The sequence below is a fragment of the Dysidea avara genome, chromosome 10 (genome assembly GCF_963678975.1).
Source record: "Dysidea avara chromosome 10, odDysAvar1.4, whole genome shotgun sequence".
Lineage (NCBI taxonomy): Eukaryota > Metazoa > Porifera > Demospongiae > Dictyoceratida > Dysideidae > Dysidea > Dysidea avara.
The window spans coordinates 3,736,439-3,808,527 of record NC_089281.1 but is presented as its reverse complement, the minus strand read 5'-3'; the positions used below and the strand labels follow the sequence as shown (position 1 = coordinate 3,808,527).

The 72,089-nt window shown below is 36.9% G+C and overlaps 2 protein-coding genes across 5 annotated transcripts; one reads left to right on the top strand and one right to left on the bottom strand.

Moving 5' to 3' along the window:
- Nucleotides 1-891: 891 nt before the first annotated feature.
- Nucleotides 892-16,669, bottom strand: LOC136269325 (uncharacterized). The gene is made up of 8 exons (XM_066064875.1): nt 16,034-16,669; nt 11,616-11,775; nt 8,085-8,182; nt 6,789-7,035; nt 1,964-2,199; nt 1,466-1,709; nt 1,204-1,412; nt 892-1,150 (listed from the first exon to the last, which is right to left on the bottom strand). Exons 1-8 carry the CDS (start codon nt 16,483-16,485, stop codon nt 1,129-1,131), a joined length of 1,668 nt encoding a protein of 555 aa, XP_065920947.1. The 5' UTR covers nt 16,486-16,669; the 3' UTR covers nt 892-1,128.
- Nucleotides 16,670-40,115: 23,446 nt separating this feature from the next.
- On the top strand, nt 40,116-71,759 carry LOC136269319 (ubiquitin carboxyl-terminal hydrolase 45-like). 4 transcript variants are annotated; one of them, XM_066064868.1, is made up of 21 exons: nt 40,116-40,274; nt 44,933-45,047; nt 45,729-45,773; nt 48,065-48,150; nt 51,466-51,542; nt 51,608-51,712; nt 51,773-51,988; nt 52,370-52,633; nt 55,942-55,989; nt 56,041-56,082; nt 56,925-56,987; nt 57,039-57,070; nt 57,378-57,425; nt 57,600-57,683; nt 57,735-57,865; nt 57,920-58,007; nt 60,375-60,414; nt 60,789-60,883; nt 60,946-61,234; nt 63,241-63,434; nt 71,152-71,759. In XM_066064868.1, exons 2-21 carry the CDS (start codon nt 44,934-44,936, stop codon nt 71,380-71,382), a joined length of 2,292 nt encoding a protein of 763 aa, XP_065920940.1. In that variant the 5' UTR covers nt 40,116-40,274; nt 44,933; the 3' UTR covers nt 71,383-71,759. The 4 variants fall into 4 exon arrangements, with proteins under 4 accessions (XP_065920940.1, XP_065920939.1, XP_065920941.1 ...); XM_066064867.1 differs by having other exon boundaries at nt 51,608-51,721; nt 71,152-71,758; XM_066064869.1 differs by lacking the exon at nt 56,925-56,987 and having other exon boundaries at nt 51,608-51,721.
- Nucleotides 71,760-72,089: the final 330 nt, after the last annotated feature.

Genomic DNA, 72,089 nt, shown 5'->3' with positions numbered 1-72,089 from the left:
CACAATTTAGGACTAGTGAACTAGTGCATAACACATCAAAGGAAAGAATGACATTGGCCAGATACCAGCAGTATGAAAATTACTGAACAATCAGAAAATATGCACACCACTGAACTATCAATTATGTCTGTTTTGTTTTGAGGTATTTTCAGTGTTATAATTAAAGAACAGCATCACCTCTGCAATCAGTTCACTCCAGATGATCATCATGATTCAGTACTGTAGAAGCCATAACGTGCTAACACCTAAGCAGTAGCAGAGAAAAAATGGAGGACAAAAGTAAGTCTATGACGCATGCACTGTAGCTAGCTGCTTTGATTGGTGAAAAGGCATGTTACTCCCAAACTGATGTCAAACAGCAAAGAAATCAAACCCATATAGCTGCCTTAACCATAATCCAGTTGACTGGCAGCATCACTTAATCAGTCAGCTAGTCACTTAGTCAGCAGAAAATTCAGCGAAATAAACAAAATTTAATAGAAATTTGTTGAAAGAGTATGTATCACTCTGCAGGCATTTTTGGGCATGATTACACCCTACCAAGCTGTCATGAAGGGAAGGATTCAGGGTGATATTTTGGCTAAAATAACCCAAACTTTCATATACAGTACTGTATGATATTGTATAATACACTGAATGCATTACAGTGAAACTTGTGTATTATGGACATCTTATATAACATTGAGCAAATGTGATTATAATTATCACCAAAGTGTTTTGATTTTCCACATCAGTTTATGTGCCAAAAGACTTTTCCAGACCATTACCAAGTGTCCAGATTATGTAGGTGTCATTTTTCAAGTATCCATATTGACAACCTACAATTTGGATGCCAGATAATTTTGAGTTGTGGTTGGTTCAGCCTTCACCAACTATCATTCACCATGAATGTTTTCAGAGAGTCGCAAATATATATGCCTAGTTACGTGCATTTTACACAACATTACATCTAACTGGTTAGCTGTATGTGTGCATGTTTTTTCACATAACAAATGCTGCAAATTCTACTACATAGCTAGCTATAGGGTATATATAGTCAGTCAGCTACAAACTATATATAGACATAACTGAATGAAATCTAAAGAATAAATGCATTGCAGAGTCAACCAGCATAAGCAGCCTGTTGTTTTACTTACTGTCAGTCAAAGCTCTGTAAAAAAATATTTATGAACATGGAAAGTATTATTCATTTGATTTCCTTACTTGAAATGCAGAAAGTGTACTTTGGCTTTATCATCCTTTTTAGGATCTCCTATATGCTGCTGGTTATGAAAGTATCGTCGGTAAATATGAAGGGAAGCTAACTCTTTGGAAACATCTTTAGGAGTGTAGTGTTTATTAGGCTCGAGCAAACCATGTTTTTCCAGTTTAGCTTTGCATTTATGCTTGATGTTGTGTTCCACATTAAATGCCTGAGAATATACCATAGTTCACATGTGCGTGACATGGAATTCAGAGTACTTACCTCTGTCAAATCATGAAAAGAATCAGGGAAGCGAGATATAATTGGATTGCCACTTAATTCAGCTTTTTCTGTGATAAGCTTATACTTCTCAAAGTCACAGGGCTTGTATCCAATTCCAGCCATAATGTAGAATACTTCAGTACCAATGAGGTGAGGCCATGAAAACCAAGCCACTGCCACAGATGTAACTGGAAAAGCACCAAGAGCTAGCATTCTCCAGAAGCATGCCTTTGCACCTTTTTGCCTATACACCATCAAATAAAGAGTATATACACTACATAATAATTATATATAGAGATAACATAGTGTGTGTATATATGCGTGTGTGCATGCATGTATGTGCACAGTTGCACAGTTGCATGTGAGTTCGTACATATGTGCGTGTGACCTTTCATTTCATAGGCTGACATGCAACTTAAAATGACACAGCCCCAAGTAACTTACATAAACATCAGACACATATATGGACATACACTCTTATGTGTATAGATAACCAACCTGAATAGAAAGAAAGATACTGATTCCCAGTGTGTCACTCCAGTAATAAATGGTGGCATCTGAGGCACAAAAATGTGAGAAGATGCTTGTATAAAGGACATGATGTAAGACCACATTATTGGGTTGTATGGAGTAAGGACCGGGTTGTACCACTTTGGACTGGTATCCAGGTCAGTATCATTGTCACTATAGTAGTATCTTGTTTCATAACGAAACTTAGTGTACATGCAATTTCCCTGCAAAATAACATGTATTAGAAGAGTTACTCATTGGAAAAAGCTTACTTTAGAATATAACACTTCTTATTGTTTTACTATGATTTAATATCATGTCCCTACACTAGTTGAAAATTCCAAATTTTTTTGGTGTACTTGTTAGTTAACTGTTTTGTAAATAATATTATTATGACTGGTAAGCCCACACATAATGTGAAAGAAATGGTGCCGCGCCCCAGCTAATATCAATTATCGTCTGAAGTGAAGTATCCATTACACCTCGTTGTCAGCTATGTTCAACCGATTACACAACAGTGCGAATCGAGAACTGTTCAAAAAGCACCTCTGCAAATCAAAGTAGCCACTATGAAAAATACAGACGATTTCTGTTATGAAGGGAAGCCATCATGTGCTACCATCAAATTGATACTTTTCGCTGTCAGCAAAGATGAATGGGACACAAAGGAGGACACTGTTAAGTCCATGAAGAATGCATTGTACATACTGCGGTATGCCAAAAGGCACCTCTCGGGCCGAAGCAACTTCGAACAGTGAAAAAATCAAGCCCGTAGACTTAGCCGTTTTTGACTTGTCTGAAGGCATCAGTCAGTCAGTTACTCAGTCAGTCAGTAGACAATTTTGTTTAATAATTAAAAAATAAAATTCCATAGCAACTTGTTGAGATCGTTTCAGGTTGATCTAAAGATTTGCTTGGGCTTACCTAACCAATACTGCCAGGGAAAAGTGAGGCTGGTTTTTGGGTGATGTTTCTCACCCACTCCTTTGTGGTCCCTACTATACAGTACTATCGTACTGTATGATACTGCAGATTTAGCAGTATAAAAAATAAAGTATAATACAATTCTCAGCAATATTTCATTTTTACAGCTTTAATGATCATTCAGATATTGTAAAATAATCCATTATCACAGTGTACAATGGTTAATTATTAAAGAATCCAGTGCCTCACTTTTAAAATCCTAGATCCATCCCTAAATCACTCTGCAGTTTCCAAGCATTTAGCATAGCCATTTTCTTCAGTTTATTGTATTAGGCTAGCATGTCTGTTCAGACTGCCCAAACCTTATTTTAGTTACATAGAATAAAGAGAAATTGGCTGTATTATTATTATTACTAGGACCGGGTCACATATAACCAAGTACATACACCAATGGGCAACCTCCTGGTAAGTGCATACACCAATGCGACAATCCCCTGGTGAGGCTATACACACGACTAGGTGGTGCTGAAAGTATGATTGAAATTATGATCCAAAATCAACTCTATGTGTCACAATACATAGTGACATGCAGATATAACACAATAGTGGCATCGTAACTAGAGGCCACCAGTAAGTGCCGGTACATCATTGGTGTGTCAATGGCACAGTGATATGTACACAGTATATAGTCCGGCTATGCATACAAAACATACAAGAGAGAACTATACATTATTGCAGTATTGTACGCAGAAATACATTATATTGGCAACATCACCGAAAATGAAAATTATTCAGCTATACAGCCAATATACAGCCCAGTATCAACATCAACTAGAGGTCACTGGTAGCTGAATACGGTCATCAGTAGTTTGGCAATGGCACAGTGATGGGTACACACTATATGCATACACGATTTGCAGGAGACACACAATATTGTAGTGGTTAAGAGTATGCAAACCAGGAGAACCTGATAAAGGAAGACAGCCAAGCCAGCCAGAGCCTGGTAAGCCAGGTGAAGGCAAAATATACAAGCAATACAAGAAAACATAAAAACACATAACATGCTCTTTACAATACATTTACATATAAAATACATACATACATACCTACATACATATAATTTAATACCCACACACATATTGCGTGTATTTTATCAATGTACTGTAATGAGCATATCCATTCACTGGACTGGATTACTGGACTGGATTACTGGACTGGATTACTGGACTGGATTACTGGACTGGATTACTGGACTGGATTACTGGAATGGACTCAAACTTTTTTTTGTTTTCTTGCCTTTTATAGTCAGACTTAACCACAGAAGTATTTTAGAAATCACACCATTCACCACAAGATGCACACAAGACATATATATATATATATATATATACCACTCTGCGTGGGCAGTTCAAAGGCACCGCCAGTGCCATAATTTGTATATTGCATTGCTGCAGACCGCAGCGAGTGCATTATAACTTATAACGCACTCGATGCGGTTTTGTAGACCACAACGAGTGCATTATAAGTTATAATGCACCGACCGCAGTGCAATATACAGATATTGCACTGGCTGCGGTTTTGTGCAGCATAGCACAAGTGCCGGTGGCGAAGACCACTACGACACCTCACCTAATAGGTGGAAAAACACTTCACAGATCACTCAAATTCCTTTATAGCCTGACATGTAAAGGTCGATTGTGGGCCATAACGTCACCAATACGTATAATGTTTACAAGCAGCCAATGGCGATCGAAAAAGCCAACACGTGTGGCCACAACTCTAGTCTACATATATATATAAACGTACTTATACACCTTACTAGTCTGGTGCCATCTTAGCCCAGATTAAACTGTAGTCCACTTCGACAATGACTCAATAAAACAAATATATTCTAAATAATAGTAACCTTTACGTTCGATTGTGGTAACCAGTTTTGTCATGCCACCAGATTCGAGTTTAGCCAGTGTGAATAGTAAGAATTAGACTAGTATCGTTTTGTAGTTAGGTTTTGTTTACTTAAACCGTCTATTTAGCTGCTTTTTTCGCTCGAGAGAATCACTATGGCGATTAGTCTGGCGCTTAGTCTATATGGCGATTGAGTGATCACGCTGGCATGCTGAGCACTACATGATGAGAGTCGAACAGCGAATGCAGGTTAGTGATATAACCCATAGCGTACTAGCTTTCAATATCTCAGGTGGCTGCAGTACTGCTGGGGGAACGTCATCGCAACGTCCAGCTTGGTTACCCACAATCGATGTTAAAAACCTGGCCTTTATAAGTGTTACAGCTGTCCTGTGAGACTCTCCCCACCTATTAGGTGAGTGGTACATAACAGTTATACAACGTGCACTCGTGCTCTGCCTGTATAAACGCACTTGCCTTCGGGCCTAACGGCCCTCAGGCTCGTGCGTTTATATCAGGCAGAGCACTCGTGGCCGTTGTATAACTATATAATATATAACTTGCACATTATTCACAAAAATCTACACTAAAACCTCAGTGTAATACATTGTCAAAAATAATTTGCCTACCACTAAGCACTGCATGTGCACTGGTTAACACTGCTAACTGCATCTGTCTGTCTTCTCTAGCCTTCTTTTGGAAAATAGCACACATTGACATAAAATTCAGTCAGTTTTAAACCTGGAACATTGAAATAATGTTGCATCTCTAACCTTTCAACAGTCTGCACATTCAGTATAGATTGGCCAGCTCCTTGGTTTATAATGTTTGTAAAATTGGCGATGAGTGTGCAGTATGCAGATAGCCAGAGAAACGCTTCCCAATGAACACACTTTAGCAGGCAGGTAAGGCTGAATCTTTGTGAAAAACTACATGTAGTGTGATACAGTAAGAAGAATTCCACGTATCGATTATGATAATATTAAACAGACCACTAAAACTAGAATGCAGTTAACTACCTCTAAAATGTAAGACAAGACACTGAGAACCCGAGAGTGTGGTATACAAAGTAATGATCATATGGCCAATGACTTTTAGTGGTTGAAAAACGTATTTGAACAAACTTTATGTGAGTCCAGTAGTCCAGTCCAGTAGTCCAGTCCAGTAGTCCAGTCCAGTAGTCCAGTCCAGTAGTCCAGTCCAGTAGTCCAGTCCAGTAGTCCAGTCCAGTAGTCCAGTCCAGTGAATGGATACACCCTACTGTAATGTGTAATATGTGGCTAAAAATGTATGTGACTGGATCTAGGAAAACCAGTCTTATCGCTCATGACAGCAAGTTTGATTTTTCACCACAAACACAAAGCTACTTAAATACACTATCAAGTTTCACTGTCAGTCAGCCAGGCTTGAATGGTCTGTTTTTGCCAGCTGTTTTTCTCAAGCCCAGTGGCAAGCTGTGTAAGCAGTCTGGAGCCTTAATAGATCTGGCCAATTTGCATGGGGATGGCTATATATATGTGGCTGTACATGTATAGCTCCATGGTGTTGAATAAATTTCTTTTCATGTTAGCCAGTTTTGAGAACTGAATGGTTCATAATTTGGCCTAATAATTTATTCCTATGTATTCCTCTTTCATTTTGTAAACAACCTTTTACCCTCCCTTCCAACCCCTGCACACCACTCCTATTGAAGCTCACCTGATACAGTCAATCTAAAATGGTGGGAAACTTAGCTATTGGATACTTGCACAGTGGAGAAGCTCTGGAAGGTGAGGAATTGGTGTAAAATGTGTGACATTTTGGTACACATAGGTTTGACCATTGGCAAGCTCCAACACACTACATATTTAATACTGGCATTTCTCAACACTTTAAATAAGTGATAAGACCAGTTTTTCTATGCACAGTCACATAAATTATAGTTATCTATATATCAAAAGTTGACAGCATGGACTACAACATGTTTATCTGTATGTTTACTTACAACTCCCCAAAGAAGAAAAATGAGAAATGAAGTAGCGAATCCCCAAACAGGACACCTACGGATTAATCCCATAATAGAATAGAGAACCACAAGAATCATCATCAAAATAAAACTTCCATTGATGTCAAACAGGAACTCTGAGCCATACACAGTAGTTTTATCCAAGCTTCCAAGCTCAAACTGGGCTAGAAACATCATTGAGAGGGCAACATTCACAGGAATAGTGAAGAAGTGTACAAACTTTGGTCTGAAATATGGAATAATTGACAAACACATGCAGTATGTATAAATACATGTCATTCATGTGCAATAAATATGTTCATACAGTGCACACTGGAACATACCATAGATAAGCTAGCCAGCTACATATATCGCTAAAACACAAATATACCAGAACAAAATTCTCAAAAAGTCAAAAATATTTAGGTGTTGTCAGCATCTGGGGGCTGTGATCTAGAATCCCCCTTGAGTAACCCTGGTTACAGCCCTGCATATATTTATATGTATATTATGCTATTCAATTTTAATGTTGGCCAAGGGTGCATTATTAAAACAGATTTGAATCAACATCATTGCAGCCATTTCTTGGACACCAACATTGATTTAACAACTTTTTTTACCTGAAGGTCAATCTATATGCAGATCAGCCATAAGCGGTTTACCCTGCAGAAATCAGTCTTTTTAATGCTAATAATCATCCACAACTCTGTAAATGTTTATTAGAATTTGTGGCAGACTCGGTGCATAAATTCACTTTAAAAATTCCTCAATTTTCTAGAAATGCCAGTGCATTATCTGATTGCCTTGAAATTTGGCACGTGTTTCAAAGGTGAACCTTGATACCAAGTTTGGTTTAAGTATGATTAACAGCTGTGGAGATATTAAGTATTCTGTAAAAAGACTGATTTGCTTTCATGTCTGCACATACCAAATTTAATCAAAATCACTGCATGCATTTGTGAAATACAAGTTAAGCTTAAACTTTTCTTTTACGGGGGGGGGCTGATTTTTCTTTATCTTTTCAAGCACTTATGTACAAAACCCAGTATATAATGCAAATGTGTAACTCAATTACGGTGAACTTTTATAGGACATATTCATGGGGTGCCAAAGGTGGAACGCAGCTATAATGCAAAACCCACGGTTGCTTTGATAAGGGACTATGAATGCATGAAAACATACTTGGTTGCACAACACATTACTGTGTGTCTTGATACGTACTTATTACTTATAAAATGCAAAATTATACTAGTATGCATATACAGTTGTGCACAATTTCAAAGTTTGTTTACTTACAAGAATCCTTGGTGAAAGATGTCAAAAGTGTACATTTGGTAGAGCAAAGCAAAGAAATCCCACTGTACTCGAGGAACGACGAGCCACCACTCAATGCACTATATATAAAAATGACATACTGAACCACTGTAGATATAGCACATATAATAAAGCAGAGAAAAAATGTGTAGCCTGTAAAAAAACAGGTGATGAAATCAGGTGTGGTGTCTAAGAAATGGATACAATAGTAACAGAATCTTACATTGATTGCAATTCAATTAATTTTTATGGTTGCAATCTGTTAATTTCAAAACTTCTAAAGCCCTGAGTGTTGTACTAATGAGTGTAGAAAAGAAGTATTGTTGTATTTACAAGCACAAAAATTGGCCTATGGCAGGTTTTTACCTATCATTTTTGCAGGTGTAATGTATAACAATTTGTTGAATGTAGAGAATTTTTTCACTCTAATATATAGGTCAGTTACTAATTGTACTCCAAAGGTTGTAATCTAAAAGGACTATGCTATAGATGTGCAACATATTATCAAGAGTTAATACTCCACTACTATTATCTCTTGATAATATTACATATTTTTTATTGAATTGTGCTTGTACCTTTACACTGAAATATTGGAACCTCCAGAAGAGTAACTGAAACTGTTCATTTAAGCTCAGGGGCATAGGAAGCATGGGTGCCATGGGTGCTTGGGCACCCATAAATATTTCCAGTGGTGTAACTAATGGGTGTCAGCACACTGTACTATATATTACTGAAAAGATCGAGATACTCTAATAGAGCAGTCAATGACTCTAATAAAGCAGTCACAGTATTCATTCAGAGAAGTGTGTAGTCAACTATTATTATTATTGATTTTGATTATCAGCAATAGAATATGTAGCCATTGCTGTCAGCTCGAGACCTTTTTTTTTTGTTTGTCTCCAGCTTTACTGGGCTCCCATAAGTTAAATATCTTCCTACGCCCCTGAAGCTATACCACATTTTGAAAGATTTTTTGATTGCATAAATTCATGGTATGCAAGACAAATGGATACACTTATTTAGTTTCCTGTTCATTTAGTTAGAATTGATATTATAACCTATTTTAAAAGTTTACAAAATTGCCCAAAGGCAATGATTTTGATATCTCAAATAATTTAGTATACATTACTGAACTTTCACACAGAAAATTTACTACTTTTATCACAAAGTAAACGATTTTTGCAATATTATTTGTGACCTGTCTGCTCCACTATATATAGTTACTGTATAACATGTTCTTATAGTGAAACATTAATTTTAGCGTTTCTCTAAATTTATTTCTTCAGTATTATTTTTATTTCTTCATTTAAAAAAATGTTATTGTACAATTTTTCCAAGGTTGCATGCTCCATCACTAAGCATAATGTTTATCCTACCAAAGATGTGTGATTTGAAGGATAGTAAAAGCAGAACATGATTCTAACCATGGCAAGGCATGGACTACTAATAATCTATGCTTCAACCAAGACATGACTGCTATTTAGCTTACAGGCTCAGATTTACATTTTTCTCCCAGCCCATGTAGTAGAGCAGCATAGCAGTAAAATTGTGCATATTGTGATAAAACACTTTCCACATAGTACACCTGATGACATGAAATTTGAGATGAAGCTTTACCTCTACTTGACCTTTGGTGTCTATTACAGCTCATTTTATGCCCCAAAATGGTGAATTTTGTCTACATAATATCACCCATGCAACAGTCAATTTGTTTAAACTGTGTGTCAAAGTGAAGATTGTATTCCCAGAAACAAGTTGACACTTGTAAGTTCATATCTTATTCCATTCCAAAGTTATGGTCATCTATATAAATTTAATTGCCGATGCAATTAAATAGAACATACCTTCTTTGGTCTGTAATTCAATATTTATATTTATTTAGCATATCACAAGTTAAAAAGTTTTATAATGAATATTGAACTACAAACCAAATACTGTAATCCGATTGCATGGTAGGTTAAATTACTAAATTTGTAGAGCGTATAAATGGATATAACTTTGGAATGGAATAAGCTATGAACTTGTATTTTCATAGCAAGTATCAATTTCTTTCTTAGATAACGATCTTCACTTGTTTTTGGCACCCAAATTCAGTGTTACATGCATGGGTGATATACGTACAAAGGTCACTATTTTTGGAGATAAAATGAGCTGTAATGGACACCAAAGGTCAAATCAGCAATAGCTTCACCTCTCAAATTTCATGTCATCAGGTGTACTAACTTCGTGAAGAGTTTCATGCTTTTATCACTAAGTGCACAAATTATCCCATTTTTGTGAGTATGCTCCTCTACTAATGCAGGCTAGCCTGGCTAGGATACAGATACAAAAGGTAGATGATCAAAGTGATGTAACGGTTGTGTGCATGTCACCATGCATGCAACTGCTGCACATGTATGTCACCATGCATGCGTAATATGCTTTGATCTAGTTGAAATGTAGCCGGTTCATGCTTTTAAAGGCTGTTTGAAATGTTGCATTTGTGCACATGTTATAATTAAAATGAGATTTCAAATTTTAAGCAATTGCCTTTGATTTCAAAATTTGTGATGCTATTATTATTTTCGTGGGAAATTTCAGATGCTACACTAACCCGCTAGCTGTACAGTAATCGACTGTTTTAGTTTACAATGCAATCCTTGGCTATTACTGACCATTCTCCATTAAGAATTTTACCTATGCTACCATACAGGGGCTTAGCAACAAAATTTTAAGTGAGGCTCTAAGAAGCTTAAGGGTGGTAACTGAGTAATACAATTTGCACAGTGTCCAAAGCACAATCAAAGTGCAAAGCATGCAGCATTTAGGAAAGGCTGGAGACATGCTCTTAAGGAATTGTTTGAAAATTAGCCTTCTGCAATTGAGTATTTAGTAATGATATTCACTAACGTTAATTTAAAAGTGCTTTTTAATATTTTATTTGAGTATGCGACAGCTCTATTAGAGTAAATGGCTGCTCTATTAGAGTATCTTAATTTTACGAAGTGAAGGGGCTAAGCCCTATCAAGTGGAGGGACTTTCGCCCATGTAGCCCTCTGTTGCTATGTCTATGCTGCCATTACAATTTCCAAGTCATTGATGCATCTGTTAGGAAGCACTGGGGTTACTTCATGGATAGAATTATTCTACGTATTGAAATTTGGCTATTTGTAGTACTGCTTGATCCACTAAAACCATTTTCATTCAAATGTCTCACACAGTATTTAAAAATTTTCCCATACACTTTCTATGGCCATAAAAGTACATAATATGTTGCCACTCTGGAGCTAACCCACACATGTTTGCATGCTCTCCTTTACTGTCAGCACTAAACATCCGGTTGGCTTAAATGTTATATTATCTCTTGACACTCAACTTGAACATACTAATGATACTCTATATTGCAGCACAAAACAAAACTTAAGATTTTAAATCAGCTAGTGTTGAAGATTTTAAATATAGATTGCAGCAGCAGCAACAGCAGCTAAAACAATTATTGAAAACTCAGGTGCATGTACAGAGAAAGATACCCACTTTCCTAAAGCAACTCCAATTCAGCTGACAGAAATCTGGGTCTAGCTCTGGATCTGGCTCTGGGTCTTGCTCGTTCACAGGTTCATCCTCATCAGAAGAGTCATCTTCATCAGGAGATCTAATAGGTTCTTCAGGGTTGTCTGGAATATCCTTATGTTTACTACATAAATAGCATTTGAATACAATACCAAGTTGCATACTACAGTAAAGTATATAGCTATGAACTACTGTGTATGAACATGCTAATACCAGTATACCTGGCATTACCCGCATGCACTATATGAGAATTTAATGCCGAGGTTACACATATGACAGTATTCATCCTTATCATGCAGTTTTGCACCCTGTCATGCAGGTTCTAAGCTACATGATATTGTGACAAAAACAACAGACAAAATGACATCACTAGTGCAATGTTTCCTACTCCAATGCACACAAAATGAAGAACACACACTGATTAAATTTGCTAATGGCTGTCTGCTAATAAGGCAAAACAAACCTGGTTCAATTCATTGTTTCTCTTTGAATCATCATTCACCCCAACCCCAACAAGAGATAAATATTAAAATTTCATTATTGTTCCTTTCAATCATATGTGCTTATATAACATGATATACAGTAGCTGGTGCTCCACACCAATGTGATATATAATAGGAAGAATGTAATATTGTAATTCTTACTTAACCATATAGCAGGTTTTTAAACAAGTGTCAATTAAAAGAATTTAAATATCAGCATGCAGTTATGAAAATATATTCTCAGCTTTGATTGTGACTTGAGCTCATATGCAGCCATGTGCATGCATGCAGGCTCCCACCAATCTGACAAAACTTGTAAAGCATGTCTTTCCAGTGCTGTTAGGAATGTGTCATACCAGAAATCAAGGTTGTTGTGATTGGCGAGGGATTGTCATGAGAACCTAACAATAGAGTCAATTGCTGCAGTAATATCTATTTTGAGGAAACAGTTTACATACATGTATATGTCTATATATGGCAATCTGATCTGGTGCTGAATTACTCAAAAGTTCCTACACATAAAAAATTTACCCATGTATGTGATTACCAAAATTTGGTCAACTGAAGTATAGGAATTAAATATCCACTAGTATATCTGTAGGTGTAGGCAACCTCCTTTGTTTCACAACTTTTTATTTATATGTCAAACTTCAAATTCTCTTGCGGCTAGTTAACACGTAGGAAGCCATACCATACTCTATGCATTTCAATCTCCAATACTGCAAGAAGCCAACCCCCTGTATCAAATAGCTAATGTACATGCACGCAAACAATTATAATGGTCACTATTATTATTTGTAAAATAAGACCATGAGATTGATTGATCGATTGATTATTTTAAATTCACAACAATCGGCACAATGCTGTTCCTCCTTGTTGGAGTGATACAAAAAACAACAACAAACTAAACACACATATACAAGCACAATAGCAAATATCACACCACACAGCAACACTGAATGACTTTGACAATTTCTAGAGCACGTGTACAACACTATTATATGGTCTTTAGAGTGCTAGTCTATCCTTCGCACACATACTTATAAATGGATAAGCGCTATGACAAGATCAATGCCTGGGTCTGGAAGCAAATGCTGCTGTAAAAACCATGAAAAATAACTTTTGTAAATGAAAAGTGTATTTTAAAAATATCCATGTCTGTGTCCACATCTGTGTCCGATTGCATCTTCCTTAATTGTCCAACTACCCATAATTTACTGTTACCATGGATTGTAAAACAACATTCTTTGGTCAATTAAAGAAGCCGCATATGATGTTCTATGCTTATTAAATTTTACCTTATGACTTTTCATAACTTTCCTTCCTATGTCTTTCTTAATGACCATGACCTATTTTTAAATGCATATTGCAATGTTACATCCACTTTCAAGCAAATTTGCTTCTTTTAGGCCATTGATTTTCTGACTTAGTTTCTGCAAGGGTAACCAACGTGTTAAGATGTGTTGATAAGTATCCAATCTATTCACATTAACATGTTCATTTGGAAACCTTATCATTACCTACATTTTATTAACCACAGTATATTAAGTTCATACCAGAACAGCAATGTTGTTGTGTACCACTGTGATTTATTGTGATCATCTAACTTAAGCCATACTACTGCAACCCACAGCATGCTATACATTGCCTATAGTTGGATATATCACAGCAAAGTATATATACATTCAATAGTAAGGAAACAATTCATTGCAGTGTTTGATAACACTGATCTTAGTTAACTACATGTACTTAACATGTGCATGTGATGACTGACTTGATACTGTGTAATATCAAGCACCACCAGCACCTCTAATTATCATGTTAGGTATACATATTATAAAAAGTAAACAAACTAAAAAATAAAACATGGGAATATCAGTATTTATCTGCCCCTAATTTATGGCAAAACTACTGTTTTTCCTTAGTTTTTACCATATCAATTGAGTCCAACACACTGTGTGTTTAACATGTTGGCTTGTTTGACTCTTAATTGTTTCTTTACTTTTTCAGCGATCTCTATTCCCATGTTTTAATTATTTTTACACTAGTTATTATTTTTTTTCCACAAGGCTAGAACAAAATGTGAGTTCTTTTTGGGGATAAAAACTACATAACTTTCCTTCCTATGTCTTTCTTCACATCCATGACCTATTTTTAAGTGCATATTACAATGATAACGCCCATTCTCAAGCAAATTTGCTTTTTGTAGGTTCACCTTGCCATTGATCTTCTGACTTAGTCTTTGCTGGGTAACCAACGTGTTAATTGTGTTAACACGTATCTAATCTATTCATGTTAACACATTCATTTGGAAACCCTATATATCATTACCTATATTTAACCGCAGTATATATTATATATTCATACCAGAGTAATAATGTTGTTGTGTACCATGCACTACTACTTGACTTACTGTGATCACATAGCTGCACAAGTGCATGTGTATGCCTATAATTATGATAAATGAGAAGCAATACTATTTTTGACTACAGCATACTGTGCACTGCCTATAGAGGTTATGCACGGAGTCACATGAACACTCAAGAATACGGAATATTTCAGGATTTCATCATGAAATGAGTGGATAAAGTACTGAGCGTTGTACAGCAATCTTTAAAAGCGAATAACTTACGCTTTTGATAAATACATTTGTTAAATAGTAAGTAAATGTCATTCTAACCAGCGACTGTTTATAGCGAAACTATCCCTGACAGATGAGAAAAGTGAGTTGCGAGTTTTCTGATGTATTGTGGGTATCAGTAAACACTCTACTCAAAATGGCATCAAATTTGGAGGATAACGCCCCCTGTATAACCTCTATAGTTGGATATGTCAAAGCTCTATAGCACAAAGTGCATTCAATAGTAAGGAAACAATACACTGGTGTTTGCCAGCTCTGATAATATTAATACTGTACATGATGACTGCATGACTTGATATACATGTTTAGTACTGTGTAATATCAAGCACCACCAGCACCTCTTATTATCACTTTAGCTATCCATAAATGGAATTATGAAAAGTAAATAAACTAGTGTAAAAATAATTAGTTAAAACTAAAATTAAAGCATGGGAATACCCGACTGAGTGATTGCTGAAACAAGAGTCAAACAAGCCAGCATGTTAAACACATAGAGATCTCTATTTGGACTCAAATAAACATTTATACAGAAGCATTCTCAGTCAGTACTATCTACCCCTGATTTATGGAGGAGCTAAACAGTTTTTTCCTTAGTTTCTACCGTATCCATTGAGTCCAAATAGAGATTTTTAACATGCTGGCTTGTTTGACTCTTGTTTCTTTACTTTTCAACGATCTCTATTCAATGGCGGATCCAGGATGGGGCATTTGGGACAAATGCCCCCCCTCCCCCTTCTCACCCCCACCTTGTCACACAATGGAGGAGCCATACTTCTGATTAAAATATCAGGGCAATATCAGCTTATAAAACTCACGAAAATATGCACATTTTACTAGCATTTATTACAAATTCACCTGAAACTAAAGCAAACCAAGTCAAGCTAGTTATAAAACTGTCACCCAGCACGTTCGTGCGCACTAAGCGACTCTAAAAATAATGTTTAAGACATCCAGAGCCTTTTAAACTGCTTTAAAGACTTCACAGCCATCTGCAAAGGCCAAAATGACAACAATCTGCAGTGAGATACTACTAAGACGTGTATTACTTGCTGCTTCAAAAATGCAGCAACTCAGTAGCAAGAGGATCTGGCTCTCCTTAACCACCTACAACTTGCCTGTTTGTGCCCCTCCCCCTGCCAGGTCCTGGATCCGCCCCTGCTGTTCCCATGCTTTAACTTTCAAAATGAGTTTTACACTAATAAATATAATAAACCTATGGCTAGCTACATACATGATACATATAAGTGCTATATACTTACCGCGTGTACACTGGCTTCCTCAATTCAGTTTGGGTGCGAACCAGCACATCACTGGAAATCAACCGGACGGCTTGTCCATTAAACTTATTCAAAAATTTATCAACACGCTTGACTATCTTTGCTGTGTCATCTTCTCCCAAGCACTCGATGCTAAATAAGTGAAATTCTATTACACAATGAGTGGCGGCGTCTTCGGCGTCACTGTAGTATGTTTGAGCTTTGAAAAATATTATCCCAAGGTGATTAAGCATCTTTTGAATATAAGAATCGACAGACTTTTTAAATTGCTCTGTTTCTGATACAGCAAACCCAAACCTTTGTGCGTAGATATGATCAACAGCCAACTCGTTGTCGACAGATTCTTGCCGCTTCGTGGAATCTGCCTGCTCCGAATACCCTGATCCTATATTCACCAAGGGAATTGTGCTTTCGTCTCCTGCTTCAGTGGCCATTTAGATAGCAGCTAATTTTGAAATTACTGCTATACGTGCAGTTAAGTTTACAGTTTAGCGGTCAGCGTTTCAGGTGTTTGACAGCTAGCTAGCTGGCTATAGACTACAGTTACAATCTTACTATGCTGTACGTAAGCTCATCTCAGTAGTGTAATGGCTACGCGCGGTATATATAGCACTGTGTTATACTCAGTGTTATACACCCCTAGGTATGCTTGGCTTGGTATGGTTGCTATGACGTAGCTAGCTAGGCAGGCTAGCACGTGCAAGAAAATTACAGGTTGATTGCACGTAAGTTTGAACATTATGCGTACCCACCAAAATCATTTCGTTTCAGTAGTTCACAATTTTTTTTTTCCGTTTAGTTCACTGGTGAAACGGAAGCGTTACGAGACATTTGCTATCCTTTCTTTTAAGAAGTTGAACTTATCGGTTAAAAGTGTTGTTTGCATGACTGCATGTGCAGCCCTTGTTGGTAGTCTCGTGCCCAGACCCTTTTCCTCGGGGGTGGCGCTTATCGATTAGAAATTATAAGCGGCCCCCTTTCCGAGGGGGGGCTTATAATTTCAAGAGTCTGGGCACGAGACTACCTTGTTGGCAAGTCCGAGGGCAAGCCTGACGCAATTCACGTACTGAAATACAAGTGCAATCGACTGTAACAGATCGATTCAGACAAATTAGCTATAATTATGCTTGTACAAAGATTAAGGGACAACCTATTGCTTAGTAGTCTAGTTACACCTTGCAAGAACATACTGATAGATTTTTCGTGACTTGATTTACTATTTTACACTCTCAACGATCAAGGAGAAGATAGCTAGCTCTACTCAACACTAGGACACTATAGCTATAGCTAATAATCTAACCGAGGGTCTAACTACAAATTATGATCTACAATTTATGCTGTCAAACCATAGATACAGTAATAGACACACATTACCTATGCCAAATGGATTGAGCCATTAGTGGAGAAGTGGTATTCATATTGTGTGAATGTAATTTTATTCAGCACTGTAAAAACCCACAATCGAATTTTTGGTATGTTTTAAAAAAGAAAAACTTTTTGTGTGCTCGTGTTGTTACGTGCATGTACGTTAGAACTCTTAGCACAGCAACACCTTGTTGTTATTCTTACGTGTCCATGCACTATTGAAATTCACACCGCCCAATATAGCTACTACACTCTTGAAACAATTAACATATATAGCTATACCACAGGCATATGAAAGTGAGCTTTGCCTGTACACCTGTAAAGTATACATACAAAAGTAACTCATCACAAAGGCCATAGCTATAGCATGTCCCAGACAGAACTAAAGCTTGCATCGTTACATGATAATTATATACGAAAGGCAGTGGATATTGAACTGAAAGTTGGTTCAATAACGTACCAGCTATTGAACCGACAATAGAACTTAGACAAAGGTTGAAAAAATACGCAAAACATCCAGCTACTAGCTGTAGGGCTAGAACCCTGGACTACCAGTATGTTAGGTCAGCTAGTGTGCTACCCACTGTGCTACCGCTGCTATATAGCTACCCACTTCCCTTACTTTTGTATCTTATAAATGTGACTTAAGAAAAACCTGTATATAATAAGAAGAGGTGAAGAAAAAACCAAGGCTAAACCCAACCATAACCTTAACTTAAGGTTTACTGTTAAGCATAAAATAAAACTTTCGGTTCAGTAATCACTTTCGTTTATAAAATAGATATCAAATATTATGCAATGTGTACAATTAATTGTAGAAGTTTTAAGCTGTATTCACTGTACTCATGCTGCATAGTCTCACAATATTGTTGCTCTGCAGGTTTGTATGATGCAACCATATGGTAACAAGGAAGCATTAATCACATAAGTTCAAGACTTTGAACAAGTTTATAGAAACCTTATCATGAATCTTATGTATGAAGCACCATAAATTTAAGTTAATTATCTTAATTGTATCAGCTTTTAAATGCAGACAGTGAAAACATATCACATATCATCATGAGGAAATGCAGTTATATGGTGTCTGATTAACTTTTAATAAATTCTTGTCATCTACTTGGCATCACTTAGCAAAGCTACATTCCTACTATAAACCAATGCATTAAGTGTTTGTGCCCCATTATTCTTTTAAGTAAATGACTATCAACTGTATCAATTGATCGAAATAGAGAAAAAGCCCCGAGATAATCATCTTACCTAAAAGTAAATCACTGTGCATACACACCATGATGTTGCTTTTCAGCATTACACACAAGAGAATATCACACATCAGGTTAAACAAACAGTAGTAAAGGTTAAACAGACAGTAGTATAAAGGTTAAACAAACAGGAAAAATCACCACATAGGAGCATTAGTGCCTACAAGAAAAACTGAGGGACTATTACAAATTTTTGGAGAGTTGCATGGTTGCTACTTATTTCTTTTTTCAAGGTTTCACCAATACTCAGTTGATCCCTATTGAAAATTATTTGAGAAGATTGTCATATCTAGGGGCATGCCCAGGATTTTGTGAAGGGGGGTTCGGAATTGAAGTGGAATGTCTTTAGGGGAAGGCCTGGGTGCTTCCCCTAGGCATTGTTCAAAGGAAAATGATACATATACAAAAAGTTCCCTAGGCAGTAACATCAAAAGATGCTGTTTGTGCATCTAAGTATAGCTAAAACTTACACACTGCTGTTTATGCAGCTTATGAAAACTATAGCTAAACCCATTGTAATACTAACTATTCTTCACTTTCAGATAACCGACAGCTGACTACAATTTCCTAGCACACAAGAGTAGTGATGCACCGATTGGTCGGTAAATAATCAGAAATCGGTTTATCGGCCAAATTTCAGCAATATCGGTATCGGCAATTATTAGCAGATTATTTAGCCGATTAATTCTACTGACCATGATGCTAGTGTTTTCATAAAATAAGACAAAAATATAGTTTTTAAAGTGACAATTTTACAAAATATGTGTGAAATTTTGGTAGACATAAACATCGAATTGGTTATCGGTATCGGCCATATTATGATTTTCAATATTGGCTAATCGGATAATTGTCAAAATTTCTTATTGGTGTATCACTACACGGGAACCCTCCACACCCAAGCCTTTCTTCCTGGTATACATTATTTTTGACTGGTCCTCCTCAACGTTGAAACCGGGTCACTACTGCTGACCCGGATGACCCACTGACCCTGGTGTGACCCGGACTAATTAAAACCGAGACGTGTTTCGGCTAGTCTCGGGTGAGCGAACGAGTCTACATTTTGAGCGTTCGATTCGTGTTGAGTAAATATTGCAACTTCAGCCTAGCTGTAGTGTAGGTTGAAGACCAAAAAAAAAAAAAAAAAGGTCTTCACCTACTGACAATAGCTACCCCTCACCATAGATACCCTCAGTTTCGCGCTACATACTGCACTTACTAACAAATAGGCGTGGCTGAGCATATGTTGGTAATGCGATAAGTGGGCGTGGCTCACGAAAGAGCTACGCGATAGCGTTTATAAGTTCCACGTCGTCAAAAGAACAATTTCGTTTCTTACGTGATCCAATCCGGGTCAGACCGGATTAATTGTAGACCGGGTCAGACCCGGAGAAAATGTGACCCGGATGACCCGACCCGGTTTCAACGCTGGTCCTCCTGTTGATAGTATTTATTTATTTTTTAACTTATTTATTTATTATTAATACTGTGCAGACCTCCATTTGGGAGTACATACACACAGATACATACAACAGAAGTGTACAAGTCTATAGCTGGGTTGATACATAATAGTCCACAATCCTTTTCTTAAAGTCATCTGTATTATTTTTGTGCTTCACTGATTGTTGTAGCCAGGAGGCTGTTCCATAATTTGATAGTGGCAGGAAAAATGAGTGTAAATATACACTTATCTGAGTTGGCACCTGTCTGAATCTCTTAGAATGTCCTCTTGTGCATGTAGTTGACGGTGTAGGAAGGTGGTGGTTGGGGATAGAGAATTCATTATGCAAAATTTAAAAAAAAAACAATACACCAGGATATTTCTCATCTACACTCCAAAGACATCCAGCCAAGCAATTTCAACATACCAGTAACACTAGATGTAAAGCCATAATCACTAGTTACAAACCTTGCAGCTCTACGCTGCACTGATTCAACCAGATTAATGTGTGTCTTTGTAAATGATGGCCACACAGCACTGGCATACTCCGCAACTGGCCTTACCATAGACTTATATAAAGCAGGCTTCTTTTACCATAGATGGAATGTTTCTTTGTAAAAGAGACATAACTTAATTTGCTTTATTAGCTATCTTCTTAATATGTTCATTTAATGTTAATTGCTCATCCAGAGTAACTCTTAAGTGTTTAGCATTATAGACACAGATCTTGCTCCTCACCATTCATATAAAAAGAGTACACATCTTATGGGATTTTATTTGTTTGTAATGCACAAAAGCTTGCATTTGGATACATTAAACGTCATTTGCCATGTTTTTGCCCATTGTATTAGTGAATTCAGGTCCTGTTCTAAAATGTCATGGTCTACAGCAGAATGAATCACTCTATCAAGTACCACATCATCTGCGTAAAGTTTAACAGACGATCTAACATTACTGGGAAGATCATTGATACAACAAAGGAATAACAATAGCCCTAAAATATAACTTCAGATAGTAACTTCAGACTTTACTTGTACTCCAATATATTCAAGACATCATGTGTCAGCAAAGCGCGATCAATTTTTTTTTAAGATTAAGAATAACATATAATATTATATATTTTTTATTCCGGCCATAATGGCACTCCCATCTTCCCCAATCTCTAGCTAGAAGTTAACCTAATTTATAAAAAGCAAAAAGCAGAAAAAAGCAACTAAACCTACAGAGCCTACACAGACCTACAAAACGCCGCATGGACTGCCACTGTCCAGCATGCACACAACCAACCCCAGGACAGGACCCTTGTCTGGGCATTATGGTGCCACAGACAAAAGAGAGTTGCTCTAGCAGATGGTGGCCATTGAACTTTCTTCTTCCGCTTCAGCGGCCATTCTTTCTTCTTCCACTTCAGTGGCCAATTTATAATAAGCTATATAGCTATACAGTAGATGCAACTCTTCTTGCACGAGTCCGTTACAAATACGTGCTATACCTATATACATCAAACACGCATGCCTTATATAACCTTGGCATGGGTAGCAACTTTAAGGATGATGTAAGCTAGTGGGTGGAGATAATTAATGGCAAATCATCATTCATTGTTCAACTATCTCCTCTAGAGACCTGCAGAGAGGCAAAAAGGTAGCCTGTGGCACAGGGAGGCAGAAACATAAACCCGCATGAAAAACTATGCCGAATGCAGAAAAAAATCCCAGACCAGGTGGTGAATCAGTTGATCCACAGACAGCTTGTAGTCTAGGCAAGTGCCCGAGGAGCCACACAGCTAGCCTGGGATCCAGGATTTCCTCTGCATTCAGCCAGTACTTAACAATCGTAACTTCTCGTTTTTTCACTGTTAGGGGTTATAAATGGTATTACAAATATGCAATCTGCACTCTTAGTGGGAAAGGTACAAACACTGGACTGGACCACTAGACTGGACTACTGGAATGGATTACTGGACTGGTGTTTTTTGGTTTTTGATTGCATTTTTCAACACTTTTGTTAGGCACATTGGCTGTTACACTTTCTCAACACACTTGTTTTAGTCATAACTGCTTGAATACAGTCTCATGTAGCCAGACCCTATTTCTCCCCACGGCACTTATCGAATGGAAATTATAAGCGCCTGCTCTGAGACTAACTTGAACATGAGTGTGACATGTCCCAAGATTATTGCATTAGCTATGGTAATGGCAATATATTGATATCCCTATTGTTATTTTTAAAAAAGCCTCCTTGATGCCTTCTCTACCAAATGATTCTATTTTGCAGATAATTAAGAATTATGCACATGTACGATGATAAGCCAATGTGTACATAGTGGTGATACTACGCATAATACATATAATAGTTGTAACATGGGCATGAGAGCTTTTCCTGATATGCATGCCTGAGGGCTGAGGGCATACATTTCAGGCAAAAGCCCTGTTACAGCTAATATGTAACACTTTAGATCTACAGCAGGTTAATAGCTTATGCTGGGCGATCAATCACCCAAGCCAATATACTAGATGTATTGTATATGCATTCACGAAAGATTTGATTATGAGTCAGCAGCTCATACATGTATATCATTTCAACACTTCAGCATCTAGTCCCCTGAAAAATTTTACACTGTGTCTTCATGCAGTCTCTCACATTTGGAGATTAAACATGGGCATTAAAATTTACTATCAATATATAAACATTCAAATTTGAAACAGGGCATGCTATGTATACAAGTAGTCTGCAGTAGGATGATTTGGTGGAGAATGTACCAAGTATAAGCATTTCAAATGCAGCAACAAACACAACCCCGTACCCTGGAATGTAAAAACTGAAATTAAAAACCAAAAATCATCAGTACAGTAGTCCAATCCAATGATCCAGTCCACTGTTTGTACTTTCCCCTCTTCATGTGCAATTCAAGACTTCTGCCGCATTAGCTATATGCCACAGCTTCATGTGCCCAAATTTGAATAGCTTGCATTGGTAGCTACAGTGCAGCAAGATCCTGACATTAGTAGTTTAATACAGGTAAGGAAACCTCCCTTACATAGAATTAAACACCATATTGGAGTGAATTTGGTTTTTATGATTGAGGTTAGGTGGTCCAGCGATTTTCACGGAAATTGACATTCTTCAAAAGTATTATACATTTCAGCTATAATAAGTATTATGATCCATATCGAGAGTAAATAATAAATCTTGTCCATATGCAAAAGTGGAACATCTATCATGCCACTGCATGCCAGTTACAAGTGCACTGTAAATTCAGAAATTCAGAATGAACTGATGGTATGCTTCCTGTGGTCTCAACATACTTCAGAAGTTTGAATGCATTATAATAATACAGCACAATAGGCTAAAGTTTATAAATAATGCACATTAATTGTGTGGTCAGGGTATTTCTCTAATGTTATCTTTATAGCTACATATTTAGTTTAGGGATAAAATAAACATGAGTGGTTTCCTTTTAGCTGCTACCTACTATTTAAACAAACAGGAAAGGCTGTGATATCAGATCTAAAGTAAATCACAATCATAGATTTAATAGCAAAGTATACACATTCCTGCACTGTGCTTTGTTATCTATCCGCATTCCACTTTATAATTCCTGGAGAGGAATGCATTCATTACATACTTAGGATACTCATGCACACATAGCTGGCTACATACTTAAGTCTGAACCTGTTATCCAATGATTTGATTAGGGTTGACGTTCATTGTATTGTAGGATGTACTTTGTGAATTATCATAATAGTAATTATTTTGATGATATATAATATTCAATGCCCACTCCCTCCTTTACCCTTTCTTTTTTCCTGTTAGGGAGAATTATAGCTATCACTTTGATATGCCAGTTAGGCTAATATCAGTTTATTACTCAAGAAATAAATACTTTTTAAAAGACAGCCATATCACCTCTCTTTTTTCTACATAATATAGCTAACCTAGGGAGGTCTGGGGGCATGCCCTCCAGGAAATGTTTGAAAATTAGGCCCTCTAAAAGTGAATCTGAGAGTGTTTTAGCAGTTTTTAAGTGGAAAATAATGACTCAAATTTCAGTTTATATCTTTAAAATTTAATTTTACTTTTCCCTTAAATCGAGACTGATTACAGTATGCATTGAGTAGCTATCATGCATGATAATCTTTTCATTTGTAGCTACCAATTAAGCGTTTAGATATACCTACAGCTATATATACCATAATGCATCAGCTCCTCTTAGCCATGCTCTAGTCAGCTAATTTTGTGAGGCAGAAACATGTATAGCTAAGTAGTAGTGGTGTTGAGCGCCATAATTATTCAGGTAGTATGCATGCTCCTTAGCCTAGTGAGATTTTGTTAGCCTTAACACCAATAAAGTGTACTGAAAAGCAGAATGCAGTGAAGGGTACTAGTAGCTATTAGCTAGTCTACTGGCAATCCTTAGCAAAGTGTAACTATGTTTATTTGCATTTATGGGCTTTCTGAATTTGCTGTTGTGATAGTCAACGTATTTCAAGATCTGCCGGGTTATGAAGACTGATGTATAGCTAGCTACAAATGGCAGCACCATAACCCACAGCAAGGGGGTTTGATAATTTACAGTCTCATAAGACAGTTATTCACCCACTTTTGTCTATGAATGTAAAATCTGTATCAGTTGGCTACCTTCTGATAGTATGGCCCAAGACTATAGTTTGCTAAATGGCTGAGTTGGTAGCTACACATTATATAACTCTAACCAATTAAACCAACTAACATTTTTTGAATCATATAAAAACCACACTAATCACCTCTTATAGCATAGTGGAAAACACTGCTAATAAAACAAAACCCACAATTAAAACTTTTGTAACTGGAGATGCAACCCACAATCGAAACCTGTTTTTTGAAGAACTCTTGAGGAAAAGGAAGCTGTACTCTCCTGGAACAGTAGGTACAGTTACATAGACATTACTTGTGTTGGTAGTAATGCATAGTTCCTGAAATAAGTCTGCTTTAGATACACATATATAGGGTTTTACTGGCCAAGTACTAAGACCAACAATTGTAAATTGATTGTTTCCCACCCTACTCAGGCTATAAATACCATGCGGGCAGGCGGCTATTATTTATTATATTGTTAAAATCTATTATTTAATATCAAGGATATTAAAGGGAGCCCATTAATTCCTAATTGCCTTTTCTCTCAGATTTAACAGAGATGTAAGATTTGTTGTGATTTCACTGGGATTCATCAAGATTCAAATATCATAGAAGGTTAGATTCGAAGTGTTGCAGACCCCTCATTTTCTCTGAGCATGCAGCCACCAAATTTTGAAGGCTTTTATAGAGTTTGCTGGCTGGGTGTATCATGCTTGTGGTCATACCACTAATTTAGCTAACCATCAACTGCAACAGTACGAAATTTAATAACAGATTGTTAGATGAGTGGGACTCCGTTGAATGTATCTCCCTCACCAATGGCTACTTGAATAGATCCACTGCTTGTAATCCGGCCCGAGGTTCAAACTACGTAGTTATCCATGCCTTTTGGCACCAAACAACATCAGAAACTCAATACCTTTCCAATAATACACCATGTGCTTACACTAGTAAGTTACTTATAAACAAAAATAATTACGTCACATGACTATCAAATGCAATAATAAAGTTACATGCGGCTCTAAAATTACCATGCGGGTGGGTGACAGGAAACAAAGAATCTACAATAGGTGGCTTAACTTAGAAACTAGGGGGGTTACAGCCCCCTTAGCTCCCACCCCTAAATCCGCCCCTGATCATGCATTGCATGCAGGAAAGTTTTGATGAATCTGATGATCAAGCTCAAGTACCTTGACAAGCAAAGCATACAAACTGCATCAATTGTCATTGTTACACAAGTACTGTAGCTACAAGTTGATGTTTCCCATTGAAATGGGTAAAAGCAGCCAAGTATGGTAATGGTTGAGATGAATTCTCATAAAAGATATTATGTATATGGTATTTTAAGGAAGGAAAGCATTATAAAGTACAGAGTACACAATGCTGTACCTATGTAACATTATAGTGCATAGATGTATGTCATTGTAATACACATACTGTAGTATTTCTATAAATAGCGGTTATGTTTATAAAAATAATAATAATGCAATGAACAACTGTGACTTGCCATATTACAATGTTCATAGCTTGTTCCAGAGTGCACTCAGGTTTGAATAACTGGCAATAGTGTTAGGGATGGATCCAGAAAGAGCCTCTCTTATTCAAGATACTCTAATAGAGCAGTCAAGATTGAGATACTCTAATAGAGCAGTCACAGTATTCTTAAGAGGAGCAGTGTAGCAGGCTACGTGTGGAGTTATAAATAAGGAAATATAGTTGGTGAGGGTATCTAAGGTGAGGGGCAGCTATTGTCAGCAGGTGATGACCTTTTTCTTCTTTTTTTTTGGGTCTTCGACTTACAGTTAGGCTGAAGTTGCAATTCCAAAGTGGAACCCCCCTTTTAAAAAGTCTGGATCAGCCCCTGCTATGTATATTATATATTCAGTTTTTAAAGTGTATAGATCAACATTTTAACTATACATATTTGTACATTCACTAAACAGCTCATGGTCTCACAACATTGTTACCTGCTGCATGGCAGACATGCATAACGCAGCCAGATAACAAGGAAACATTATTGCAAGGATTTGAACAAACACATACAATTTTATGGAAACCTTATGTTATGCATTGGACAGAATGTGCTGCATGTCCCCACGACAAATTACCATAAGTTATCTTAATTTTAAATGCAGACAGTGTATGAAATAATCATCATGGTGTCAAAGTGTATAGACCAACACTTTAGCTGTATATATATATCTAATCCAAAACAGCCAAGCTGTAAAAAAAGTGTGCGGCCCTCAGAAAGGCTATGGTGAAAAAAGATGTGAAATCCAAGGTGGCGGCCAAGAAATGGCTGTGATGGTAGGTTAATGGTAAAAATTTTAATAACAACAATTCAGGTGAATTTTTGTGCCGCTTCACAAAATTTACCTAAATTGTCATTATTAAAATTTTTACCATTAACCTACCATCACAGCCATTTCTTGGCCGCCACCTTGGATTTCACATCTTTTTTCACCATAGCCTTTCTGAGGGCCGCACACTTTTTTTACAGCTTGGCTGTTTTGGATTAGATTTCATTTCTTTTTGTATTTGTATACCCCAAAGCCGGCCTATGGCCAGCTTTGGGACTTTTTTAACCTATGTTTTTTTCTTTACTACAGGAAGAAGAAAAGATGAAGTAGATGTACTTTAAATATTTTACCAGTAAATGTATAAATTATATATACTGTATAATACATATGTGACCGGATTTGCGAAAAGGGGTCTTCCACACACATCCAATTTTCCAACTTTGACAATTGATAACTTCAGATTGGAAAGAGCTATTGCCTTGAAATTTGGACAGTGGTGAGCACCACTATAGCTGAATACATGGTGAAATTTTCAGGTTAATATGTTACTTGAACACTGAGTTATGGTCTCCAACGTTTACGGAATTGGATGTGTGTGGAAGACCCCTTTTCGCAAATCCGGTCACATATATTGATTACAGAAATCTCCATGGTGGTTTCTTTGTAACTGAACACTCTACAAGGTGACTTCTTCTAATTGCTCTCTCTACAGGGTGAATTGTTTGTAGCTGAACGATCTACAAGGTAACTTCTTCTAGCTGATCTCTCTACAGGGTGATGTATTTGTAGCTGAATTCTGTATAGGTGATTTGTTTGCAGCTGAGCTCTTTACAGAATGGTTTCTTTGTAGCTGAACTCTCTAAAAGGTAACTTCTTCTAACTGATCTTTCTACAGGGCAATTTGTTTCTGGCAGAATTTTCTACAGGGTGATTTCTTTGCAGCTGAACTCTCTACATGGTGGTTTCTTTGTAGCTGAACTCTCTACAAGGTAATTTCTTCTAGCTGATCTCTCTACAGGGAGATTTGTTTGTAGTTGAACTATCTACAAGGTAACTTCTTATAGCTGATCTCTCTACAGGGTGATTTGTTCGTAGTTGAACTCTGTACAGGTGATTTGTTTGCAGCTGAGGTCTTTACAAAATGGTTTCTTTGTAGCTGAACTTTCTCCAAGGTAACTTCTTCTAACTGATCTTTCTACAGGGTGATTTGATTGTAGCTGAACCATCTACAAGGTAATTTCTTCTAGCTGATCTCTCTACAGGGTGATTTGTTTGTAGCTGAATTCTGTACAAGTGATTTCTTTGCAGCTGAGCTCTTTACAGAATGGTTTCTTTGTAGCTGAACTCTCTACAGGGTGATTTGTTTGTAGCTGAAATCCCTACAAGGTAACTTCTTCTAGCTGATCTTTCTACAGGGCGATTTGTTTGTAGCTGAAATCTCTACAGGGTGTTTGTTTGCAGCTGAATTCTCTACATGGTGGTTTCTTTATAGCTGAACTCTCTACAAGGTGACTTCTTCTAGCTGATCTCTCCACAGGGTGATTTGTTTGTAGCTGAACTCTCTACAGGTGATTTGTTTGTAGCTGAACTCTCTACAAGGCGATACTTCTAGGTGATCTCTCTACAGGATTCCTTGTTTCTAACTGAACTCTCAACAGGGTGATCTGTTCATAGCTGAACTTTCTACTGGGTGATTTGTTTACAGCTGAACTCTCTAATGGTGGTTTCTTTGTAGCTGAACTCTCTACAGCGTGACTTCTTCTAGCTGAACTCTCTACAAGGTGACTTGTTTCTAGCTGATCTCTCTACAGGGTGACCTGAACTCTCTACAGGTGATTTGTTTGTAGCTGAACTCTCTACATGGTGGTTTCGTTGTAGCTGAACTCTCTACATGGTAACTTCTTCTAGCTGATCTTTTTAAACTGCATATTTGTTTGTAGCTGAGTTCTCTACAGGGTGATTTGTTTGCAGCTGAACTCTCTACATGGGAGTTTCATTGTAGCTGAACTCTCTACAATGTGACTTCTTCTAGCTGAACTCTCTACAGGGTGACTTGTTTCTAGCTGAACTCTCTATAGGTGATTTGTTTGCAGCTGAACTCTCTACATGGTGGTTTCTTTGTAGCTGAACTCTCTACAAGGTAACTTCTTCTAGCCGATCTTTCTACAAGGTGATTGAGTTTTTTGCAGCTGAACTCTTTACATGGTGGTTGCTTTGTAGCTGAACTCTCTAAAAGGTGACTTCTTCTAGCTGAACTCTCTACAGGATGATTTATTTGCAGCTGAACTCTCTACGTGGTAGTTTCTTTGTAGCTGAACTCTCTACAATGTGACTTCTTCTAGCTGAACTCTCTACAGGGTGACTTGTTTTTAGCTGATCTCTCTACAGGGTGACTTGTTTCTAGCTGAACTCTCTACAGGTGATTTGTTTGCAGCTGAACTCTCTACATGGTGGTTTCTTTGTAGCTGAACTCTCTACAAGGTAACTTCTTCTAGCTGATCTTTCTACAGGGTGATTTGTTTGTAGCTGAATTCTCTACAGGGTGATTTATTTGCAGCTTAACTCTCTACAAGGTGACTTCTTCTAGCTGAACTCTCAACAGAGTGATTGATTTTTTTTGCAGCTGAACTCTCTACATGCATGGTGGTTTCTTTGTAACTGAACTCTCTACAGGGTGATTTGTTTGTAGCTGAACTCTCTACAGGGTGATTTGTTTGTAGCTGAACTCTCTACAGGGTGATCTGTTCATAGCTGAACTCCCTATAAGGTAACTTCTTCTAGCTAATCTTTCTACAGGGCGATTTGTTTGTAGCTGAGTTCTCTACAGGGTGATTTGTTTGCAGCTGAACTCTACATGGTAGTTTCTTTGTAGCTCTACAATGTGACTTCTTCTAGCTGAACTCTCTACAAGGTGACTTGTTTCTAGCTGATCTCTCTACAGGGTGACTTGTTTCTAGCTGAACTCTCTACAGGTGATTTGTTTGCAGCTGAACTCTCTACATGGTTTATTTCTTTGTAACTGAACTCCCTGCAAGGTGACTTCTTCTAGCTGATCTCTCTACAGGGAGATTTGTTTGTAGCTTAACTCTCTACAGGTGATTTGTTTGCAGCTGAACTCTCTACATGATGGTTTCTTTGTAGCTGAACTCTCTACAAGGTAATTTCTTCTAGCTGATCTCTCTACAGGCCGATTTGTTTGTAGCTGAACTCTCTACATGATGGTTTCTTTGTAGCTGAACTCTCTACAAGGTGATTTCTTCTATAGCTGATCTCTCTACAGGGTGATTTGTTTGTAGTTGAACTCTCTACATGATAGTTTCTTTGTAGCTGAACTCTCTACAAGGTGATTTATTATTATTAACACTTTACAGTGACCAGCACTGAAGGTCTACAACAACATGTGCTGCAGCCTTAGGATTACCTAACCTAGTTTCAAGGACTTAGACTTAATGACTTATACAGTAGCTGGAAAGGTGTAACAGAAAATTTCTTCTATAGCTGATCTTTCTACAGGGTGATTTGTTTGTACCTGAACTATCTACATGATGGTTTCTTTGTAGCTGAACTCTCTACAAGGTAACTTCTTCTAGCTGATCTCTCTACAGGACAATTTGTTTGTACCTGAACTCTCACATGATTGTTTCTTTGTAGCTGAACTCTCTACAAGGTAATTTCTTCTAGCTGATCTCTCTACAGGCCGATTTGTTTGTAGCTGAACTCTCTACATGATGGTTTCTTTGTAGCTGAACTCTCTACAAGGTGATTTCTTCTATAGCTGATCTCTCTACAGGGTGATTTGTTTGTAGTTGAACTCTCTACATGATGGTTTCTTTGTAGCTGAACTCTCTACAAGGTGATTTCTTCTATAGCTGATCTTTCTACAGGGTGATTTGTTTGTACCTGAGCTATCTACATGATGGTTTCTTTGTAGCTGAACTCTCTACAAGGCAACTTCTTCTAGCTGATCTCTCTACAGGACAATTTGTTTGTACCTGAACTCTCACATGATTGTTTCTTTGAAGCTGAACTCTCTACAAGATGATTTCTTCTAGCTGATCTTTCTACAGGGTGATTTGTTTGTAGCAGAACTCTCTACAAGGAAACTTCTTCTAGCTGATCTCTCTACAGGGAGATTTGTCTGTAGCTGAACTCTCTACAAGGAAACCTCTTTTAACTGAGCTCTGTACAGGGTGAATTGTTTGTAGCTGAACTACCTACAAGGTAACTTCTTCTAGCTGATCTCTCTACAGGATGATTTGTTTGTAGCTGAACTATCTACAAGGTAACTTCTTCTAGCTGATCTCTCTACAGGGTGATTTGTTTGTAGCTGAATTCTGTATAGGTGATTTGTTTGCAGCTGAGCTCTTTACACAATGGTTTCTTTGTAGCTGAACTCTCTACAAGGTAACTTCTTCTAGCTGATGTATCTACAGGGTCACTAGTTTGTAGCTGAATTCTCTACATGGTGGTTTCTTTGTAACTGAACTATCTATAAGGTGACATCTTCTAGCTGATCTTTCAACAGGGTGATTTGTTTGTAACTGAACTCTCTACAAGAAAACTTCTTCTAACTGATGTCTGAACAGGGTGAATTGTTTGTAGCTGAACTCTCTACAGGGTGATTTGTTTGTAGCTGATCTCTATACAGGTTACTTATTTCTAACTGATCTCTTGAATTCTGTTCAGGGTGACTGCTCTATTAGGATGACTGCTCTATTAGAGTATCTCGATCTCGCACTTGCTACACCAAGTTGGATTTCGTGTTATAACTCCGTGGCTTTAAGTCTGATTCTTCTACACCATTGAAGAGCCTTTCTAAGATGATAACTCCATCTGTACAGCGATTTTCAAAGCATTACCCCAAGTGGTTTATCTGGTAGGCGTGGCAAGCATAATAATAATAATAATAAAAAATTAGCTAATCTCGATTGCGTAATTGTTACACACTGTTGATTGTTTCGCTGTATCTTCCTGGTTTTTAGCTCGATTTCTTTCAAACCACAAAAGGTTTGAGGTTCAATAGTTAACCTATTCACCCACCGATTTTCAGCTTCTTCCCATACGCGGTTTACCCTGTAGGCGTGACAACATATTGGTGTTATTTTTCGTGCATAATCGCTCATAACTCTTTGCCTGTTTATGGTATTCCATCCAAAGTTGGTACAGAGATGCGCCTTTATACCCCCCTTCTGTGTGCCAAATTTCAAGGCAATCGGATAACGCGTTCGCGTTTTATAGCAGTTTTTGTAAGTGTGCGAAAAGAGGAAGAAAAATAAGAAGAAAAAAAAAAAAACGAAGAAACTAAGCCAATTTGTGAAGTCGCATATCTCAGGAATGCCTGAAGCGATTTCGCTCAAATTTGGAATGTGGAGTGCTGAAGGTGGAGGGAATGTACACAGCAAAATTTGTCTTGTTTCATCAAGGCAGCACAGAGCTACGGAGGTGCGAAAATTGCGTTTTCTTTCTTCCTGTCAATATACTCACGGGGTTGCGCGCTGGCTTCTTGGGCCGCACGACACACTACCGTGTGTCTTGATATATTTTTTGTATGTTTACTTAACAGCTCATGGTCTCACAACATCATTACCTGCATGGCAGGCATACACAAAGCAGCCAGATAACAAGGAAACATTAATCACATAATAGGCTTTGAACAAATGCATACAAGCTTATGTTGTGCAATGATCTATGGGGATAGCTGTGCTGTATGCTATGCACCATAATGAATCACCATAAAGTTATCTTAATTGTATTTGCATTTAAGTGCAACTCATCACTATATATGGTGTCTGATTGATCATTAATAAAATTCCTGTTATCCACTAGACACAACAATACATAGCATACGTACATACTTTTAACATTTCTTTATATGTAACAGGGGTATGAATTTTTTTTGATAAAGTTTAACCCTTTCAAGTATATCAAGCAATATATACAGATGGCTACTGAAACAATTGAAATTGCTGAACAAACAGAAAAAGCTGATAGTTGTCTATACCAGAAACCAAGTGACAGCTAGTATATGGAATCTGTTGCATATTAGTATACTACACTTATAATTTATGTATTGTGATGTAATATTTCTGCATTAATTCAAGAGGAATGATTACAGTTTACATATCTGGTTAAACAAACAGGAATCATCATATAGAATACATATTTATTATTGTTACAAATTAAAGAAATGGGACTATTGTGGAAGAATTACATTAATAGTGGTTATATGAGGAATTATGATTGATGAATGTTGGTCAGCCCTCCAAATGGAAAAAAAATAGTTTAAAAGGAAATGGCCTAGGCTAGGAACCGCAACATTAGAAATAAAGTTGTAAGAAACAAATCTGTAGTATAGAAACATTTACCTTATAGTGTCCATCAATCAGCACTGGCATGAAATTGAATCTCATATGACAAGTTTTATCTCGTCTTTTGTGTTGTGTTGTGTGTGTGTGTGTGTGTGTGTGTGTGTGTGTGTGTGTGTGTGTGTGTGTGTGTGTGTGTGTGTGTGTGTGTGTGTGTGTGTGTGTGTGTGCATATACAGTAGTATAAGTTGGTTAGATGGGCCAAACACAGCAAGTTTATTAAGTCTCTGGAACAAAAAGCACATGTTGCTGTCAGACCTTCAGTGCTGGTCACTGTAAAGTGCTAATAATAAATACTTTAGGTTTAAGGAAGAAAATCCATCCCTCCTGGAGGAAGACTGAGTGTGGCCCCGACTAGACATTGGGTGACCTGCAGTTCGAATCCTGGGGTTGGAGGGATTTTTTTCCTTACTTTGGCCCCTTTTCTGTTACACCTTATCAGTCAGTCAGTAAGTCAAGTCATTAGGTGTAAGTCCCTGAAATTAGGTTAGGTAATCCTAAGGCTGCAGCACATGTTGCTGTCAGACCTTCAGTGCTGGTCACTGTAAAGTGCTAATAATAATAATAATAAAAAGCACTGTCCAACAAGTCAAATGCTTTTGAAAATGCAATACAAGAGGGTTTTCCAGCATCTATAGCTTGTGATACAGTATCTGAAGCTACAGTACTAGTAACAGTTGTTCAGTGGATTTGCCACAACAATATGCGTGCTCCTGGTAAGGGCTAAGCAGCTCATTACTTTCAAGAAAGAATTGCAACTAATTATACACAAAATTAATTTTCTTTAAAACTTTAGTGACTGCTGGAACTACTGAGATCGGCTACAAGCTACCTGCATCATCATACCTGCATCATTAACAGTTGTATCAAAGCAGTCGCTATCTGCTCCGCCAATCCTTTAAAAATCTTGATAATCAACTATCTGGCATAGGCCAACAAAGTTTCTAACATTCAAATGATACATGCAGACAAATTAAAAAGTCCCTTCTAAGAGTGGTGATCCAGTGGTGACTATAACATGCATGATAAAGACATCATTTCATTTCATTTTATTAATTATCAAGCCCCTGAAGGGGTAAAATCAGGGGCGGATCCAGGAGGGTTCAAAGGGTTCCATGGAACCCCCCTTTTGAATGTCTTTCTTACTCGAGATACTCTAATAGAGCAGTCACAGTAGTCTTCTGAGGAGCAGTGTAGCAAGTTATGTATCTAGACATAAATAAGGAAATATAGTTGGTGAGGGCTTCTATGGTGAGGGGTAGCTGTTTGTCAGCTGGTGGTGACATATTTTTTTTTTTTGGTCTTCAACTTACAACTAGGCTGAAGTTGCAATTCCAAAGTGGAACCCCCCTTTTTAAAAGTCTGGATCCGCCCCTGAAAATGGTAATGCAAAATTAATAGAAGTAGTTAGTATATGCATATTTATGATAACTTTGAAGTGTTGGCCAATTCATCTTTCAGGATCACAGTTACCCCATCCATAATACTGTTTGTCCATAATTTGTTCAGAACAGGTCTCACTGCTCTGCACTACACTAACTCTAGTTTGTTGATGTCAGTGATGGTTCAAAATAGGAGCACTACAATATTTGAGTAGTGGAAGCAGTAGTTGTTTGTACACTTGTTTGAGTAAATTCATAGACTTCTTTGTAGGAATCCCTGTGTTTGGTTTGGTTTGTTTCAAGTATACAAGATGTGAGTTCTTTTCATTGCTCCAGATGCCAAAGATCTATTCTATGTTCTTTCACTGAGTTCCATACATTGTATAGGTGGAGAATCAAATTGATTGAAAATGATACACATGTACATACATTGTACAGAACAATAATTGGAGCATGAGAAATAAAATGCTTAAGTAAAATCAAAATCTATTGTCCTTAAGGTATATATTGTCCCCAGTACATATATGATGGTTTGTTGCAAGATGTGCTTAGAATAAGATGGGTCATTAAATGGCAGCTTCTTCAAGGGTGTGGGTTGGCAGCAGGATACTACACCAGAGTGGCCAAACAAAATAGGGACAATATTCAGAGGTTGATGATAGCTGATGGACGCTTTCCTAGACAGAACCTGATACTTAGAGATACATTCTCACCTTCCTTATATAACACGCCCTCATCTGAAGTCTCTGTGAAGGAATAGAATCCTGTTATCCTTCTTCAAAAAAAAATGGCGATGTCTGGTTGGTTGTGACAAAAACTGTGAGGTCAGTAATCATTCTTATAAACCCACAGTAGTTTAACCTCATCATTTTCTGCAACTGACAGCGGTTGGTGGTCATGCCAGCTGGTAGCACCTAAGGGATATGATAACACAGAGGTGCCAGCTACTCTGTCAACCATATTGTGTCGATAAAGGATGGAAGTCAATGCTTCACAACCATTCAGAAGGTGCTGAATGGTAGCTATCTTTTGCAAAATTAACACATCACAGCCGGAACAGGGAATATCATTATCTTAGCCTGATATACGTACCCTGGTGCTCCTGCACAGCCAGGATAGTGCTGTTGGATTTACTATGGAGAGACTGGTCTCAAAGCTGCTCAATGGCAGCACAAGGATGGTAGTGGTGATGACCCTACGTAACTTCATATCAGATTCAGCTATCTCAGCTCTACAATACCAAACTCATATGACAGCAAAATATACAAAACACAATAGTCATTAAACCAGTAAAAAAGTGTAAGTGATGATGAGTGTAAGAAAACCATTACCCTAATACTGTTGGTATGTATGGGGGTCTTTTCTTCTTACACATGCATGCTCAATACCACCTGCCTCAGGGAAACCCAGGTAGCGGAGTTACTTGGGTTTAGGTAGTGCAGCTACTTGTACTGTGAACTAGAGATCAGTGTGATATTCTTACATTTTGACATATTAAATTCCATGCATTTTCCAAAGTTGTAGCCCACTATGTTTAAATGGGTGTCAAGATGATTCATTGTGTGACTACATAATAAGTTTTGATGTTAATGCAATATAGGACAATGTGTGTGTGTATAATTATTAGTGTAACATATAAGCTTGCTTCCACACAGATGGCCACAGTACTTCATGGGGATTGAAATAATTATGTTAGCATACAGTAGGTGTTATAGTCAGTATTTAAAAAAAAACATGAATGGGGGTAGTGTCTAATCACTGGATTGAACCACTGGACTGGAATACTGGACTGAATTTACTTTTTATACTAAAACCAATTGTACTGTGATCTGTGTAGCTATGGTTTTCTTTTAACGTACTCTTTTTTTCAAGCTCTATTACAATGTCAGAGCTCATTTGTAGACACAAGACCCTAGGCATGCTATAATGTGACTGGGCCTGCTAAAATTGACACCCCATTGCATAACAGGTTATATTTCAGTAGCTACTAGGATGCATTCTCAGTGTGATTCTGTGGCTTGTATGCATTAGCTAAACATTTAATAAGAGTGCATGGTCATAATATAATGGCTTTTTTTTGTTAACATGTATTTGTGTGTTATACTCTTTGATTGGTAATAATAAATAAATAAATATTTATTTAATAAATAAATAAATAATGACATAAAAGTTACTGAGTCATACAATTTTGAAAAAGTATTGTGCCTAGCTACATCATCAGTTTTTTTTCTTTTTAGCAGCCCCAGCGACAAAACTGAAGCCGTGAGATGTTGTAGTGTACAGTAACTCCACCCATAAATGTGTAAAACCAATGCAATATCAGCGATTACATACTAGCTAGCTAGCTACCTACTTGAAAAAAATTGGAACTAGCTGAATTTGTGCGGATGTGATGTCAGATTCAGATATCGTATTAAACCGAAATACATGCCTACGAATACTCTTTAGCCTTCAGCAAGTAAACTCCAGAATGCCTTTCCAATTCACATGATTGATGATAACTCTATAGATGATTTCCAAAGACACTTGTTTGGTAAGTTAGACATGTAATTCTTGTTTTTTCAGTTCAGTACAGAGGCCTGCACATAATATGATTATTAAATAGGACAGACAGCCAAGGCTGATTAGGCTCTATAAGGTACACATAAACATAACGTACACATTACAAATATTCAATTATGACTTCTGACAACTTAGTTAAATCTATCAGTGGTGTTGGCAGTGCATTCCATTCTCTGATCATCTTCCGGTAAAAGCTTGTCATATTTGTAGTGGTACTTGTGGATGGTATCATCAGGTGGAATGGGTGATGTTGTCTAGTATGTGTGGGAGGTAGTAAAGTGATAGTATTCAGGTAGAGATAAGCTGATCATGCCATGCATTATTTGGTAAAAGATATTTAGTCTTTGTTATTATATTATATTATATTCTATTATTATTATATTTTATTACTGTGCAAGACCTCAAAATAGAGTATAAGAGCACACTATTATTAATAGTTATAACTTAAGTAAGGATTTAAAATGTTCTACACTTGATGAATTAATTACAGATTCCAGAAGATTGTTCCATTGTCGAATTGCTGAAGGAAAAAAAGGAGTAGTGGTAGGAGTTGATTCTGGTGGGAGGTAGTAAAAATCTCAGTTGATGCCCTCATGAATAGATGATCGGGGGAAAAGGATATCATCTGTGTTTATTTCTACTAAATTATTAACAATCTTGTACAAATATATCAATTTTGATTCATTTCTTCTCTCTGCTAAAGTCTTAAAATCAATTCTTTCCAACATTTCTGTAACACTAGCATAAGGTATGTAATTATTAAATATAAACCTCACTGATCGTCTTTGGACAGCTTCTACTAAGTCAATATTTCTTTTAGTATATGCATGGAGACCAGATGGCAGAGGCATATTCTAGTATAGGCCTATGCCTAATCATGCTGCTATAACATCTTGCTTTAATACTAGTTGGACAGTGCTTAATATTACGCTGGAGAAAACCTTTCACTTTGTTGCTTCCTTCTCTTTGCTAATGGCAATCAATTAAGCTCAGGCAGTTCCAGCATAGTACTGACACTACTGTTGTAGTCAGAAAGGACTCACCTTGCAGCATGCCTCTGGACATTTTCTAAAAGTGATATTTGTACAATCCCAAACAACACATGCATATTCCATTAATGGTCGAACTAATAAATAAGTATGCAGATGCAGTGCCAATTCAAGACGAAGATGTAGTCAAAATTCAGATGTGAACAGACAAGAGAAACTTTTGAGATGTGGCTGTGTGAAACTTCAAAGTTTCCTCCAGCGCACTGTGTGTGAAGAAGACAATAGTAGCTAGCGTTTGTATCAAGTATAGGGTAATATTAGTTATCCTGCATGCAGTTAATGTAGGTATAGCACATAGATAGTGATGCACAACATATTTTAGACACTATATTGATGTCCATATGAAGATGGGCATGTGTATGTGTGTTGCTTGGCTGAGTGGCGTGCCCACCCAGTGCCCAGGTAAAGTAAAATGTCTAGATACGCCACTGTCAGGTGCAGATGCCTTGATATCGGTTGAACATTTAGTAAGGTGGCGTTTGAAAAGTTTAACATCCTTGTAGCCTTACTAGCCATGGGTAGACCGCATGAAAGGTGACCATCCAACGTCACTCTAAGGTACATATTTAATATGTTGATGGGTTACAGATAAAATGGACACGTAGCTACGGATGGAGTTATTGTTATTATTTTGCAGTTATGGGATTTAGTGACCTTGAACATCTCATAACAGTACATTTACCAAGGTTAAACCTCATCTGCCAGACACAACTCAGCCGCCGGGTCTCGAACCCTGGGGTTGAGGCAAGCGTGCTAACCACTGTGCTACCGCTACTAAGGTAAGGGCGGGGGTTTCTGGACAAAGTTTGTACATGTATTAGAAAAATATTTATTTCTCCTCAACGGAAGAACGGATTCTAACATGCTTGGTGCCGAATTGTAGCCAATGAAATAGGCTATCAGTGGGATAATTTGTGAGTGGTAAAGTGTAGGGTGCTAGGAGAAAGAACGGTCTAAACTTGCAATTTGATAAAATGCTAAAAATTTATGTGGCTGGGGTTTCCGGACACCAGTAAAAGTAGGCGTACCTGGCATTGCTAAGGGAATTGCTGCACTCCACTGAGTGCCATGGCCCAGCAGAGACTGATAGCGTTCTGTTTGGCTGGTTACTTTGTTTATGGCAGCGATTTTTTTTACAGCAGAATTGTGTTATGCTGCTTCGGATCTTGCAGTTGTCTTGCAACGCTTTCAAAGATGCGACATTTGATCTACTGCCTGGAAATCTGTACCAGCCCTTACCTGAACACAGAAACAGCATACTGGCCCAGCAGATCCTTGCTGCAGGCTTCTCCGGGCTGCTGGTTGTGTTGATTGCTCATTCAAGTTGATACGACGCAGGTAATGGGCTTGGAATCCAGTTGTACATGTACTATCTCTAAACCATATATCCGTTCACTGTATAGTGTGATTGACAATTTTTGGTGCATATGGTCGCTCAGAATTACGAACGATGCCCTAAATCTACTGTTAACACGCGTATAGAAAGTTTTTTACACAAAAATATTCTACATGCGCAAGCAAATCGTGACGAATCTCACTAATCCTTGAAGCTATCGAGATAAAACTTTGGAATTTTATAGCACACAAGTGGGGTACGTAGGTACTCAAACCATAGCCTGGTTGGTTTCCATTCCATCCTTCAGTAGCGGATTAAAAACGAAGTGTCCGGAATACCCAGCTGTCCGGAAACCCCCTTACTTACCTTAATACGTCATCAACTCAGCGCTATAATTGCCCGCCCACATTATGTGAAGGTTGCGAACACCACATCGGGACTTTCCCTGTGTTTCTCTAGGAACCTCTGGCTACGCTACGACGAGCTCGGAGGCGAACTGCTAGGAGAGAGCGCTATGTATTTTGAGTGATCAACCCCGGTTGAAGAATAACATGTAAGTCAACTTAGTACGTTGATGACATTCATACAGTTGAGTGGGGCGTGTAGCTAGTGTAATGATGCCAGTAGGTTGTGCGGCCAAGTATTTACTGGAAGATTACACTCCCGTTTATTCTGTATTACTAGTCTGTGTTGAGACCCTGGGTGCTTGGGGACCGGCATGTGCACGTTCATTAGTGAGGCGGACAGGTTCCCGGGTACTGAATGGCGCATAATAAGACCACCCAATTTTTAATTCAGAAGGTTGCTATAAATGTTCAACGTGGCAATCAGTGCTGCATCTGTAATGGCAACGATTCCATCGACACAGGATTGCCGGGCAGAGTTCCGGGCGCCTCTCTGCCCACAGTTTGAGTTTTATTTATTTGAAATGCTAACCGTATGCCCCACCCCCGGGTAGGGTGGGGGAATACAGGGAATTTGACAAAGTCTAGCGTCAAATTTCCCACTACTGGGGCTAAGAAGCTTGTCAAAATCCCACTATGTTCCCACCTCGATAGAGGGGTTTCTATAGGGGATTTGATTTACCTATTAAAAGTCCAGCAAACTGCCGCTGTCAAAAACCCCGCAAGTGTAGGTGAAGAACCCCTCGGTGGTTACTCAACCAAAAGGCTTTTCTTTGCGGATAACCAAATTGACTGACAGTCATCCATCATGTGACAAGTAGTATTTAGCAGTAGGGTTAGGGTTGGGTTCAGCTTTGGCTTCTTCTTCACCTTTATGTCACAGTAAATTCAAATGGATCAATTCAACTTCCATGGGTAAATTTAACCTACAAATTTTTTTGTTAAAATGACCATCTAAAAGTAGTTATAACTAGGGTAGGCTTTTGGACTAAATTGGTCAAAATAACTAGGGTAGGTCAATATAACTGTTCACTTAGGATGTTGAAATAACATATTTGGGTAATTTCAGTGTGTATGGTCAAGTCTACTATGGCACAGATTAGATGACCAGCTACATGGTTAAATTTACAGTACACTAGCCGTTATAACATTTGTGTTACATCCCACAATCAAAAGTGAACATGGAGAACATAGGTTTTATATACAATTTGAAACTTCTATAAGATCAGGTATGTTTAAAGTATTAAGATGCAGTATGTAACAACTATTGCAAATATGTGTCACACATAGATTAATGTATGTTATTACTAATGATGACTGACTTGTTAATTAATGTAAATAAACAAATATTTTGTGACGTGAGTTAATTTTACCACAGATGGTTAAAATAACCATGATGGTAAGGTTATTTCAAACACTTGGCTAGAGGTTGAAGAGACTTTAGGGCATCTGGGTAATATAACTATATTTTACAAAGTTAAAATAACCAAGTACATCCTTGGGTCATTACTACCAAAAAATCGGTCATTTGAATTGCAGGTAAAACAACCCAAAAATTTGGGTCATTTGTACCCATTTGAATTTACAGTGGTTGTGTTCTTTATACAGCTTACTTCTTGAGTCACATTTATAAGATAGAAAAGTAAGGAAGTTTGGGAACTAGCAGTGGTAGTGTAGCTGATGGAGCTATCACACTGATGGTGCAGGTTTTGAACCCTGGATGCTGCACTCTTTTTTCTTGTTTTAGTAACATTTTTGTCGTACGTTTTAATGCCTTATTGAACCGACTTTTGGTTCAGCAACCACTGCCTTAGTAATAGTTAGAGACCTACCACGAGAATCTTTGTGATCTTCGTGATTTTAAAAGCCTTAGTATCTCCCAAAGATCAAAGGATTTGATGCATACCATTTTCTAAGTAATACTAGACGTTACAGCACAAGTGCTGAAGTTCTGTAAAACACCTGGCCTGTTTCAAAAAGACGGTGTGCGATTTATCTCAGCATTTATTAACCAGGCAGTCAAGCTACAGGTAGATTTTTCTTTTACTAAATCTCATCTAAGACCACTAATTCCTAATTTCATGTCTCCACAACTGGCTGCACAATCAGATTCTTACATGGCACCAGGCTGATTGTTGCAGCTTATATTTTCTTGACACAGTGTAATTAGGCTAGGAACCGGTTATCAACACTTTTATTTCCATTGAACGTACTTACAGTAGCTACACATTCAAACATTCCTATTAAAGTACTGTAACAAGTGTCTAACCAACATCTATGCAAATTTTCAGTATATAAGACTGCATAGTATGATAGTTTTTTTAAGAAATGCAAACTTGTGAAAATGCAAATGCACACAGCAAATCATTTAAAAGTTCTACAAAATTATAACTCCCTGTCATATAGCTGGGTTCTTCGCTTTGCTCTGTTCTGTATCTAACAGTTTTTTTGCACATTTACATAGCAGGGCCGGAGCCCAGAGATTTTGAGTGATCAGGCCATTTATGGACTGTAGTGGAGGTCATAGTTATGCGCACTTTTATTGATTTAATGTGACATTCTGCTTTCATATACTGTAATTCACTTTATTTGTGTGCAAAATAATTTTGTGATGAAAATTTTCATGTAAAAATATTTTCATATGATTTACGTGAATAACTGCTTTATTAGAGTAGTTTGATCTTATGTAAAAATTTTGTGTGAAAAATTTTCATACACGTTTTGCATACAAAAATTACAGTAATGTGTGTGCAAGCTAGGGAGGTCTGGGGGTATGCTCTCCAGGGACATTTTTGAAAGTAGGTGCACTGAAATGGCATCTGGAGGTTATTTTACTTACAAGGTTCTTTCTCGTTTCTGTAAACATCAAGATGGCTAAGCAGTATAATTAGAACAGTAGCTAAAATTCTACTGAATGTTCTATTAGATTATTGTGCTGAGTATCTTACTATCTTGATCTTTTTACAACATTCAAATAGCTGAAAAATGGTTGACAGACTGGATGGACCATGGACTCCAGCCCAAAATCCCTGCCATTGTGTACAGTACAGTTCTACAGTAGTATACGCCCATGCATGCACTAAGTTTCATATGCATTATTGGAACCTGACAACCAGTTAATGGATTTTTAGCAACTGAGTTCTATTGTTATCAATTGAGTATACTAAATGCTAGCCATACCTGTTGTATTATATCTCATGTATTATGCATAAGATATAATACATTACGCACGAGATATAAGAAGGCAGGCAATTCTGTCCTATGGCTTCCATGAATAAAATTATACTTTTTATATGAAGCTGTGAAACCAACACAGATACTGTTCCCCACCTTATGAATGACACATGCTATAGTTTAGATATTGAAGTTCTGTTTAGTGCAAATCTGAGTGAAATCCTCCAAGGCATGTACAGACAATGGCATGGTTGCAATACACTGTAATTTTTACACTATAATTGATTCTTCCCCTATTACAGCTAATAGTAAAACTCCCCAAAAAAAATTTTTTTTAGTGGCTTGTAGTGGGTTTGAATGTCAGTAATTGTGCAATATTTACATGTAGTAGACTATTATCACCATTCTCCTTCGTTTACACCATTGACAATCTCTCTTTAACATGTGTTTCATCACATTTAATTCAAATATGTGCTTCACTACTCACATAGTAAATGTTGTTCTGAAAGGCACAAAAATGCTAAACTTTATTAGATGGAATCTTTATAATCGTACAATGAATATCCAGCATATGGCTTTTATCACCATGATCTGCCACACCCTAGAATATGCATCATCAGTATGGGACCCACAAGTTCACAACACTATTCATTCTATAGAAATGGTACAAAGACAAGGTGCTCAATGGGTATCATCCAACTATGATTGGAATTGTAGTGTTACATCTATGCTTGAAGACCTTCAGTGCATGGCCCACCTTATCACACCAACGTATGGTTTCAAGACTAAAAATGTTTTAACTCTATTAATGATCACTCGGCCTTGAAGATTCCTCCATATTTTTCCATGCACTTCATATCCCACCAACATCCACTTCATTTCATCACTCCTTCAGTAAGAACCAGTTCATACAAATTCAGCTTTTTCCTAGAACAATAAATGATTGGAATAAATTACCTGTCGAAACAATCGAATCTCCCACTGCTGAACAGTTTTTCTGTGAATGCTATTTATCCCACTAGGGACCTGTGAGAAGGCTTAAAGTCTGTGAATACAGGGAGTCATAAACATGTATTTGAAACGCTTTTAGTTAAATTACATGATTTATTGTTGTAACTCTTGATTTTTGTAACTCACTCCAGGCTGGTCCCCTGGACATATCAGTTATCCTGTCTGTCCAGTAATAATAAATAAATAAATAATCTTTAAAAAGTATGGTAACAGATTTTTAGGTATGACTACCACAGCTTCAGAAACCAAATCTATAAGATTGCTATTTTTCACACATAAAATTCAATAGCTCATTTGAACTAGTACTTCAAAAATTTACTTCCATACATTTGTTACTAATACACTTAGGTCGCAGGTGACAAAGTTTAAGAAGCTTGGGACCAAAGCCGAGAGACTAGATCCAAAATTTGTAGAATTGTGCAAATTTTTGGCCTAAAAGACTAAACCGAGTCTTATAGTCAATACTTCTAACTGGAGATGATGAGTACCACAAACACATCTGATAGGGAAAGCTAACAGAGAATAATGGAAACCATCATTTTGCATGTGAAGCCATATGAACTAGTAGCGTGCCCCCCCTTAACACTTATTCTAATTGTAAATAATCTGTTAACCACTGCAGTATGACTACTACAAGATCAAGTCGTCGCTGTCCTCATGTCACAGCTGGAATATCATTAGATGGCTGGCAGGATAGATACAAGTATCATAACAATAAATTTGGAAGCTGCAAGAAGGTACATATTATATACTGTACTGTATAGCAGATGTTTTTCAAGGTCGGGAAATTTTAGCATTTTTGTGAATTGGGAGTTGCTGTCCATGAAAATTTTCTCCCTTGCTGTCCATGAAAATTTTCTTCAATATGTATACATGTATGCCTATTGTTATCAAGCATGTAGCTGTACTCTTCACAATCAAAAACAAGCAGAAACAACATTCTGCAAAGCTGTGTAAGATTTCTAAAATTTGAATCCTGTGAAATCTGAAGGACCAAATTAAACTGTCCATTGCTACTAAGGGCGCATAGATTACATGCTAATTGCTGATCTGCAAACTATTAATGTAGAGAAATTCAGTGATTTAGTAGATCATTATTGAATTAAATGTTGCACTTAATCAATATTTTCATTGAATAAACTCTTATGAATAATTTTCCTGTTTATCAGCTCATGTATAATGTGATTACACAATGTGATCACTTCTTTTATCATCTTATGCAAAAGAGCAAGATGTGCACTTACACGGCTTTCGTTCACGGATTATGGACAGTCCCCATTTAGAATGAGATGGTTCCTACCAAAACATTCAGTGCTACACAAAGAAAGTTTGGTGCCTTTTGTCAGTGTGGATTGATAGATACTGTATATTCCATAATGTATGTTGTTGAAGATGCTGCATATTATTTTTTTATTTAGTGCAAAGTTAATTGTACAACTATCTGCCTTAAGTGTGGTGAAAAGGTATGTATACATGTACAGTGTGCTGCATGTGGCTCAGATGTATAGTTATTCAGAAACCCATGCCAAATTAATCGAAACGTTTAGCTTGCATCATGTCCAAATGCAATTAAGAGATAGATCATTCAACTATCTAATCGCCTATGGTCCAACAATAAAGGATGCTGCTTTCTTGCATATTCAATATTATGTAGTAGCATTTCAGAAAGTTGTAACCCATAGGCAGTGTTGGGCAAGTTACTTTGTAAAAGTAACTAGTTACATATTACATATTACTTACAACTGAACTATTTAGTTACTGTTACATATTACTCATAAAATAAAGTAACTATAACTTTGTGTCCACAGCCTTAAGCTGTCATGTGTGAAACTACCACTTTATCACGTGACATGATTGCGTTGTTGGACAATGTGCAAATCTTGGTTACAAGTAAGAAGCTGCATGGTGAATAAGCTTCATTTAGTAGGCTTCGTTACTTCGTTGTGGCTAGGCGTTACTCAGAGGATAACTAACGAAATTTGTAACTTTGTTACTTGTAGTAATAATATTACATAATATTAGATTCGTTACAGTAACTATATTACTTAGGTAACGTGTTACATTTGTAAGTAAAGTAACTTGAGTTATATTACCCGTTTTTATAGCGTATTTCGTTATATTACTTAGTTACCACAAAAGTAATAATATTATGTAACGCGTTACTTATTCCCAATACTGCCCATAGGTACCCATGCCAATGTACTAGAGATGTTACAGATTCACTTTCATATAGATATATGACCCTTAGAAGGGGTCAGAAAGCACTTACCCAGTCTACTACCTGCATGTACAATTGGTAAATCCGAGACAAGTTTTGCTTGCTACCACTTTGAAGATCGTGATAAAATGAATCAGCATTTCTTCTTACTGTAGTCCATTAGTGCATATATTGAAAGTTGAGCAATACAAGCTAGCTGATCCATTGATTAGCATTTCCCACAGAAAAAAAACTCATCAAATTGTGTCATTTCAAATTGCTTCTGCAGGTTTCTGTATTCATGATGTAGTATCTATGATACAGTTATATTTTTATAGCCCCCTTAATCATCAGAATGGTTTCTAGGTCACACCAACGCTGCATAGTTCCTTAGTTACAACTTTATTCAGTGTTGTTATACCATCGTATTTCTGTTCTTGTAACTCAGCAAAGCTGCTGTCCAGTGTAGCTATTTGTCTAAAAAGTTGTAATCTAATGTTAAAAGGCAGTTTAATAAAGCTAGTAGGATGGTGGCACACTTCGCTCACAAATCCTTAACCTCTCACAAACCTGAATACCGTAAAGTCTGGTTGTTAAGCGCATGCGCTTATAATTTTCAGAGAAAACATTTTGTAAAAATCGTACTATCTGTTAGGTGCATACGTCTAATAAATATTTATGGTGAGTGGAGCATGGAATCACAGCAATCACTGTGTTGTAATTGAGTAGTTAATAGTTTGTGCCAGTCACCATGCCAGTGTGTAAGGAAATTTGACTCCATTTCTGGGTGAAATCCTTTGTGATAAACAAGATTATCACTATCCAGATGGCTGATTTGCTATATACGTAGCGAAGGGAGACCTCAAGGGAGACGTAAGTGCTTGAGAAGCCATTAATATTTCAGCACTTTCAGCTTTTCTTGCCGTTTCCTGCTGTATGTAGCTGTATCGTCGCATTTGGCCATGTGCGCTTATCATCCATGGTTAATTACAAGTAATGCGTATGCGCTTAACAAATAATATGCGCTTAACAGATACATGCGCTTAACAACCCGACTCTACGGTAACTTTATCAAGACCCAGAATGCATTACAAATTATGGAAACCACATGTCTGATTTAAAACATGGCTATCCCTATTGAAAGCTGTGTATCAGTGTGGAGACTAAATATGGGATATATTATTGGATATCTTAGCAAAATTAGCCCCTACATTGGTGATATATATATATATATATATATATATATATATACAGTTAATTTAGTGTATCTACTATATACATACAGTGGAACCTCAGTTATCCGAACCCTACAGCGGTGGTCCATAAACCTGAAAAGTCCAAATAACATTAAGATACCATAAAAAACATTGGTAAAATAATATATCAGTATTATTCAACTACCCTAATAGAACAGTCAGAGCAGTCATTTCCGTAGTTCGGTTAACTGAGATTCCAGATAAGTGAGGTCCAAATAACTGAGGTTCCACTGTATGCATAAGTGATGTAATATATGTATGTATGTATATGTATGTATGTGTACAATTATTTTATTTGCAGTACTGTGAGTCAGTATTTGAAATAAAGCATGCAAGTTGTCACACCTGCCATCAGTTAGCATTACGTATGCATACTATGGAAGTGTGGTATGTATAGGTGTAGTAGTATTTCAGTAAATTTGAATCTATTATGAATGGTAATTGTGTGTACAAAATGTTTACATAGCAGTGTGATTAATTGTGTTATTATGTATTATTTGTTAACCTATATACATGCAATTTTCAAGGCATGCTCAGTTCATTTTTGTGCATCGACAAACATCGGTATTATCAAAGATTGCTTGTTTTCACACACGCACGCGCACACACACACACACATACACACACACGCACGCATACACACACACACACACACACACACACACATACACACACACGCACACGCATACACACACACACACATACACACACACACATGCACACACACACATACACACACACATACACACACACACACACATACACACACACACACACACACACACACACATACACACACACACACATGCACACATGCACACACATACATACACACACACACACACACACACACACACACACACACACACACACACACACACACACACACACACACATGTTGCCTACATTTTATAGCATAAAAATCAACCATGGAATGAGATAGCCATAAACAATGCAAAATTTTGTTTGTATAGTTATGTTGATTTCCTTTTTGCAATTCTTAATTTCATCTAAATATACTTGCATGGTGTAGCTGTATTGTTGTATAGAAGGCAGGGGCAGATCTAGGCCATTCTTGGGGAGGGACTATGGGGGCTGAAGCCCCCCCCCCCCCCACCCACACTTCACTTTTAGGCTTTACTTCATCAATATGCTGAAGATCATCATGAACTTTGTTTTAGCATAATTATAATGGACCAAATACTCATTAATCCCACCTTCTTTTCAAGGCATTATCGCTGGATTTGTGCTAAAGGTATCCAAAATTAGGATCAGCATTGGAGGTACACAAGATCAAGGTACTCTAATACAGCAGTCACCTAACTGCGTACTCTAATAAAACATTCATCAGATACATAATAATTGGTTCTGCTATGGAATTTATCCATATCTATCTGCACCTAAAGATGTGTCTATACGTACAATGACGTATTTAAAAGACCTTCATTAATAACTGATTCATCTACTTGTACAGTCATTACGTATGGTAATACTTAATTCAAGTATACACATGCCACTGAAAATGCTCTCAAATTCATATTTCAAAATTTTCCAGTTTCAATTACCCTAACATGCACCTGCTGTTGTGCAATTGTGAGAGGATGTTGGTTGTCTGAACCTACCCAAACCTTTTCATTAACAATGCTGCAGAGCTCTACCTAATCAAAAGGGCGGTATATAAAATATTTATAGGTAAATTGTAAGCATTTGTATGTGGTATTAAGCATCTATTTTTTGAAAATTTCCTACGGTAGGGGGGCATGCCTTCAGACCCCCTAGTTCCAGCATGCATGCTGAGAAGTGTGCTAAAAATAATAATTTACCTACGTACTGTTTGTCTATAAATATCATCTCAAAGTGCACTATAGTTACAGATGAGCTACAGGCCTGTATGCCATTTTGTCAAGACCATGCCCCTTACTTACTTCTTTTGTTCTGATTTCTGTTTAGATTTTTATTGATATGTTGACATAATCAACCATAAATTCTTAATTTTTCCCACGAAACAACTAGTTGCCTTTACTGCAATATTTGATTCAGTTGTCTAATCCTAAATTATTGAGCTGTACCCACTGCACTCTACAATTATAGACACATTGTGTAAATGTTCCAGTGAACATGCTATAATAAGAGCTTAATTAATACGAGTTAACAATCTTCACACTATCTATTATGCTTGTCAAGGACATCAGAGTTGGTACGACCAGTGAGGCCACAATTGATAGAAACAGCACTTAGTTATATAACCCAGAACAACTCCATGTACACTCCGTCCATATTAAGCACCTCCAAAAATAATTACTAGCTTTGGCTTTGTTTCTCAGGAAACATTCCTTAGAGTTTATCTCTTAATTAATGATAAGGTTTAAGAGTTAAACAGTATTACTGTGGTGCATTCTGTTTCCATTTTATCCTTAACAGTGAACACATGTTAGGTAGCTAGCTAGCATATTGCACGTGGTATTACAGCCCACAATTTCCTCCAAATAACATTTCAAAAGGTGAAAATTTCCCTGGGAATTAGCGTGCCCCCAGACCCTCTTCAGTAGCATTATAAGACTGAGCTGTACCACTTTCACTTTTACTCTGATGCCCCTGACACTTGTACATGTATAACTTACCTACATGGTATGGCTAGTACCATTTTTACATCAAACAGCAATAAACTATCTGTGTCCTATGCCTAATTCAAATGATACTATATGTTAGGGTGTATGTACAGTAGTGTTGCACCGATATGAAATTTTGCCGATATTCTGACAACCGATATTGGATAATATTTTCAAACTGATAAACGTAGCCTATTGGATATAGTACGACATGTCTATTTTGTAGTAATTTTTACTAGTGAAAGACCACTTTAGCTTGTTTACAGTGGCAGTATTGCTACAACAACAGCTGACATTACACTGAAGCAGTATTAACAACATTATAATACAGGAAAATGCAACTCGTTACATTTGTAGACATCATTTGGTGCACATGAGCATGTGTTTATGAATAAATAATAGTTATACAGGCACATTATGGAGTCTATGAAATTTATAAACCTGAAGGCCCAGGCTGTAGCGCACAAGTAAAGCGAGGGCGCTACTAAGGGACTGAGGGTTTATAAATTTCATAGACTCCACATTGTGCCTGATAACTGCTTTAGACTCTATTTCACATTACACTCAGATTACTTACCTCGAAGTTTTTGCTGTAGGCTCGGCAAAAGCGACTGGTTTTCTTGAGATAATACTAGAGCCATGGCAACTATGCATCCTCACGTGACAAAATAAGTGCCCTCATTACATCACTGCACATGAACAATGCATTCTGATTGGATAAACCTAGATTTTGAGCATATGTTATATTGTGCCAGAAGGCGTGGAGTATATTAGAAAACAAGGTGGAGTATATCAGATTTATTACCCACCCAAAATTCATATATTTGTATCTGCTGCTTTTTTCATCTTGGTGCCAATCCGATACCGATATACAAAAAACACAGCCGATATATGGTTTTTCCGATAACCGATCCAATTATCGGTGCAACACTAATGTACAGTGTGTACATAGATTACATACTGTATGTTGCTCAATTTCTTTTTGACTGCAAAATAAAATTATTTGTAAAATATGCCTTGTAGTTATGAGTGCTTTTTTGCGTAAACTGTAAACGTGATGTACAGAATTATTAATTATTTTATGCCTACAAAGGTGTTTCAAATGCAAGAAATCTCCTAAGAATAGCGACAAAATCAATAAAGCATTATCACAGTTGGAATCTATTAAATGTGCGTAAGTTAATATGTATGCCATAAGTGCATAAATGACCTTTGTAATTTATTGTGTATTATAGATTTTAAACAATTGGCAAAATTTTTGCCTGCACAGCCATCTTTGGTAGCAGCTACCCCACTAAAGAAACGATTAGTGCAACAATATCAACCACATGCTGTTAAAGCTGTTAAAGGTTCAAATGGTAGCACATACGTATCTACTGTATTGTTTATTTTGTTAATAGATCAAAGATCGATTACTAAACAGTCAACTAGTAACGGTAGCCATTTGTATGAAAACAAATCTGTTGTAAAGAAGGCTACTAGTGCTCAAATTGCTCACACAGCTCAACAAAACTTTGTATTTCCTAAAGGAAGCAATCAACCTTACTCAAGGAATCGTCTAACTAAAAATATTGGTCAATTTCAGTGTGGTGGAAGCCAAACAACCACTAGTAGAAGTGAGTGAATAAAATTTTTTAACCCAGCACCAGTCCAACAGGCCTATGTTTGTTGGGATAGTAGTGATGGACTGAAGGGTATTCTATATACTATATGAATTATTATTTATGTAGAATAGCCTCTAAATATATTTTAATCAAGCTGCTCTAATATAGCATTTATTTAACTATGAAACAGGCAAAGAACCATGATTTTAAAAGTAATATATAAAATCTAATAAGTACAATGAAAAAAATGATAGTTAACACTATCTAAGAGTAAAAGTAATAATTGTATATAAACATTGATCTCCTTATTTATAATTGGTACGTTAATACAGAAGTGTAGTGTACATATGTGCATACCAAATTAATGTAAATTAAATTATCTTTATCTACTAGGACCTACGTCTATGCTAAGTAAGAATCAAGAAAAAAGGTCTCCCTATAAATTTCTGACAAAAAAAAATGAAGAGACAGTAGCACAATTCAGTTCAATGCAAGAATCTCCTAACAATAATGGCCATACACATCGTCATCCAGTATCCCACCATGGCTATCAACCAACTGCTAACCGTCAAGTTACTAATAAATTGTGTTTACAAAACTCTAGGCCTAGCCATCCATACAACCATGGTGAAAGACTTCAGGAGCATCGTCTCTTTGGTAAATTATAAATGTTATTGTATTGAGTGTGTCAAGTGCGGTTAGGGAAAGATACATACAATTACCGGTGTATGTATGTACTAGAGGTTTAGTGTATTTTTCTGGACATGAAGTTAATCAATCTAGACACACGGTAGTGTGTCATGTGGCCAAGAAGGCTGGTGTACTACACCATGGCAAAGATACAAGATGGTGTATCATAGTCCCAAGAAAGCAAATGTATAGTATATTAACAGAAAGACTAGCTACTTTTACATGTATAGTATATACCTCCATGCTGGGGCCCAAGCAAACTTAAAGGAATTCGAAGGTTCGTTCAGATGAACGAACATTCGAATGCGGGTTGAACAGTTCGAACTATAGCTACTAATTAGATAATGATACAGTTCAGTTATCCATCTTGCTGTGTTCCATAGTGATGTGGGGGAAGCTAGACATATGGTATTAATTAAGTTATGTGTTGATGGTTTAGTGGTGGTCACAGGACATGCCTTTATGAGATTGTAAGGTTTTTATGTGGTGTCAGTCACTTGTCTCAACTGTATAGCAGTAGTAAAATGTAATTAAAACCTAGTAACCGTAAGTATCTTTACTTGTGGTATTCAATTTCAAGTTTACTCAGTAAAACTGTTGAGTCAGTACAACTGCATGTGTGTGTTGCAAACTTTTGAGACATGCATTTAACATTTAATATGCTGTGGTTTATAATTTGTAAACAGGAACCAGCTCCATTTAAAAGTTCGAAAGATTCGTGAACTTTAGTTGATGAATGTTCGAACCCTGACAATCCAAGTTCGTTTGGGCCCTACTCCATGCATGGCTCCTTTTCCAGATTGCACCATTTTGTAGTGGAGCTGCCTGCCAGTTAAGGCAGGCCACACACCAAAATCACTCTAGCTATTCCAGAGATCCCCTACCCATGCACATACTGAGTGATGCAAGCCAAAAAGCTAACATTAGTGCAGATTCCATTATGTTCTCCATCAGCATGAATGCAGACACAATATGTACCACACAAAAACAGCCAAGCTGTATAAAAAGGGTGCGGCTTTCAAAAAGCCTGGGTGAAAAGAGTTGTGAAATCAAAGGTAGCGGCCATGAAATGGCTGTAATGATGTGGTACTTTATAATAGAACGCTCCCATGCATGCATTCCCATCTTGGTACCAAAATTAACTCAATTAAGTTGAAAATAAATACTATAAATGCACAAAAACAATTTTAAATTATGATGCCATGTGTTACTGCTTTCTGATGTACACTTTGGCATTCATGGCATATCACTGAGTTAATCCTGCAAATGAACGTGACAGTGTTGTACTCAGTCAATCTGCAAGAAAAGTATGGTACAGTATGTCATGCATAAACCACATTTATACACTGTGAAGAACATAGTCCTTAATCCAAATATACACTTATCTGATATCATAGTCAAACATATTGGTGGACATGTACATACCATTCAGATAGGTGCCGAGCTTCTACATCTGCATGGTCAGCTATAAGAGGATGCTATGATCGATGTTCCAACTAACCTGCTAATATAATGCTGGCCTAAAAAGCAAAATCATTAATCAATATGAAAAATTGCATACCATCCCACCATCACCAAACAAATTGACTCATCAAATCAGTTTCATCACAGTGACATGCGTGACTGAAAACACAATTTTCACCCATACATATAGTTTCATGCTCCCTTCTCAAATTGGAATCAATTTTGCTTACCTGGGAATAGTTCGACCAAAACTAGAATACACATCCTCAGTTTAGGATCCCCATTTATCTAAAGACATTCAAGCTATTTAGAGGGTGCAGAGATTTGCAGCTAGATATGTGAATTCCAAATATGACTGGGAAAATAGTGTATCCAGTATGCTTTCGGAGTTGCAGTGACCAGCACTAAACATTAGAAAACACATTTCAAGGCTCACAATCCTATACCAAGGACTACATAATTTAATATCACTAGATATACCAACCTACATTATCACAGCATTATCATTATATACTTTCTAAAGACTTTCCATGATTGGAACTTATTACCTATCTCTGCTATCAAAGCTAGTACTCTAAATTGTTTTACAAATCAATTATGTAAGTTATTTATTGTTAATAATAGCATACGTATTGTAACTTACTGTTAATTGCAACACACACACACTGTAATTTTATGACTGTTTGTACTTAGTAGTTGTATATGTGTGCTGTAACTTACTGTGTGTAATTGGTAATTGTAACATACATACTGTAATTTACCTTTTATAATTATTAATTGTAACATATGCACTGTAGCTAACTTTTTGATATAACACATACATACTGTAACTTTTTGTTCACAATTAGTAATTGTAGCGTACATAATATTATACTCTTATTGATTGTAACATGCACTGTACTATTGTTGATTTTACATTTAAGGCAAATCAGCTGTGCTGCATGCCTGCCTAGTAATTAATAATTAAGAATAAAGAAATAAAGTACTGCAAACGCCCTCCACTTTCAGCATCCCACACACCAAATTTGAGCAGTATTGCTTAACACAATTGTGAAATGCAAGCCCTTTCAAATCTTGGCTCAATTTCTTCTTTTTTCTTTCTTCTTCGTTTATGGGGCTTGGGGGGCTTAGATTATTTATCCTGCTGCACAATGTTGGAGATTGAGTTTTTTGCACAATCCCTCAAAGAAATGAAATAAAGCTTACAAGCTAGTCAGACCATTTGTGAGCACCTACCAGGTGTTAAAACTATACCCTAATGGGACAGAACTGAACTTAATTGCCAAGCCAATGGCCACAGCCATCCTTGTTGCCCTCAATCAAATAACTGAAGGAGATAGCAGAATCTTTAGCTATTCTGCCACACACCCAAGCTTCCAATAATGCTAGTGACAAAGAGGAGGAGAGCACTGAACTCACCAAGAGCTTATTAATAATATGCATAAAACATGTTGGGAAAGGTTACCCACAGGGACCTCTGTACCTGCAACAACCACACCATTAGCCACTGAGCTACTTGTGCCAACTGTTCACCTCATTTAATTTTCTTCCTTATAAATGAAAGAAAGAAAGGTCCATATACTAAGCAAAGTTTGTTCTACCAATGAACATATGTTTTTGTGTGTGTTGTACGTATTAGAAGTCCAAAATGTGTACGTTTCATCAAGTGAAGGTAAATGGTTGCAAACAATAAACAATACAACTGTGCATTTTTCTTTTGGTGATCAGGAATTTAGCCTGTACATAAGTATAAAAGTTGTGGAACCAAATGTATAAATACTACAAGTTAACCAGATGTTATTATTAAATAGATGTTGCCAGTCAGAAGAAAAAGCTAACAAAAACCAAAACTTCTAATGGTATGTGAATTAATCTATATTAACTTGTATAATGCATATTCACACACTCAGGTATTACTAACACAAGCAAACAACACACCCCTGCTGCACCAAGTGAGTATATTGTACATATATCAGACGCATTGGTTGGGTGCATGGTTGAGTCAGTAAGCATAGAATTTTCATGTCATGGAATTGTGTATAGCAATCACAGATATGAAACATTTTCATACTGCTACATATGGTTTTAGATGAAAGAGTTTACAACACACATCGACGTCTATAGATCTTTTTTACCCCATAGCCATGATTCCTTGCAAATATTAAAATACATAAACATATTATGTATGTAGGTACTAAACCGAACAGCAGTGTATACAATGCCTGACAACAAATTAACTACTTGCAATTAATGTAATCTTCGTAAAATAGATTTTAATGGTGTTTTGTAGTACCATTAAGGGAATCTGGTACTCTGTTTCACCGATGAGACTGAAAAACATTGAAAAAAAAGTAAAAATTGTACTGACATGGAAACACGACAATAATGACTTAACCCTGGTATGATAATGAGCTTGGGTACTGCCAAAGTGAATAAGTGGCTCCAAAGGGATACATGTATAGTGTTATGGTACTGACATAATCAGAGAAAGGTACCCACTCAGGTAGGGCAGATTGAGTACATTTTTTTCTTTGAAAATTGTTTTGAGGTGAGCTGCAACACTGGAAAATTGAGAATTATTCAGATCTCAATCTCTTATTTAATTAAATAAAACACTGTTGAGTTAACAGAGTTTGATGTGTGTGGAAGACCTAGCCCTTTGGTGAGCCTGACTATTTCCTCTACATATACTATACCTACATATGCTGTATGTAACTTTGCAATGGAGTGTACATTAATGTACATGCTTTATTACTGATTTGTTAACATTTTCATATGTACATGAATATTTTAGCTGTTAAAGATAAGCTAAAAGATTCAAGAATAGTTGAAAGGATTATTGAAAGATCTTTACAAAGTATATGATAAAACACATTGTTAAACAAAAATTATTTTCTATTGTTTGTAGTGTCAAGGTCCTCAGAGTGCAGACCAGTTAAGGTAATACTTCAGTGTACCATACAGTGTCAGCAGCAGTTTGATTTGCAGTATACAGTGCTCCCTTGATTATCCGACCCCCTTGGCACCAAGACATGTTCAGATAATCAAAAAGTTTGGATAAGCAAAGCCCATTCATTTATAAACAGAGCTCTGTTCAAATACTTTAATAGAACATACGTCTGAGACAAAATACTCTAATAGAGCAGTCATTTCTACTGTTCAGATGATCAAGTGTTCAGATAATAGAGGTTTGGATAATCGAGGGAGCACTGTATCTGTTTGTGCACATACTATGATTATTTTACAGGGGTTACAAAATGTTGGAAACACCTGCTTTTTTAATGCAGTGCTACAGGTGATTAAACGTTGAATTTTTTACATACTGTGGCACACACACATTATTGATGTATTAATTGTGAAAGGTGTAAAGTAGTCAAATTATGCTGTTTGCAAGTATCACCGAGTATTAGAGAATATTATAATACTGTAAAATCTTCATAATGTTGTGTTGTTACCTCTGTTATTACAGGTGCTATACCAAACAAATTGCTTACATCACTATTTGAACTCTGCAATTAAATATCCTCAAAATGTTAAAGTTTATGGAACAGAGGTAGCTAAAAAATATGATTTATATTGTCATTATTGATTTTGTATGTCATAGAGAATCATTGATATTACTATTACCACAACACCTGGTCCAGTGACAAATGCTCTGAACAGATTTTTAAAAGAAATGGATGCTTCAAACAAAGTTGTAAATCCTGCTCCTTTACTGAATTCTCTGGCTAACAAGTGAAGTCATATTTAGCTTAAGGTTATAATTTTTGAATGATGTGATATTTTTAGACACAAAAGATACAGATTATTTGATCAGCAAGACAGTCATGAGGTATTTAGATGCTTATTGGATGCAGTAAAGATGGAAGAAATCAAGGTAAATTTACAAACATATATTCCAAATATCTTTTAAGAGCTATAATTGTAAGTATATAGTTGTTATGATAAAAACATTTAAATATGTACATAATGTATATACGTATACATGTAGGTACATATGCATGTTGTATACAGTGTATGCAAACTGTTGATGGATTTGCAGTAAGCTATAGTATGCATAAATTTCATGATTGTTATGTATGTTATTAATCTCCTTGAATTTTGTGATACAAGTAACTTCTATGCTATATAGAACACATGGGCAGCTCCAGGAATTTTGATGACTGGTTTCCAATCCAACCTTTTTGTGATTCCAGGACCTAACTACAGTAGAACCTCTCTTAAAGGATCCTCCCTGTAAAGGATGCCCTTATAAGGGGCAGTTTTTGGGGTTCTTGTAGACCTTTACCAATACAGTGAAACCTGTCTATTCCAGTCATCATAGGGACAAAATTTCCTGACCTCATTATAAGGAGGTGGCTGCATCAAGCAGATCACTTTGTACACAGTTGGCACATGTGGGGGGATTTTTATAATGGCCAGTTTATACATGTGACCTCTTTATGCAGTGATCTGATTTAATTTAGACAAGTTTCACTGTAATACACTAAAGTAACTGACTTAAATACAAGTAATGGTTGTTATTGCTATTAGTTAATGCTATAAAGTTTAACCCATTAATGGCCAAATTCTCAGGGACCACTGGACAAATTGCCAAATTGTGTCATGCTAACCATCCAATATACATATCTGAATACTCGCTATAAACTAAGGAGGTCAACTAGCTATGTTTTACATAACAGTAAGCGCAACGAAGTTATCAAGCAGCAAAGTCTAAACTTCAGTAAAAACCAACCCGAACATAACAACAGAATCCTATTTACAAAGGTGTATTACACTCCAAAGAACTATTCTATACAATTTACTTACAATGTGATCCATTTCACAGCTAATTTCTTCGTGATTTGTCCCATTTTTGCTGTTGCATGCATATCTGTACTCATTTCCACCATGTCACATCTGGGATAAAGCAGCCAACTGTCAATTTTACCTGTCTCCATTGATGTATATAACACTTTCTTTTATACTATTTAACTTGAAGAATGATTTAACTCACCTAGTATGAAAGGTTACAGTTTGCACTATTGCATAACAAACGTGCACTAGACTGGGAAGGATCTGGTCATCCCAGAAATGGGACATCCATGGGCGTGTCTGCTATAGTGCATCTTGCTTTGAAACGTGTTTTACAAGTTACAGCAAAGCTAAAGTTTATTCTACGAGTGAGTTATGATGCCATACCACCATATGGCAGCAGTGGGTTAATGGGCAGAGGAGGTACTACAGAGCAGTCATGGTCACTCTCCTGAGCTGTAAAAATGTACCACACAAAAACAGCCAAGCTGTGAAAAAATGGTGCGGCCTTAAAAAGATGTATTATCACTAGGGTTGGGCAATATTTCAATAAATCGCCAATATTACCTAATAAAGTGCTCACAATACAATTATCACATATATTTAACCTTTGCAATATTATCAATTTATCACATTTTGCAATAATCATTGCACTTATTGTCTAATTTGTGTCTATTCTGGGTCTCATATATGATGCAGTTTGTGTATACTATTATTAACCATGTCAATTGGTTAACTTGTTAGCAAAGAAGTGGTGTATGTAAACTATTAGTAATTCTTGGTGAAAACAAGCACTTATATTGACATTGCAGACTTTTCAAACTACATGGTTGTGCTTCAATTTTCATATGCAGTATTGCAATAATCACATTAAATAACTCATGCGATAGTCACAAATTAATTTTTGCCCAACCCTAATTATCACCTAGCAACCAACTGGTAGTTATTATAAGAGTTTATAAATCTTGGTAGAATAAACGAGCACCTAACAGGTAAACAACAATGCTACCTCTTTGTGCTTTCATCTAACCCAAGTTTCATTATGATCAATATACTACAAGCCACATGACTACTTTGGGCTGTCCAGACAATGGAGGTGCCCGGATAATAGAGGTCCAGAATGGGGAGGTTCCGTTGTATGCTTAATTAAAATATTTACATATTTTACAACAATTCCAGAGAATTGTCATTTGGTCAGGTATCCAGAACAAAGGTGCTACCCTGCACCCAATGACAAAAGAAAGAAAGGTCTAGTTATGTAAGACTACATGTCTGTAGTAATAAAATCAAACCTACTGTAATGGAAAATAAGATCAGTTTTCCCCAAATCCATTCACAAATAAGCAGTACACTTGTGTAGATCAACTAACTAGTATACTCATGCATTACCTAGCTAAGAAACTCAAAGAATTTGTATTATGTTACTATAAAGTATATCATTATTTCACAGAGGCTAAAGAAGAGTATTGATGGTGCAACAACTGACTCAAGTAAGAATGCTCAAATGATATTGGTGCTACCCATGCATATACTGCAGCTCTTATTGGGACTACCCAATTATGCCATGTACATGCACTGCATGTCAAAACTAAGAGTGAAGCTTTCCTACTAATTCATTATGTTGCGTATTGCTTAAGGACATAAATATCAGAATCTTGTGTAGTAATCAAATTCAGATGACAATACTATGACTTTGATGTGCTGTTAAAATATCTAGCACACAGTTCCATACAAAGTGGTTTCCTTAAATGTTATTATTATGTTGTTCTTGCATCTAACTGTACTGTCAGAACTATAATTAACTTAGCAATGTCTATATAAACTATTGCATTAAAGTGGAATTTACTTCTTCCCTATCTTTCAGGGTATGTTAGTCTGATTAAGAAACATAAGACAGTTGTGGATGACGTATTTGGAGGTTGTTTATGTAGTACCATCATTTGTAGAGAATGTTTGACGGTAAGTTACATAAGTTATACATGCATTTATTATTATGTATGTTATGACATTTCATTATACAGCCTATTCAACTACTAGAGTCATTTTTTGATGTGTCATTATCAATCAATAAACCAAAACGTCCATTTCTGGGATCCAAAAAGTCAGAAGTTGAAGATCCACATAAAATTCGTGCATTTCTGCAAAAGAGAAATTTACTTCACCATCTCGAAGGTTTTAAACAGGACTATAGCCACCACAGTCTGGAAGCATACTTGGGACATTTCACTACACTAGAAGTTCTAGATGATGATAACAAATTTATCTGTGAAGCATGTACTGCTAGCAACAAAGCAAACAATGTCTTAAAAAGTATGTGACCTCAATGTAGAAATTGGTTATGTGTACATCGTTTTCTGTGTGTTTGTTCTGTTCAGAGTATATACCACAATCTATGCATCTATAATATATAGGCTTGCATCAATTATGGTGGTGTAATTTTAAGCATAACAGGATAGCAGAAGCATCAAGCATTTTGCCAGTTTAATAAAACTATTTTCTGGCGCATACCTAGACTGCATGTTGCTGGGGATCAAGTCACTACTGGGTCTGGGATTTTTTTCTGCATTCTTCAAAGTTTTAGTTATGTGTTTATGACTCCCTGTATTGACAGGCTTTAGCCTTCTCACAGGTCACTAGTGGGATAGCATTCACAGACACAGAATGTAATTTATTGTAACGCAATAAATTGCAGTTAACATGCCTTGGTGTGGGCGTAGAGTAAATACAGTGCAAATCTGCATACCATACCACAGTAAATGATGCCAGCATGCTTTAGTGATAAAATAGGAGAATATAAACTAGCCTTTCCTGTATTGTCATAGAACCACGAATTGAAACCAATCTTTTAGGATAAAAGAAACGTGATTACATCACAATAATTCATCGTATAATCCGTAAACTAGTTTGACATTTAAGATCATCAGATCCATCATCACACATGATGTTTTCGCAGACAGAAAACATTCTTGCCATGATGTGTTTGAGCTACTTTGAGTTACTTAATTTTCATTTCATTCCACATAAATCACACGCTGTTGCAACAAGCACCATTTATGACCATTGCATGTTCCTAATGTGCATAATTTCACCACATAACCTCCTATTTATTGCCATTGGATATATGTGTTCTTCCTTTCCATGTATGTATGTATGTGATACCAACTAATATGCTAGTATTACTATAATAGGGTAATAGGGAACTGAGGAAATCAAGGGGGAATTTGGGTGGATGAAGTGCTGCAAATGGTAAAACCAAATCAATCGTGCTAAACTTAACTTGCATGATTATTTAGTGGTTGCTGCTATCATGTGTTGCTATGCATATACTGTGCATTGCTGCAATCTTGTACTAATTGGAATACCTTTTCGCTTCATGGTCAACCGTTAATCCAGTTACGTATTGTGCCATATCCACAATGTTTATAACTGCCTGGCTTGTACAAATGTTACTCCAATGATTTCTTCAGTTGCCCTTTCTCCAAAGTAGTTGCATACTTTATGGCATTTGTAGAATGTTAGATATTTGCATGAGTATTTGTTGTTTAGTGTTGTTGTATACACTTTATGGTTTTGTGGAAAATGTTATTGTAGTTAGAATTAGGGCAAAAGTAGGTGCGGTGGTGGTGTGCATAGCTAGGAAAATATTATATAGTCTTGTGTATTTAGTATGTATACATGCACACATATGAAATCCATGGTAAGTGGTGGTTGCAACCCGGGGGTGTGCACTGCTCAAATCCGCCAAGTGCACGCTGCCCGGGTTGTTGCCACACCAATCAGCATGTTAACTTGTAAGTAAAATGTACAATGCATGCTTCCATACAGAAATCAATTAATAAACACACGAAGAACTCATAATTCTTGCATGGTTATTTACACTTTCAGCACACAGCAGTCAATACTCTATTACAGCAGTCAGGAAATGCTTAATAAACAACATTGTTGGTTCAAGCTAAGATCTGACACCTTATGCATGTATACTCTATATGGATTCACTCAAGTTTTCGTGTACCAAGTCAGAATAATATTTACTACAATGGTTTTGCTTTAATACATAGCAGCTGCTGGTTACATACATATTTGATAGTAATTTTATGAGTGCACATATTTCTGGCCAAACTTTTTAATGGATTCTTCTGAGTGCATTTGATGAAGAAATTTCTAGTCTTTGAATGGCTTCACATTAATTTGTCAAATACTAAATACTTTTTCTCTGGTGCCTACAAAACTCTTGCTAATTTGCTATATTATACAGCAACGTGTTTATAGGTGATGTACCATTATACAAATATTTCAACTTCCATATTATCCTGTAGCCTCCAGTAGATCATCATTGGATGGGTTGGCATTGTGTCCAGTTAGTAAACTGTTACTGATTCACGATCTTCCAAAAGTCCTGGTGCTTCATTTAAAGAGGTTCAAACTGGGCATTGTGGTGACCAAGAATAATCAACATGTCCAGTTTCCATTTGAGTTAAACATTGCACCATTCTGTACCAACCATTGTCAGGTACGTAAGTGTATTTTGAGTATTTTATAGATACATAACTATGAAAGAATATAATACTACGTTCTTGACATTATCACATTTATGATTCAAGCAACATTAATACTGTGAAATGTACTGTACTTCATTAACCTTTAAAAAGGTGGTGAATCCAGCATAGGGCATTTGGGACTCAGTTTATGTAACTCTTGAAAAATATGCATATTGCTACCATATATTGCAAACTCATTTGAAACCAAAGCCAAAACAGTTGTCAAAACTGTCACCCAACACCTTCAAGTGCCTCTAAATATAATTATGGTGTTGAGACATCCATAGTAGCAAATGTGCTCAAAATTTTGCCCAAAATGCTTTCCCAAAATCTTCACCTATTATGCTCTTCAGTGTTCCCATTATGCTTGCATTATGCTCCTAGGTTAGCAATATTTCTTACAGTTATCTTGGAACATTTTAATCAGTGAGTGTTCTGTTAGAGTATTTCACTACAAAGTGACTGTTCTATTAGAGAGTATTGATATATTAATGCATTTGAGTACTTTATCACTGACTGTTCTATTAGGAAATATCAATCAAGACTCACGGTAGTGAGTCGCGCGGCCAGTAAAGCAGAAACGCGCGCCGCAGACAATAAATGACGCGACTACTACGTGAGGATTTTACAAGAACGAACGTTGTCAAATTCGGCCTTCCTGTAATCCACCCGTCACTTACGCTATCCCTCTGAAACTGTGGAGCTGAACTCATCGTGTCACTAGTAACTACCACACAAGCAGTGAAGCAAATCCATGCCGATTGTTTCGTGATCGAGGTTGCCGACATCAAAGGGGAAGTTTCATTTTTATTTTTATTTTTTATCGCGTGCGGTTAGACGCAACCGCAGGTGTATGCCTAGCGTTCCTTTGTGCATTCCGAACATTGATCGCCCTGTTATCGCTTCAGTATTCACTCAATCACCTCAAGATTCACATCATCGATTTCACCATACATGATTACCCTACAGTCGTGATTTCAGCACCAAACGAAGTTTCGGTCGTCCTCAGTCGACCTAGAGGCCAAATACAAATCCCAGATTGTTGTTTTCTGCAATACTCGCTTTGCATGTAGGGCAATGTGTCTTTAAACTGTTCTAAAAGTTTCGTTCAGATTGAAACATTTGTTTTCGAGAATGGCTAGTTTGAAATTTGAATTTAGTCGCCCCCACGTCATTTGCTCTCTAAGAATTTTACTCGGAATTTAAAGAATGACGCAGAGCACAACTGCGGTCACTGGGTATTGATGAACTGGCGCTCTATGTAGTTAATCAGTACATATAGCCACCAAGAAGTGTGCTGCCATAGATTATAGTCCATAGATATAATCTATGGTGCTGCATACCATCCTTCGTTTTGAAATTAGTCGCCCCCACATAATTTGTCCTCTAAGGGCAAATTATGACACAAGAGTACAACTGCGGTTACCAGTTGTTGACACAAGCTGTGAGTAATTAGCACATGTAGCTAGCTTAAAAGGAAGTGTGCAAAATCGCCTAATACAATTGTCACCATGCATTATTGCATTTTATAGCACCCCCACACAAAATTACACATGTAATTACAACATACAGAGGAGACACATGAATACCAAACACTTTTCACAACAATAATGTAAGAATTGTACAATAATGACTGTAAATAACTGCTATGCAAATGTTTTCCAGTGGCCCGCCATGGTAGCAAGTCTCACATGACGGCATGTATATTCGTCCAAACACAATGGGAGTAACGAGTAAGTATGATGACAACAAGTTGGTATGACTCCATTTGTAGAATCCAGATGAGTGGGTGTGGCTCCAGTATGTATAAACAGTTAACAAACATTCCTGTTATAAATACGTGCTAGAGATGCAATATAATAGTATAGTATTTAAATGCAATAATACATAGTCTCCATTGCATCACTATCAAACGACACTAAGTGGAGGATATTGTTGCATCTCTAGTATGTACACTCTATCAGTACAACCTGTCTTAATGGCCACTAGTATAGAAAGACAACCACTCTTGAAAAGCCAATTACAATTGAGAATTTATACACTATTACCTGCTGAATGAGTGAAGGTGGCAATAAACAAGTTCCACCGTAATTTATACACGTGATCTGATCCTGTATATTCTGTCAGTGGATGAGATCCACCGTGCCAGGACAAAATGTGACTCAAGTGTCCTGGATGATCCATACTCAACCAACTTATGACCCAGTGGCACAATGGAACTGACTATTTATAGAGAATACAATTATATTTATTTCTAAGATGTGTGGATGTGTGGACACATTACAACACATTACATGTACATACAAGACATGCTACGTACTGTTTTAGCATTTCAAGTCACCACATTATACACGTACCAGTCAACAATGCTTCATAGTGCCCATCAGTAAACCTGAAGAAAAGTTACGAAAAATAAAAATTCACATAAGTACAATGAAACCTCATTAATATGGCCAGCTGTGGGACCAAAAAATTTGGCCTGAATAACAAGGTGGCCTTAATTATTAATGAGGTCATAAGTAATGCTTAGCTATATTTGGGACCTACTAGAGGTGGCCAATATAATAAGGTGGTCTTATTAAAGAAGTGGCCACTAAGTGAGGTTTCACTGTACATACAGTTCACAATATTGTGAACAATATTAATGGTTAACAATATACACTGAAACCTGCAGGTCACTTCTTGTGGAAGATTGCTCTCTACACAAAATGACACATTCAGAGATTGTATTTAGATGGATGATACAGTAACGCATTGTGACTTCAATACTCATGATGTGTCACTGCTAGGCAGCAACCATATACACGGCACTGCCACATCGCACTTGCTCGCACACACAATTTTGCTAAACATTTTACAAATTGATAATTAAGGGGTGTGGCAACTAGCTGTTTCGCTCGCAAGACTGTGTGGCAGCTGTTTCCCTTCTGTACAAGTGGCCACCAAGACAGGTCCACTGTGGATGAAAGCCAGGCATTAGATATTTGGTATTTCATGTGTTGAAGACATTCCAGGGCTTCTGGTAGTCTCAAATCTCACCACAGTTTAACTCAGGCAGTGTTGTGGTCACCACTAGACTACTGGAATGCTGTGTTATGTTCATCTTATGCTTGGCTACTATATTGTAGAACTGAAATGGATACTCTGAAAAATATATCCTATGGATAATGACTTCATCACTTTCTTCATCAGGAGCTTATAAGGACCAATAGTGAAACTTTTTACACTTGGGGCTGACAGTCAACTGCCTATGTCTGAAGCAATGCTTTTGGTGCTCTAACAGATTGGCTGCCCCCTTGCTGCCAGCACTCACTGTCTCATATGCTGTCATACACTAAATCCATCTCTATAGCCAGTTAGAACAGCATGCTTCTTACCTTTTTTAAGGCCGCATAATGCAGCCACCTCTTTAAAAGGCAAGGTCAGAAAATTTTGTCCCTACGGCCTGAATAATGACCAGTTTTCACTGTACTATTAGTGATTAGTGATCATGGGGGGATTATTTATTAAGATACTAAGATATACAAACGCTACAACCTCTAAATATAGCAGTAAATTTTTTACCCTGGTCCAATGTCTCGTAATAATCGTGACTTCGTGAGAGACTCTACTGTGACAAATACATGTTTATCATGATATGTGCTAATCGCCTTTTTACAATTAAGTTTTACAACACAAATGCATGTATAGTTAAACTCACCAATTGTGAATAAATCTCTTCAACACGAAAAGACAAGTAATGAGACAACCTTGGAGACAACAGCCACACAAGCCTATTCTGGTGTGTTTATTTAGTAGTAATTTAAATTTTAAAGGCGTTTATTTACAACAGGACATAATTACGTGCCCCTCTATTGTCTCTGTACATACTTGCCTTTTCTTTACTATTCTCATTTCATTTCACAAGATCTCTTGGCAGGGGCGTAGCTTCTTCACTTGAATTAGTCAATGCTTGAAGTAGATCGAGATACTCTAATAGAACAGTCACATTTCTACAAGTGCCATATTTTTATATTGTAAAGTCTGTAGCTAAGTAGCTAGAACTATACAATCCGATGCTAAGCAGAAGTTGTAACTATGCTAAATATTGATTGTTGTGTTACAGCTGTTTTGTGACTGCTCTAATAGAGTATCTTGATCGTTTCTATGCAGTACAAGATGAAAGGCAAATAGTTGTTAAGGGTTTACTAGTTAAAATGGGTGTTAGTTGACTGCAGTTGCATGCCACTAACAGGGCCGTCCAGAGAAATTAGAGGGCCCAGGGAAAATAGTTAAAGAGGGGCCCAGGGGCAAGGAAGGGTCTAGATCCTGACTGCTCTATTAGAGTATATCGATCTTTCTTTAAACAGGTATTCAAGTGGCCCCTTTCGGGCTGTGGTAGGGGGCAAAATACCTCAGTTACCCCCAATGTTGGCGGCCCTGGCCACTAAAATTACAGTTATATTTTAATATTCTGTCACTGTAATCTGGGGTTTCTGTCAAAACCATGGAAACTCACCTACTGTTATCAACAGTGCATTGCTTATTCTAACAAAAAGTATTGAAATCCCATCCAAAAACAGCTTATAGCTGTAAAAAAAGTGCGCGTCCAAGTAAAGCAGAGTTAACTGCGACAAAAAGTAATGATATCATAATGCGGCCATGTGCGAGGTGTGCAAGTTGTAAAATTAATATTAGCTAATCAGATAATACAATGTTATTGTTAAAGTGTTAATGAGAACTATGTGATGCTGCTAGTTTTTAAGTGTGTGAGCATCTTCATAAATGCCACATAAATTTAATTCTCAATAAAGCAATGTGTATAGATTCTCTGATAGTAATAAATAGTTTGAGTTTGGCCGCCTTTCCTGTATACAGCAATGCTACGAACAAAGGAAAGGTGGCCAAACTCAAACTATTTATTACTATCAGAGAATCTATACACATTGCTTTATTGAGAATTAAATTTATGTGGCATTTATGAAGATGCTCACACACTTAAAAACTAGCAGCATCACATAGTTCTCACTAACACTTTAACAATAACATTGTATTATCTGATTAGCTAATATTAATTTTACAACTTGCACACCTCGCACATGGCCGCATTATGATATCATTACTTTTTGTCGCAGTTAACTCTGCTTTACTTGGACGCGCACTTTTTTTACAGCTATAAGCTGTTTTTGGATGGGATCTATTTTCATGGAATTAAGCTTCAGTTTGAAATATCCACCTAATATGCTAGCATTATGCTGGCATAACACTCCAGTCTATTATTATTATGCTGGCATATTTGATGCAGGCCTACATAAATAAAAGTTCTGCATTCAATCAATGGTCCGAAAGGTGCATCATTCAAATGGTATAAACAATGTTTGAAGTAGTATAATAAGTGTATTCGTAAACTGGTGACCACTCATCACAAGGTGAACCATTTTCACCACATTACGCTTGAGAAACAGCTGTCTGACAAGTTATTGGCTTGCTCATGAGTGATAACAACTGTCGCTAATGGCAAAGTACAAAAAATGAGGCTGAAAATACTGCAGAGAGGTCACCTTTAATAGAGTTATTTACTACAGTTGTACATAGCAGCTGCTACTTCTTAGATACATATTTTCTCCAGCTGCAAATCTTGCTACAGATAAATTCAACTTCAAGTGCCAAAGCAACACAATTTCAATTGCCAATGGAACAAATTTATTTGCCAAAATCTGTAACTCTTGCTATTATTATAAGTATATACATGATACATAATAATGATTATAATATACATCCAATATTGTCAAAACTTCGAAGTTGCACTTAAACATAGCACACAATCAACATTATTTTGTTTATGCATTAACTATATAACATAATAATTGATTTACTGTGAATTAGAGGCCTGTGCTACCAGCAGTTACTAAAACATAGTGGTAACTAAAAGTCAGCTAAGTGTTACACTAATTCTTTTTTTTCATTTTGTATTGTGGTTTACAAAGGTTCTGCTATACAAAACTCTCAGCTAAACTATCAAACATTATCATACAGTACATGATACAGTACAATAGTGCTGTATAGTAGGGAGCACAAAGGAGTAGGCGTGGCCCACAAATAAAATCACCCAAAAACCAGCCTCACTTTTCTCTGATGACGATGAGGCAGTATTGGTTAAGTAAAACTAAGCCCAAACAAGCTTTCAGATCAACCTGAAATGCTTTCAACAAGTGTAGGCTTGAGCCAATTATACTTTGAAAATGGCCTATTATGCTTTTGAGCAGTGCTCAAAAATCCAGCCTATTATGCTCAAAATTATGCTCTCAAAATCAAGATTATGCTCGAGAGCTGACTGTTTTATTAGAGTATTTCTGCATTTCTTGACTGCTGTATTAGAGTAAGTAACTGTTCTATTAGAGTATCTCGATCTTATTTCCATAAAGTGTGAATTATCAGTCAAGAAATAGTGAAAATAATAGCATTACAAGGTTTTTGATATAAAATGCAGTAATAATGTGCAGTGTGTTCATGATGTGCAGTATTTTTGGCACGCGCATTGCACGTTTTAATTAAAATTCTTCAAAGTCGTCCTATTATGCTGGCATAATGCTTGATGCTTTTGCTAGCCTATTATGCTCAAAATTATGCCGGCATAGTTGATGCAAGCCTAAACAAGTGACTACGGAATTTAAATATATATATATTTAATGAAATTTTCTACTGACTGAGTAACTGACTGATGCCTTCAGACAAGCATAACTCGATAACAGCTAAAGCTATGGACTTGATCTTTTCACTGTTCGACATCGTTTTGGCCCGAGAGGTGCCTATTGGCATACCGCAGTACATACAATGCATTCTTCATGGACTTACCAGTGTCCTCCTTTGCATCCCATTCATCTTTGCTGACAGCAAAAAGTGTCGATTTAGCGGTAGTATGTGATGGCTTCCCTTCATAACAGAAATCGTCTGTTTTTTTTCATGGTGGCTATTTTGATTTCAGAGGTGCTTTTCGAACAGTCCTTGATTCGTATTGCTGTGTAACGGGTTGAACATAGCTGGCAATGAAATGTAATGGATACTTCACTTTTCAGACGATAATATAACTGGGGTGTGCGGTACCATTTCTTTCTTTCGGTATACATGGATTGCAGAGGTGCTTTTCAAACAGTTTTTGATCCGAATTGTTGAACATAGCTGACAACGAAGCGAAATGGATACTTCACTTTTCAGATGATAATTGGGGCACACGGCGTCATTTCAGATGTGGTGTGCGTGGGTTCTCCAGTCATAAATATTATTTACAAAAAAAGTTAACGAACAAGTATGCAGAAAAATTTGGAATTTTCAACTAGAGTAGGGACCATAGCACATCGATAAAAAGTACTGAAACAAGCTGGAGTATAGTACACGATATTAAATCACAGTAAAACAATAAGAAGTGTTATATCCCTACTACGCTCAAGATACATGCAAAGTAGGGATATAACACTTCTTATTGTTTTACTGTGATTTAATATCTTGCACTACTCCAGCTTGTTTCAGTACTTTTTATCGATATGCTATGGTCCCTACTCTAGTTGAAAATTCAATTCCAATTTTTTTTTGTGTACTCGTTGTTATTGCCCACAGGTGCATGCAAATGATTTGTATAAACATTATGAACAATGTTGTGTAGCTCTTATCATGGTTACATTTACATAACCTTTTATACATCTTGATGAACAGAAATACCTGGATAGCAATCAGAGGATACTGTATTCTCTTTATGGAGTAGTTGTTCATCATGGAACACTCCATGGAGGACACTATACTGCTTTTGTCAAAGCAGCAGCTCTTCATGACACAAAGTGGTTTTATGTTAGTGACAGTTATTTCAGGTCTGCTAGTACAGAAGAAGTACAAAGTAGCAATGCATACATGTTGTTTTATAAGATGTCACCTAACTATGTTATTTGATAAATGTCTTAAGTAACAAATAGACAACCTTGTAGTTTTATTGCTTCATTTTATTTATAATATTGTTGAAACACATGTGGACGCTAATACTGTATTTGTCATTCATTATTACCCCAACGTACGTATAATATTATTATATACATATGTGTGTAAAAGCCATGAAGAAAATGTCTTGCATTTATAGAAATGCAGATCTAGACCACTTTATGTGTACACACATATGTACCATTACAGATCTAGAGCATCTATAACAGGTTTATACTAGGTTGTATGCATGATAAACATCATTATAGTATGCACATTGGAATAATATTACTATGAGGGGCGGTGGAGAAGACCAAAGAGTGAGGGAGCCAGGCCAGCTGTAAGTTGAAGAACAAAAAAAAAAAAGAAAAAAGGTAACTACCTGCTGACAATATCTGCCCTCCACCAACTACATCTCCTTATTTATAACTACACATATGTAGCTTGCTACACTGCTTCTCTGAATACTATGACTGCTCTATTAAGTATCTAGATCAATGTTCTATTACAGTATCTCGATCTTTCCTTGCAAACATTTTCCCACTTTAAAAAGTGGGGGGGGGGGGGGGGGGGCATCTCCACTGCCTATGACTACTATACTTGTACTGGAAGAAGCTTTTATGCTGTTTACAACAATATATAGCAAATCCGATGTGTTGTCAATGACCCCCAAAACCACAAAA

Excerpts from the sequence above, each read along its gene's own strand:
- LOC136269325 (XM_066064875.1), bottom strand. The coding sequence starts at position 16,485 with ATGGCCACTGAAGCAGGAGACGAAAGCACAATTCCCTTGGTGAATATA. Across the intron at positions 7,036-8,084 it reads ATCTTTCACCAAGGATTCTT|ACCAAAGTTTGTACACTTCT; the intron begins GTAAGTAAACAA and ends TCCATATTTCAG. Across the intron at positions 1,151-1,203 it reads GTACACTTTCTGCATTTCAA|AGCTTTGACTGACAGTAAGT; the intron begins GTAAGGAAATCA and ends ATTTTTTTACAG.
- LOC136269319 (XM_066064867.1), top strand. The coding sequence starts at position 44,934 with ATGACTACTACAAGATCAAGTCGTCGCTGTCCTCATGTCACAGCTGGA. Across the intron at positions 51,989-52,369 it reads CCAAACAACCACTAGTAGAA|GACCTACGTCTATGCTAAGT; the intron begins GTGAGTGAATAA and ends TTTATCTACTAG. Across the intron at positions 56,988-57,038 it reads TATTGAAAGATCTTTACAAA|TGTCAAGGTCCTCAGAGTGC; the intron begins GTATATGATAAA and ends TATTGTTTGTAG.